At 44.8% G+C, this 72089-nt stretch overlaps 1 protein-coding gene across 8 annotated transcripts; it reads right to left on the bottom strand.

Annotated features, from left to right (window-relative positions):
- Window positions 1–27064: 27064 nt before the first annotated feature.
- Window positions 27065–69983, bottom strand: ZNF217 (zinc finger protein 217). 8 transcript variants are annotated; one of them, XM_050746511.1, is made up of 6 exons: window positions 69910–69982; window positions 68491–68581; window positions 41976–43687; window positions 38845–38961; window positions 35975–37528; window positions 27065–29259 (listed from the first exon to the last, which is right to left on the bottom strand). In XM_050746511.1, the coding sequence occupies exons 3-6, from the start codon at window positions 43342–43344 to the stop codon at window positions 29111–29113; spliced, it is 3189 nt and encodes a 1062-aa protein (XP_050602468.1). In that variant the 5' UTR covers window positions 43345–43687; window positions 68491–68581; window positions 69910–69982; the 3' UTR covers window positions 27065–29110. The 8 variants fall into 8 exon arrangements, with proteins under 8 accessions (XP_050602468.1, XP_050602470.1, XP_050602474.1 ...); XM_050746513.1 differs by lacking the exon at window positions 69910–69982 and adding an exon at window positions 68970–69062; XM_050746518.1 differs by lacking the exon at window positions 27065–29259 and adding an exon at window positions 31644–31776 and having other exon boundaries at window positions 69910–69983.
- Window positions 69984–72089: the final 2106 nt, after the last annotated feature.

Genomic DNA, 72089 nt, shown 5'->3' with positions numbered 1-72089 from the left:
TGCGTTATCTCGATTCATTGTTCACAGTCCATTACAGATAGAACTCCTGCTTCTACTCCTTCCCCCTTCTTACTACTGCACTCGACTAGCCTTAATGAATACATTAAAATATATATAATATTTTATATAATATGTTATAACATATAATATGTATATGAAACTATATGTTGGGCCAGGTGTGGTAGCTCACGCCTATAATCCCGGCACTTTCGTAGGCTGAGGCGGGGGGATCACGAGGTCAAGAGATCGAGACCATCCTGGCCAACATGGTGAAATCCCATCTCTACTAAAAATGCAAAAATTAGCTGGGCGTGGTGGCACGCACCTGTAGTCCCAGCTACTTGGGAGGCTGAGGCAGGAGAATCACTTGAACCCGGGAGGCAGAGGTTGCAGTGAGCCGAGATCACGCCACTGCACTCCGGCCTGGAGACAGAGCGAGACTCCGTCTCAAAAATAAATAAATAAAAATACGTATATATATATACACACACACACATATAATTATAACATATAATTTTTTATATTGTATATATAATTATATATTTTAAAAAGAACCACTGCTGTAGAGTCTGGAGGAATGTGTGCAGATTTTTTAGTGGAAACTGTGTCAGAAAGATCTTTTACCTGGATTTGAACAAACTTTGTCCTGGAACACTATCTTAAAAACAACTGGCATTCGTGGCTCATGGTGTAATCAACAAAACAAGTGTTGCTATCTCTGATAAATCATCATGTGTGCTCCTTGTAACACTTTCTGAGAGATATTCTAAAATATTCTAGCCTTTGACCCAATAATTCCACTTCTGAAAAAATCTAACCACGAGGAAATCAGAAATGAGAACAAAGGTAAATGCACAAAAATGTCAACATACTGTTTCTATTAATAACGAACACTCCACAGACACCAAGACTAAGCTTAGGGTATTGGTGTCAAAATATATGTTTCATTCATTAGTGAAAGGTGTTACATTGTTTAAAAATTATGACTACAAAGAATATTAATAACTGGGGTAAATGTTTTCTCTTATACCATTAGGTAAGCAAAAGAGGATCCAATTTTGATTATAAAGTTTCATCTTGGCCAGGCACAGTGGCTCACACCTGTAATCCCAGCACTTTGGGAGGCCGAGGCAGGCGGATCACCTGAGGCCAGTAGTTCAAGACCAACCTGGCCAACATGGCAAAACCTCATCTCTGCTAAAAATACAAAAGTTAGCCAGGCGTGGTGGCAGACGCCTGTAATCCCAGCTACTTGGGAGGCTGAGGCAGGAGAATCACTTGAGCCCGGGAGGCAGAGGTTGCAGTGAGCCCAGATCGCACCCCTGCACTTCAGCCTGGGCAACAGAGCAAAACCCTGTCTCAAAAAAAAAAAAAAAAAAAAAAATTCAATCTCAAAACAAAATTTTAATGTACAAAAAGAACAGTGCTCAAATGTTAATACTTCAAAACTGTGAGATTAGGCTGGGCGTGGTGGTTCGCGCCTATAATCCCCGCACTGCACTTTGGGAGGCTGAGGTGGGTGGATCACCTGAGGTCAGGAGTTTGAGACCAGCCTGACCAATATGGTGACACTTCATCTCTACTAAAATTACAAAAATTAGCCAGGCGTGTTGGCATGTGCCTGTAGTCCCAGATACTCGGCAGGCTGAGGCAGGAGAATCGCTTGAACCCAGCAGGCGGAGGTTGTAGTGAACCGAGATCACGCCATTGCACTCCAGCCTGGGTGACAGAGCGAAACTCTGTCTAAAAAAAAAAAAAAAAAAACTGGGAGATTATGAGTATTTTCTTTTTCTATGCCCAGCTAGGGGTAGTTCTTAATTTGCCAAGAAACCTATCTCTTTTCTAGAGCAACTGAAGAAACCAGAGAACAGTAAAGCTCATTTGTAGTTGCTACTGTTTGGATCCACTCCTTAGCACTATGTCCTCACTAGCTGTGTACAGGTGCAAGGTCTGGTGTCCTCATCTATAAAATGGGGATGATAAAAGGTTCTTATCTCAAACAGTAGTTATGAGATTTAAATGAGACAATGCATGAAAAATGCGTGGCCGATTGGACATACTCCGTAACAGTGAACTATTTCCCGGTCTCTGGAAATGTACAATGTGTTCGAGGAAATTCACATGAGTTATTCTTTCTTTGTTATCTTGATTTCCTTAAGAATTTTTCTGAAACCAAAAGAATTTTTAACACCTTTAAAACAATGCCTTCCAACACTGATCTTTATGCAAGTCTCAATGAAGTTTTCACTGATTTGTTTTTCATGAGAGTTTTTTTTTAATTTAAAGGACAGTCCTTTAGTCTTCAATTATGTTTTTCCAACTGTCTTGCTTTCTCTTTTGTGAAATGATCGTGAGAGTAAGTGCCAGCTGGATTTTTTGAATACCCTTTCTTACCTGGCAAAATCAAAACTCGGTATCCTTACAATGACACCAGTTTTTTTCAACGTTACTGGTTAATAAATTCCAAAACTCTGGGAGCTCTGGCTATCCACCCAAATTAAAGGTCTTCCTGGGACACTTACTTTCATCTGCTGCTGTTGTTGTTGTTGTTGTTGTTGTTGTTGTTGTTGTTGTTGAGACAGGTTCTCAGTTTGCTGCCCAGACTGGAGTGCAGTGGAACCATCACAGCTCACTGCAGCCTCAACCTCCCAGGCACCAGCAATCCTCCCACCTCAGCTTCCCAAGTAGCTGGGACCACAGACACATGCCACCACATCTGACTAATTTTTCATTTTTTGTAGAGATGGGGTCTTGCTGTGTCGCCCAGGCTACTCTCGAACTCCTTGCTTCAAGCAATCCTCCTGCCTTGGCCTGCCAAAGTGTTGGGATTATATGGGTGGGCCACCAAGGCTGGCTTCATCTGCTTTTCAAATAAGCATGTCATGCAATTGCCTGCCCTACCAAAAAAAAAAAAAAAAGTTCTTCGGCGGCTAAGCAGTGCCCTTTCCTTTGGGTCATCATCCGTGTGTGACAACGTAAGTACTGGGGGAATCAACTTGGGATCTTACGGGGCAGCTCCAGATGCAATTGTCCAGTAGAGAAGAGTGTATGCAGGGAGCCCTTACTCTCCAGCCTAACAGGTCAGAATCCTCACTGTGATGGTATGAGCCAATGGCTGGTCTGGTTTATATTTGTTTACCCAGAGTTCTACAGTTGCTGATTAATTTCCTAAGATCGGCCTAGAAATCCAGTAGCTGGTTTATTTTAGTTTCTCTTGCAGCCTTTGTTTCCAAGTTGCAACCAATTGCTACTCTTAGCTAATACTTCCCTCCTGTGGACAGAAGCTGCATTACCAGTGCCTGGGAGAAAAACCTTTTCCTCTGATCCATTTGAAGTGCTCTCTCTAATGGGCTGCCTTTAATAAAACTAAAGGCTGTCTCTACCTGCATCTGGGTTCTGAGTGCTGTACAGAGAGAAGGTAACCCAACCAAGCAGAGACTGCTCTAGGCTGTGAGTGTGAATCTAGGCTTCACTGCTGGGATGACGCTCCCTCGGGCCTCAGTTTCCTAATAAATAAAATACAACAGGCTGGGCGCGGTGGCTCATGCCTGTAATCCCAACACTTTGGGAGGCCAAAGTGGGCAGATCATGAGGTCAGGAGTTCAAGACCAGCTTGATCAACATGGTGAAACCCCATCTCTACTAAAAACACAAAAACTAGCCGGGCATGATGGTGGGCACCTGTAATCCCAGCTGCTCAGGAGGCTGAGGCAGGAGAATCGCTTGAACCCAGGAGGCAGAGGTTGCAGTGAGCCAAGATCGTGCCATTGCACTCCAGCCTGGGCAACAAGAGCAAGACTCTATCTCAAAAAAAATAATAATAATAAAATAAAATAGAATAGAACAGTAGCTTTCACACACTAGGTATAAGACAGAAAAGTTAAAAGGAAAATACAGCATAGTATCCCAGGCATAAATAAAAGTTCAATAAACATTCACTATAACTCAGTTCTTGTAGAAATTCAATTATATGCCCAGAATTTATGTCACATATATAACAAAGTTTCAAATGTATTCAAATGTTACAGTTAATAAGATATGAAGCCATTGACTAGACAAATAAATGTCTTGGTAGTCTTTGTTATTAAGGGTTGCCTCAACTAATATCATTCATTCATTTATTCAAAATATATTTATTCGGGCCAGACATGGTGGCTCACGCCTGGAATCCCAGCACTTTGGAAAGCCAAGGCCGGGGGATCACTTGAGCCCAGGAATTAAAACCAGCCTGAACAACATGGCAATACCCTGTCTATACCAAAAAATACAAAAATTAGCCAGGCATGGTGGTGCATGCCTGTAGTCTCAGCTACTCGGGAGGCTGAGGTGGGAGGATTGCTTGAGCCCAGGGGTTAGAGGCTGCAGTGAGCTGAGGCTGCAGTGAGCTGAGGCTGCACCATTGCACTCCACACTGGGCAACAGAGTGAGATCCTGTCTCAGAAACAAAACAAAAAACAAAACAAAACAAAAAACCCAAAATATATTTATTTAGGTGTATTCACTGAAGACTCAGCCAGGCATGATGGCTCACATCTGTTATCCAGAACCTTGGGAGGCCAAAGAGGGACGATTACTTGAGGCCAGGAGTTTGAGACCAGCCTGGGCAATATAATGAGACTTTGTTCCTACAAAAAAATTCAGAAATTAGCTGGGTATGGTGGCACGTGCCTATAATCCCAGATACTCAGAGGGCTGTGAGATAGGAGGATCCCTTGAGCCTGGAAGTTTGAGGTTCCAGTGAGCTATGATTGGCACACTACACTCCAGCCTGTGCGACAGAGCAAGACCATCTTTAAAAAAAAAAAAAGTAAGTACTATTATTTAGACTAAAAGTCTAGGAAAGAGTATCATACTAATATGGGGTCCTAATATTGCAAAGTAAAGAAAAAAGGAGCAGGGTGACCCATGTGAGCAAGCAGTTCCACTCCTAGTTATATACTCAAAGAACTTAAAAAAGACATTCAGACAAAAACTTGTCCAGCAACGTTCAGAGCACCATTCATTACTCACAATAGCCAAAAGATGGATACCACCCAATGTCCATACTGATGAATAGATAAACAAAATGTGGCCTGTATTAGACCATTCTTACATTACTATAAAGAAATATCTGGCCAGGCACAGTGGCTCATGCCTGTAATCCCAACATTCTGGGAGGCTGAGGCGGGCAGATCACAAGGTCAGGAGTCCGAGACCAGTCTCACCAACGTGGTGAAACCCCATCTCTACTAAAAATACAAGAATTAGCCAGGCATGGTGGTGTGTGCTTGTAATCCCAGCTACTCAGGAGGCTGAAGCAGGAGAATCGCGTGAACCTGGGAGGAGGAGGTTGCAGTGAGCCAAGGTCACTCCACTGCACTCCAGCATGGGGACAGAGTGAGACTCCATCAGGAAGGAAGGAAGGAAGGGAGGAGGGAGGGAGGGAGGGAGGGAGGGACAGAGAGAGAGAGAGACAGAGAGAGAGAGAGAGACAGAAAGAAATAAAGGAAGGAAGGAAGGAAGGAAGGAAGGAAGGAAGGAAGGAAGGAAGGAAGGAAGGAAGGAAGGAAGGAAGGAAGGAAGGAAGGAAGGAAAGAAAGAAAGAAAGAAAGAAAGAAAGAAAGAAAGAAAGAAAGAAAGAAAGAAAGAAAGAAAGAAAGAAAGAAAGAAAGAAAGAAAGAGAAAGAAAGAAAGGGGCCGGGCGCGGTGGCTCAAGCCTGTAATCCCAGCACTTTGGGAGGCCGAGACGGGTGGATCATGAGGTCAGGAGATCGAGACCATCCTGGTTAACACGGTGAAACCCCGTCTCTACTAAAAAATACAAAAAACTAGCTGGCCGAGGTGGCGGACGCCTGTAGTCCCAGCTACTCGGGAGGTGGAGGCAGGAGAATGGCGTGAACCCGGGAGGCGGAGCTTGCAGTGAGCTGAGATCCGGCCACTGCACTCCAGCCTGGGTGACGGCGCGAGACTCCGTCTCAAAAAAAAAAAAAAAAAAAAAAAAAAAAAAAAAGAAAGAAAGAAAGAAAGAAAGAAAGGAAAGAAGGAAGGAAGGTAGGAAGGAAGGAAGGAAGGAAGGAAGGAAGGAAGGAAGGAAGGAAGGAAAGGAAGGAAGGAAGGAAGGAAGGAAAGAAAGAAAAGAAAGAAAGAAAGAAAGAAAGAAAGAAAGAAAGAAAGAAAGAAAGAAAGAAAGAAAGAAAGAAAGAAAGAAAGAAAGAAAGAAAGAAAGAAAGAAAGAAAGAAAGAAAGAAAGAAAGAAAGAAGGAGACCTGAGACTGGGTAATTTATAAAGAAGAGAGGTTTATTGACCCATGGTTCTGCAGGCTGTACAGGAAGCATAGCAGCTTCTGCTTCTAGGGAGGCCTCAGGAAACTTACAATCATGGTAGAAGACAAAGGCGAAGAGAAGCGTCTCAAATGGCGGGAGCAGAAGCAAGAGTTGGGTGGGGGTGCTACATACTCTTAAACAACTATATCTCATGAGAACTCACTCACTATTATGAGAACAGCACAAGAACATGGTACTAAATCATTCATGAGGATCCACCCCCATGATCCTGTCACCTCCCACCAGGCCCCACCTCCAAGACTGAGGATGACAACTGAACATGATATTTGGGTGGGGACACAGATCCAAACCATATTATGGTCTCTCCACATCACGGAATATTATTCAGCTATAAAAAGGAATGAAACAATGATCCACGCTCCACCATGAGTAAGCCTCAAAAACATTATGCTGAGTATCGGCTGGGCTCAGTGGCTCACGTCTGTAATCCCAACACTTTGGGAGGTCTAGGTGGGAGGATCACTTGACCCCAGGAGTTCCCGACCAGCCTGGGCAACATAGGAGGACCTCCTTGTCTCCACAAAAAAAAATAAATAAATTACCCAAGTATTGTGTTGAACACCTGGGGCCCCAGCTACTCAGGAGGCTGAGGCAGGCAGGAGGATCAACTGAGCCCAGGAGGTCAGAGCAGCAGTGAGCTGTGATTGCACCACCCAACTCCAGCCTGGGAGACAGAGCAAGACCCTGTCTCGTAAAAAAAAAAAAGTTACACTAAGGGCAAGAAGCCAGACACAAAAGGTCACATAATTCCAGTTATGTGAAATGTCCGGAATAGGCAAATCCATACAGACAGAAGGTAGATTAGTGGTCACCAGGGGCTGGAGGAGGGAAGGATGGGGAGTGGTGGCCTAACAGGTACTGGGCTTCCTTTTGAGAAATGGAAATTTTTTTTTTTTTTTTTTTTTGAGACGGAGTCTTGCTCTGTTGCTCAGGCTGACGCCATCTCGGCTCACTGCAAACTCTGCCTCCTGGGTTCACGCCATTCTCCTGCCTCAGCCCCCCGAGTAGCTGGGACTACAGGCGCCCGCCACCATGCCCAGCTAATTTTTTGTATTTTCGGTAGAGATGGGGTTTCACTGTGTTAGCCAGGATGGTCTCGATCTCCTGACCTCATGATCCGCCCACCTCGGCCTCCCAAAGTGCTGGAATTACAGGCGTGAGCCATCGCGCACGGCCTATAATGGAAATATTTTGAAACTTGATAATAGAGGTGGTGGTTGTACAACGCTGTGAGTGTACTAACAGCTACTGAATTGTACACTTTAATACAGTTTTTCTTTTTTAATTTTTTTCTTCTTTTTACATATATTTTGTTTATTGGCCTCCAGCTTTGCATAATGTGGTATATTTTACGTTTTGTAAATTTTACCTCAATACAAATAAATATATACATTTTCAAAACATTTTTAAATGTGTGTGATATACTGATGAATAGAGCTCAGGCCCTTGAGCCCAGCAATCTGTTTCCAGTCCCAACTCAGCAATGCACCAGCTTTGTGTGTGTGTGTGTGACGGAGTTTCTCTCTTGTTGCCGGGGCTGGAGTGCAATGCAGCAATCTTGGCTCACTACAACCTCCGCCTCCCGGGTTCAAGCAATTCTCCTGCCTCAGCCTCCCGAGTAGCTGGGATTGCAGGCATGCGCCACCACACCCGGCTAATTTTGTATTTTTAGTACAGATGGGGTTTCTCCATGTTGGTCAGGCTGGTCTCGAACTCCCAACATCAGGTGATCTGTTTGCCTTGGCCTCCCAAAGCTCTGGGATTACAGGCGTGAGCCACAGTACCCAGCCCACGTGCCAGCTTTATAACCTTGAACGTGTTCCTTAACCACCCAAAGGCTCGGTTTCCTCACCTGAAAATGGAAGAATATGTAGTTCCTTTTCTTTTGGTATTGTTTAGTTTTGTTTGAGACAAGGATCTCATGCCGTTACCCAGGCTGGAGTTCAGTCGTGCAATCATAGCTCACTGCAACCTTGAACTCCTGGGCTCAAGCAATCTTCCCACCTCAGCCTCCAGAGTAGCTGAGACTACAAGCACACGCCCCCAGGCCTGGTTAATTTTTAAATTTTTGGTAGAGATGAGGTCTCACTATGATTTCCAGGCTGGTCTCAAACTCCTGGGCTCAAGCAATCCTCCCGCTTCTGCCTCCCAAAGCTCTGGGATTACATATGGTTCCTTTCCATGAGTTTGTTGTGAAAATTAAACAACACATTTATCCCAATTAATATAGCATCATGCTCAGAGTGAGGGCTGAATATATTGTAGCAAAGTTTTTGTCTTGTTTTGTTATTTGGAATCAATGGAGCAAAAGCAAACACACACACACACACACACACAGGCACACACACACACACACACAGGCACACACACACACACAGGCACACACACACACACACACACACAGGCACACACACACACACACACACACAGGCACGCACACACACACACACACACACAGGCGCGCACACACACACACACACACACACACACAGGCACACACACACACACACAGGCACACACACACACACACACACACAGGCACACACACAGCCTTTGAAGTGAGAGACATGTGCTTGAATTTTGCCTCTGCCACCTACAGCCTGAACCACACTGGGTAAAGCTGTTTGGACTCTCGAATCCTCAGTTTCCCAGCTCCTCAAGTACAGGATCACATCTGACCTTCCTCATTAACACTGAATCACTTCAATTTAAGCAACGCCTGCATATATGAGTGCTTACTAAAATATTATCTGTTGAGGCCGGCGTGGTGGCTCACTCCTGTAATCCCAACACTTTGGGAGGCCCAGGCAGGTGGATCACTTGAGGCCAGGAGTTCAAGACCAGCCTGGCCAACATGGTGAAACCCCGTCTCTACTAAAAATACAAAAATTAACCGGGCATGGTGGTGCACACCTGTAATCCCAGCTACTCAGGAGGCTGAGGCAGGAGAATTGCTTGAACCCAGGAGGCAGAGGTTGCAGTAAGCTGAGAGTGCGCCATTACACTCCATCCTGGGCAACAGAGCGAGACTCCATCTCAAAATTTAAAAAAAAAATTGTTGAAATGATAAAATAGAATCTTAACTTTTCCAGTTATTTTATAGGCTGTGATAATCACACATGTGACAACATTAAGCACCCTGGTAGAGGCACGATTTGCCAGGCGGCTGTCACATCCCCTGCCTCCCACAATACGACGAGATGGCAAGGCACTTTACCTCTGCATTATACTCCCCAAAACCTGTAATTCCAAACAATCATGAGAAAACATCAGACAAACCCAGATTGGCAGACATTCTACAAAACACCAACGAGTACTTCTCAACACCGTCCACGGCATGAAAAACAAGGAAAATCTAAGAAATGGTCACAGACCAGAGAAGACTACAGAGGCATGATGACTGAATGCAAGGTAGGATCCTGGGACAGAAAAACAATCCCACCATTAATGGGAAAACTAGGGAATTCTAAATAAAGTAATATACCAGTGTTAATTTCTTAGTGTTGACAGATGCATTGTGCTTACGTAACATGGTAGCACTAGGGCCAGCTGGGCGCAGGGTTGGAACTTAGGTTGGAATTCGGGAACTCTCTGCAATCTCTTTACAACTGTTCTGTGAATATAAAATTATTCCAGGCTGGGCGCGGTGGCTTATGCCTGTAATCCCAGCACTTTGGGAGGCCAAGGGCAGGAGGATCACTTGAGGTCAGCGATTCGAGACAAGCCCGGCCAACATGGTGAAACCCCGTCTCTACTAAAAGTGCAAAACTTAGCCAGATGTGGTGGTGCCTGTAGTCCCATCTACTTGGGAGGCTGAGGCATGAGAATCGCTTGAACCCAGGAGGCGGAGGTTGCAGTGAGCCAAGATCGAGCCACTGCACTCTAGCCTGGGTGACAGGGCAAGACTAAAATTAAAAAATAATAATAATAATTCAAAATAAAAAAGTTTTTTAAAAAAAGTGTGTATATAGGCTGTGCGCAGTGGCTCACGCCTATAATCCCAGCACTTTGGGAGGCCAAGGCAGGAGGATCACAAAGTCAGGAGTTCGAGACCAGCCTGGCCAACATGGTGAAACCCCGTCTCTACTAAAAATACAAAAATTAGCCAGGCATAGTGGCGGGCGCCTGTAATCCTAGCTACTTGGGAGGCTGAGGCAGGAGAATTGCTTGAACCCAAGAGGCAGAGGTTGCAGTGAGCCAAGATTGTGCCACTGCACTCCAGCCAGGGCGACAGACTCCATCTCGGGAGGATGGGGGTGGTGTTGGGGGAAAGTGTGTGTATAAAAATGTTTTGTGAGCTATAAAATGCAGCTGAGGTGACCTTCCTGTGGCCTCCTGGTCCTCTAATGACCTCTGGCCTGTTGCCACCTCTGCAGCCTGCCAATCCAATTTGCCTAAAGCTAATTCACTGAATAATCAAATATCAAATGATCATTTCACTGACTTTTCCAATTGTGTTTTTAACACCTTTCACAGCTTTTTTAAAAGCAAGAATATTTTAACAGCTTTAACAGAAAAGTACAATTTTGATTGCTGATTATGAAATGCAATTGTCTGAATAGTACCTAACCAAAGCTGATATGCTTTCTGAGAAGCTGCTGGAAGAATCCTGAACATGCCAGACAGTTGGCAAAATTGAAATCAATACAAACTAAAACATTCCCTTATGAAGTGTTACTTTTTCCAACCAAAATTCCAACTTTTTTTTATTTTATTTATTTTTTTTTTTTTTATTTTTTTTTTTTTTTGAGACGGAGTCTGGCTCTGTTGCCCAGGCTGGAGTGCAGTGGCTGGATCTCAGCTCACTGCAAGCCCCGCCTCCCGGATTTACGCCATTCTCCTGCCTCAGCCTCCCGAGTAGCTGGGAGTACAGGCGCCCGCCACCTCGCCCGGCTAATTTTTTTTGTATTTTAGTAGAGACCGGGTTTCACCATGTTAGCCAGGATGGTCTCGATCTCCTGACCTCGTGATCCACCCGTCTCGGCCTCCCAAAGTGCTGGGATTACAGGCTTGAGCCACCGCGCCCGGCCCTTTTTTTTATTTTTTTGAGACAGAGTTTCACTCTTGTTGCCCAGGCTGGAGTGCAATGGCCCAGTCTCAGCTCACTGCAACCTCCGCTCCCAGGTTGAAGTGATTCTCCTGCCTCAGCCTCCTGAGCAGCTGAGATTATAGGCATCCGCCACCATGCCCGGCTAATTTTTGTATTTTTAGTAAAGACAGGGTTTTACCATGTTGGTCAGCATGGTCTCGAACTCCTGACCTCGAGGCAATGCCTGCCTTGAACTCCCAAAGTGCTGGGATCATAGGCGTGAGCCACTGCACCCAGCCTCCAACATTCTTTATACAGTAGGGTAGGTTTGGCTATTCACGTTCTTTCAAATTTTTTTTTTTTTTTTTAAACGGAGTCTTGCTCTGTCGCCAGTGGTATGATCTCGGCTCATTGCAATCTCTGCCTCCCGGGTTCAAGCGATTCTCCTGCCTCCACCTCCCAAGTAGTTGGGACTACAGGCACCTACCACCACACCCAGCTAATTTTTGTATTTTTAGTAGAGACAGGGTTTCACCATGTTATCCAGGATGGTCTCCATCTCTTGACCTTGTGATCCGCCTGCCTCGGCCTCACAAAGTGCTGAGATTACAGGCGTGAGCCACCACACCCAGCCTTCAAATGCTATTGAATAATGTGTTATATTTCATTTATTAGGCAAATTTTAGTTCATTTTTGTCAATTTCACCAATGGCCTATCAGCCTTGTTTTTGTTTTTCTAAAAATGAACATTTCTAATTAAGTTTAATTTACATAATTTGATTTATTACGCTATTTCTCCAGCTCCTACGACGTACTGGGCAGAATGTCGGGTGCTTGGCAGAGAGTTATGAACCAAACCAAAGTCATCCTTGACCTCCAGGAATTTGTGGTTTACCAAGGGCTGAGGGCAAATAAACGGGTGCTCACAGCCCCGCAAGTAACAGGAAAGTGGGAGTGCTTCGGGATCAGGCAGGAGAGGAGGCCCTACATGTGCGGGCAGCCACAGCTAAAAAAGAACTGCCAGCGGAGATCTGAAAACTGAAGAGAAGTAACTTTTTTATTGTTATTTTTGACATGGAGTCTCATTTTGTCTGGTATCACTTGAGGTCAGGAGTCTGAAACCAGCCTGGCCAACATGGTGAAACCCCGTCTCTACTAAAAATACAAAAATTAGCCAGGCGTGGTGGCGCACGCCTGTAATCTCAGCTGCTCGGGAAGCTGAGACAGGAGAACCTCTTCAACCTGGGAGGCAGAGGTTGCAGTGAGCCAAGATCACGCCACTGCACTCCAGCCTGGGTGACACAGCGAGACTCAGTCTCAAAAAAAAGAAAAAAAGAAAACCCAAAGCCCATCATTGTTTGAACCCACAAGATTCAAGTCTACTTTCAACAAGGAGGGGACCAGCCACCCTAAAATAAGATTTTTAGAGCATTTCTAATATTGTGGGATTCACATTATTGCAAATTGGGTACATACTGTGGAACTCTAACAAGCCTCTAATTCACAACTTCAGATTTGCACAATTCAGATTTGCAGAAAATAAGACCTCACCGTGTCAGCTAAAGTCCAAACAGACTGAATGCTACTTCTCAAGGTCTTTCAGCTTCTCAACTCCAGGTGTCTTCTGTATTGTAGATGAAATGAGGTCATTGCGCTGGTTACAACTTATGACTATTTGCTTTATATTAAGAATCAACAAAAATCAGGGCCGGGCACGGTGGCTCAAGCCTATAATCCCAGCACTTTGGGAGGCCGAGACGGGCAGATCACGAGGTCAGGAGATCGAGACCATCTTGGCTAACACGGTGAAACCCCGTCTTTACTAAAAAAAATACAAAAAACTAGCCGGGCGTGATGGCGGGCGCCTGTAGTCCCAGCTACTCGGGAGGCTGAGGCAGGAGAATGGCGTAAACCCGGGAGGCGGAGCTTGCAGTAAGCTGAGATTCGGCCACTGCACTCCAGCCTGGGCAACAGAGCCAGACTCCGTCTCAAAAAAAAAAAAAAAAGAATCAACAAAAATCAGTAAGAGTCACTAGAGTGTTTCACTCTTTTTTTTTTTTGAGACGGAGTTTCACTCTTGTTGCCCAGGCTGGAATGCAATGGTGCGATCTCGGCTCACTGCAGCCTCTGCCTCCCAGGTTTATGTAATTCTCCTGCCTCCGTCTCCGGAATAGCTGGGATTACAGGCGCCCATCATCACCCCTGGCTAATTTTTGTATTTTTAGTAGAGATGGGGTTTCGCCATGTTGGTCAGGCTGGTCTCAAACTCCTGACCTCAAGTGATCTGCCCACCGTGGCCTCCCAAAGTGCTGGGATTCCAGGCGTGAGTCACCGCACCTGACCAAGGTTTCACTTTTCAATGCGCGCTGCACTCACCTGATCACCTTCTCTAACTGATAGTATCAAGGACAAACCAATAAAAGTTCAACCAAAAGTTTGTCTTGCATTTGATTTTAAATATTGCATGTCCACTTCCGGTCAATGAAATGGTAGATCTTGTCATTCTGCGACTTTGCACTCTTCATTGTCTTCTTTTTGTTTTTGTTTTTTTTTTCCAGACAGGGTCTCACTCTGTTGTCCAAGCTGGAGTGTGGTGGCACAATCATGACTCACTGCAGCCTTGGCCTCCTGGGCTCAAGCGATCCTCCTGCCTCAGCCTCCAGAGTATCTGGGACTACAGGCACATGCCACCACCCCTGGCTAACTTTGTTGGTATTTTTTGTAGAGACAGGGTCTCACTGTGTTGCTTAGGCTGGTCTCAAACTCATGGGCTCAAGCAATCCTCCCACTTCGGCCCCACAAAGTGCTGAGGTTACAGGCATGAGTCATCATGCCTGGCCTCTTCAGTGTCTTTTTATTGACCACAAGATAATGCCCAAACTTCCCTAACCAGCTCACCACCACCTCTTCAGCCTCTTCATACCCTTTCCTGGCAGAAAACTCCCTACTCAACGGCATCCCCCTCCTGATGATCCCCGGAACATGCCTTGTTGCCTTTAACCTCCTCCCAAAAGGGAAGTTGAGAGGAAACAGCAGGTGCAAACCCTCCCAGATCCTTGTGCAAGCCTGTGATTAGGCAGTTCTTCTTCCAGGAAGCCCTCCCAACCCTCCTCCTGGGGGTCAGGGGCACTGACAGATGAAGCGTTCCAGAAATGGCAATCAAGTTCAACGAGGTGGGAGGAGCAGCTCCGGTCAACCCCATTGGTTTCTCTGCTGTATAAATATTCAGCCTCATTTGGAGTTAACATCAATGATGAAATGACCCCCAGGTCAGACACCGTGATGGAAAACACAGCTGTGCTAAGTCCAGTCACTTAAATCCTCTGCTAAACCTCCCCACAACTCCCCATCACACTTAGAGCAAAAGCTAAAAATTGGGCCGGGTATGGTGGCTCACGCCTGTAATCTCAGCACTTTGGGGGGCCAAGGTGGGCAGATCACCTGAGGTCAGGGGTTCAAGACCACCTGGTCAACATGGTGAAACCTCATTTCTACTAAAAATTACAAAAATTAGCCCAGCATGGCGGCACATGCTTGTAGTCCCAGCTACTTGGGAGGCTGAGGTGGAAGAATCGCTTGAAACTAGGAGGCGAAGGTTGCAATGAGCTGAGATCGCACCATTGCACTCCAGCCTAGGTGACAAGAGAAAAATTCCGTCTCTAAAATAAAATAAAATAAAAACTGGGCTGGGTGTGGTGGCTCACGCCTGTAATCTAAGCACTTAGGGAGGCCGAGGTGGGCAAATCATCTGATGTCAGGAGTTCAAGACCACCTGGTCAACATGGCAAAACCCCATTTCTATTAAAAATTACGAAAATTAGCCGGGCCTGGTGATGCATGCCTATTTATATTAAGAATCAGCAAAAATCAGTAAGAGTCACTAGAGGGTTTCACCTCTAGTCCCGGCTTCTTGGGAGGCTGAGGCCAGAGAATCACTTGAACCTGGGCGGCAGGGGGAGCGGCAGAGGTTGCAATGAGCTGAGATCATGCCACTGTACTCCAGCCTGGGTGACAGAGTAATACTCTGTTTCAAAAAAAAAAAAAAAAAAAAAAAGGAGGCGTATTGTGAGTCGTAACCTCAATTTGTTCATACTTCATTCTGCTACTTTTTCCTTTTTTATTTTTTTTTTTTATTTTTTTTTTTTTTGAGACGGAGTCTCGCTCTGTCGCCCAGGCTGGAGTGCAGTGGCGCGATCTCGGCTCACTGCAAGCTCCGCCTCCCGGGTTCACGCCATTCTCCTGCCTCAGCCTCCCGAGTAGCTGGGACTACAGGCGCCCACAACCGCGCCCGGCTAATTTTTTTGTATTTTTAGTAGAGACGGGGTTTCACCGTGGTCTCGATCTCCTGACCTTGTGATCCGCCCGCCTCGGCCTCCCAAAGTGCTGGGATTACAGGCGTGAGCCACCGCGCCCGGCCTCCTTTTTTAAATTGAAATATAATACAGCCAGGTATGGCGGCTCATGCCTGTAATCCCAGTACTGTGGGAGGCTGAGGCAGGAGGATTGTTTGAGGCTAGAAGTTCAAGACTAGCCTGGTCAACAGATCATCTTTACTAAAAAAAAATTTTTTAAAGATTTTTAAAAATTAGGCATGGTGGTGCATGCCTGTAGTCTAAGCTACTGAGGAGGCTGAGGCAGGAGGATCACTTGAGCTCAGGAGTTGGAGGCTGCAGTGAGCTATGATCACACCACTGCACCCCAGCATCCCGGTGACAGAGTGAGGCCCTCTCTGTAAAACAAACAAAAAAATTGAAGTATATATATACATATATATGTGTATATATATATATACAAACACACACACACACACACACACACAGTGCCCAAATCATAAGTATAGACTTCAATTTATTTTCACATAGACCAGCACCCAGACCATGAAACAAAAGGTCTAGAATCCCAAGCGAGTCTGTACCCACTTTTGTTTGCCCACCACCACCCGCATAGCACACACCATCCTGACTTCCAGCAGCATAGGCTAGTGCTGCTCATTTTGGTCGTTTGCATGAGTGGAGTCAGAGCACACTCTTTTGTGTCTGGCGTCTTTTGCTCTGCATTATATTTGCAAAGTTTCTCCATGTTACTTTATGATTGTAGATCATCTGTTCTTGTCACTGTGTACTGACCACTGCAAGGAGATGCCACAATTTACTCATCCATTCCATTCTTGGCAGGCTTTTGCACCTTTGCTATTTTTTACTTTGTTTGTTTTGTAGACATGAGGTCTCGCTATGTTGCCCGAGCTGTTCTTGAATTCCTGGGCTCAAGTGATCCTCCAACGTTGGCTTCCCAAAGTGCTGGGTTTACAGGCAAGAACCACCGCACCCAACCTATGCTATTTTAAAGTACTGAACTATCAGTATTATTGTTCATGTACTACCATTATTTTTGTACTTAACAAAATCTGTAACCAGAATAATTGGCATCACATGGCACACCCAAGGAGGTATTTGTGGCATTAAAGTTGCATCTGGGCTGGGCACAGCTGCTCACACCTGTAATCCCAGCATTTGGGAGGTCAAGGCGGGAGGCTCACTTGAGGCCAGGAGTTTGAGACTGGCCTGGCCATCATGGCGAAACCCACCTCTACTAAAAATACAAAAATTAGCCAGGTGTGGTGGCACACACCTGTAGTCCTAGCTACTCGGTAGGCTGAGGCACGAGAATCAATTGAACTTGGGAGGCAGAGGTTGCAGTGAGCTGAGATTGTGCCACTGCACTCCAGCCTGGGAGACAAAGTGAGACTCTGTCTCGAAACAAAACAAAAAACAAAACAAATAAAGTTGCATCTGAATAGAAGTTCCAGAAGCCTTGTGATCTCTGTCATCCTGAGTTTCATTCCCATTTGAGGCAAATGGTGAGTTGGATCAATTTTCCTTGCTAGTCATCTTTAAGTCCCACAAGCCACACTAAGCCTGGTCCATTTCCAGAAGTGTGGTTTTTTTTTTGTTTTTTTGTTTTGTTTTGTTTTGTTTTTGAGACGAAGTTTCTCTCTTGTTGCCCAGCCTGGAATGCAATGGCACAATCTCAGCTCATCACAACCTCCGCCTCCCAGATGCAAGTGATTCTCCTGCCTCAGCCAAACGAGTAGCTGGGATTACAGGCATGCGCCACCACCCCCAGCTAATTTTGTATTTTTAGTAGAGACGGGGTTTCTCCATGTTGGTCAGGCTGATCTCGAACTCCCGACCTCAGGTGATCTGCCTGCCTCAGCCTCCCAAAGTGCTGGGATTACAGATGTGAGCCACTGCGTCTGGCCCAGAAGTTCTTGATGGATCCATTTGCAAATGAGGGATAGAGGAAAGAGAAGTGGGGAGACAAGAAAGCAGGAGGAAGGGGTGAGAGAACCAGGAGGAGAGGGGAACGGCTCCAGGCTCAACCCCACCCCGCCTGGAGCCTCAGCAACTCCTTCCCTTCCTTCAGGACTGGCTTTCTCCCTTTTCCCTCCAGGGCCAAATCCTGTCTCTGAGGACTTGACTCCTCCTTCCCAGGGTAATTTATTTTCCCCTGGGCTTTCTTGCCTTACAATACAAGCCCTGCCCCTGGGGCTCTCAGAGCCCAGCACCTGGGGCAAAGTGGAGAACACAACGGCAGTGACGGTTCCTTTTTTCTTCTTCTTTTAATTAAATTGGGCTTTTGGGGCCAGGTGTGGTGGCTTACACCTGTAATCTCAGCACTTTGGGAGGCTGAGGCGGGCGGATCACTTAAGGTCAGGAGTTGGAGACCAGCCCGGCCAAGATGATGAAACCCTGTCTCTACTAAAAATACAAAAAGTAGCCAGGCGTGGTGGTGCATGTCTATAATACCAGCTACTCAGGAGGCTGAGGCAGGAGAATCGAACCCCAGGAGGCAGAAGTTGCAGTGAGCGGAGATCACTCCACTGCACTCCAGCCTGGGTGACAGCAGAGCAAGACTCTGTCAAAAACAAAAAAGGAAGGAAGGAAGGAAGGAAGGAAGGAAGGAAGGAAGGAAGGAAGGAAGGAAGGAAGGAAGGAAGGAAGGAAGGAAGGAAGGAAGGAAGGAAGGAAGGAAGGAAGGAAGGAAGGAAGGAAGGAAGGAAGGAAGGAGGGAGGGACGGAGGGAGGGACGGAGGGACGGAGGGAGGGAAGGAAGGAAGGAAGGAAGGAAGGAAGGAAGGAGAAAAGAAAGGAAAGGAAAAGAAAAGAAAAGAAAAGAAAAGAAAAGAAAACCCTGGGCTTTTGGCATCACTGGAAATAAAAATCCAGATAATAGTGGCGTCATTTTGCTCTGCTGTTACAATCACTAAGCACAAGGACTACACTAGGTAATGAACATAGCTCGAGGAACTTTGAATTATAAAAAATGTAAAGTTTATTAAAAGCATAACTAATAGAGTATCATATTTTCTGCACCATTTGAAATAACACAGATGTTCCATCTTTGAAAAGTTGCTCCAACTATCAAAGTTGAATTTCAAAGCTGCTAGAACAAGGAACTGGCAAACTTGTTAACACCCATTCCACCTGGAGGTGACACTTTATAGCACTAAGTAAAATGCCCCATCATTGGTCAGTTAGTTCCATTGAGAAAAATAGCCTTGAATAATTCAGGTGTTCAATTATTGATGGTCTTCAAGAATGCACTTCTCCCCTACGATTTGGCGGAAGTGTGTTGTGCTCATTGCATTCTTCATAACTAGAGACTGGTTTGGTTTCCAATGCAACCAAATCCTCATTACCGCTTTAGCTAAATTCACACAAATAACCATTTTGCAAAACTCGGGTAATGTAGCAAGACCCCATCTCTACAAAAAAAAAAAAAAAAACACACACACAAAAATTAGGCCGGGTGCAGTGGCTCACAGCTGTAATTCCAGCACTTCGGGAGGCCGAGGCAGCAGATCATTTGAGGTCAGGAGTTCGAGACCAGCCTAGCCAACACGGCAAAAACCTGTCTCTACTAAAAATATATAAATTAGTTGGGTGTGGTGGCATGTACCTGTAATCCCAGCTACTCAGGAGGCTGAGGTGGGAGGATCACTTGAACTGAGGAGGCAAAGACTGCAATCAGCCGAGATCACACCACTGCGCTCCAGCCTGGGTGACAAAGTGAATTCTGTCTCAAAAAAAAAAAAAAACCATTAGCCAGGTATGGTGGCACATACCTGTAGTTCCAGCTACTGCAGGGGCAGAGGTGGGAGAATCCCTTAAACCCAGGTCAAGCCATGATCGTACCACTGTACTCCAGTCTGGGAGACAGAGTGAGACTCTGTCTCAAAACAAACAAACAAACAAAAAGTTATTATTATTTTTTCCATTGAGATGGTCTTGCTCTGCTGCCCAGACTGCATGGAGTGCAGTGGTACAATCATAGCTCACTGCAGCCTCCACCTCCTGGGCTCAAGTGATCCTCCCACCTCAGCCTCCTGAGTAGCTGGAACTACAGGTTTGCACCACCAGGCCCAGATAATTTTGTTATTTTATTTTATGTGCAGACAGAGGTCTCACTCTGTTGCCCAGGCTGGTCTTGAGCTCCTGGCCTCAAGCAATCCTCTCATCTCGGCCTTCCAAAGCGCTGGGACTACAGGCATGCACCACCATGGCCGGCTAATTTTTGTATTTGTTGTACAGATAAGGTCTCTCCATGTTCCCCAGGCTGGTCTAAAACTCCTGGGCTCAAGCGATTCACCCTCCTCGGCCTGCCAAAGTGCTGGGATTACTGGGATTACAGGTGAGTACCCCACACCTGGCTAATTTTTGGATTTTCAGTAGAGACGGGGTTTCGCCATGTTGGCCAGGCTGGTCTCCCGACCTCAGATGATCTGCCCACCTCGGCCTCCCAAAAAGCTGGAATTACAGGAGTGAGCCACCGAGCCCAGCCAGATTTTCTTTATATTAACATGTAGTGGGATTATTGCTGTTCTTGAATTTGTAAATTATTTAATTGTTTTCCTTATCTAATAAGGTAAATATCAATAGCTATAACCTATATAAATAAAAACTTTTGAGGATCCTGAAAGCTTTTTAAGAGTGTAAGGGATTCTGAAACCAAAAATTTGGAGAATGGTCATTTTATGTTAACTTTTCTTACAATGAATGTTAATGGATTGGCATGAACCAAAGAATGTCTTTTCTGTGACTGATGAATGTCTCAGTTTCTCAAATGCACATAATGCCCTTTCCCCAAGGATCTGTAATCTTTGATGATCTGATTATGATACTCTGCCCTCCAGCCTCCTGTACTTCCTCCACCATCACTCACTCCCATCAAAAACAAAAACAAAAACCATTCAAATACTTCATCTCTCTTGATCCCATCCACCTTTTATTCTTCTAAAATACTCGCCACACCCAACCATCATTCTTTCTCTAAAACTCCTTTGAGGGCCAGGTGCAGTGGCTCACGTCTGTAATCCCCGTACTTTGGGAGGCCGAGGTGGGTGGATCACCTGAGGACCAGAGTTCCAGACCGGCCTAGCCAATATGGAGAAACCCCGTCTCTACTAAAAATACAAAATTAGCCAGGCGTGGTGGCACACGCCTGTAATCCCAGCTACTAGGGAGGCTGAGGCAGGAGAATCACTTGAACCCTTTTTTTTTAAGAAGGAGTTTCTCTGTCGCCCAGGCTGGAGTGCAATGGCACGATCTCACTACAACCTCCGCCTCCTGGGTTCAAACAATTCTCCCGCCTCAGCCTCCTGAGTAGCTGGGATTACAGGCGTCCGCCACCACGCCCAGCTAATTTTTTGTATTTTTAGTAGAGACAGGGTTTCACCATGTTCGCCAGGCTAGTCTTGATCTCCTGACCTCAAGTGATCCGCCCACCTCAGCCTCCCAAAGTGCTGGAATTACAGGCGTGAGCCACCACACCCCACCAATTTTGAATTTAAGTTATAGGAGAAACTGTGTAGAAAAAAATGGCTTGAATGCACAAAAGCAATATCCATGATTTTTCTGGTTTCTGTTTATCTCCAGTAATTAAGTACTAAGGAATTAGGATATTTAGCTCCACTCTGGCCCTCCAGAATATTTCCCTACAGTATCCAGAGTAATCCTAAAACAGAAATCTGATCCCACCATCTGCCCAGATACATTCAAAGGCTGCCACTGTACTTAAACCAACCCCCCAGAAACAAAACAAAAAGCCCAAATCCCTACTGAGATTTAATGTGGCATTCTCCAAATTTCTCCAAACTTATCCAGGTCAGTCCTTCAGCAGGGACATTTTGCACACCCAAGGACATTGGGTTGCCTGATGACATTTTTAGTTGTCACCACTGGGGAGGGGCTGCTACTGGCATCTACTGGGTAGAGGCCAGAGATGCGGCTAAACATCCTGTGGTGTCCAGGACAGCTCCCTGCACCCAACACAAAGAATTATCTGGTCCCAAAATGTTAATAATACCAAGGTTAAGATCTCTGCTCTGTAGCCACGCTGGTCTCCATTCAGGTCTTCAAATCCATGCAGCTCTTTCTGACCTGAGTCAAGCCCTGTGCTTTCTTTTTTTTTTTTTTTTTTTTTTTTTTTTTTTTTTTTTTTTTTTTTTTTTTGAGGCGGAGTCTCGCTCTGTCGCCCAGGCTGGAGTACAGTGGCGCGATCTCGGCTCACTGCAAGCTCCGCCTCCCGGGTTCCCGCCATTCTCCTGCCTCAGCCTCCCGAGTAGCTGGGACTACAGGCGCCGCCACCACGCCCGGCTAATTTTTTTGTATTTTTAGTGGAGACGGGGTTTCATTGTGTTAGCCAGGATGGTCTCGAACTCCTGACCTCGTGATCCGCCCGTCTCGGATCGGAGTGCTGGGATTACAGGCTTGAGCCACCGCACCCGGCCGCCCTGTGCTTTCTTAAAGGGTGCCCTAGGCTGGGCGCAGTGGCTCGCACCTGTAATCTCAGCACTTTGGGAGGCCAAGGCAGAAGGATCACTTGAGCCCAGGAGGTCAAGGCTGCAGTGAGCCATGACCTCCCCAGCCTAGGTGACAGAATGAGACACTCTCAAAAATTAAAAAAAGGACAATTGCTTGAACCCGCGAAGTGGAGGCTGCAGTGAGCCGAGATAGCAACACTGTACTCCAGCCTGGGCAACAGAGTGAGACACCGTCTCAAAAACAAACAACAACAACAACAAAAACAAATAATGAATGGAAAAACAAACAAAAAGATTTTTTTTTTTTTTTTGAGACGGAGTCTCGCTCTGTCACCCAGGCTGGAGTGCAGTGGCGCGATCTTGGCTCACTGCAAGCTCCGCCTCCTGGGTTTACGCCATTCTCCTGCCTCAGCCTCCTGAGTAGCTGGGACTACAGGCGCCCGCCACCAAGCCCGGCTAATTTTTTGCATTTTTAGTAGAGACGGGGTTTCACCGTGGTCTCGATCTCCTGACCTTGTGATCCGCCCGCCTCGGCCTCCCAAAGTGCTGGGATTACAGGCGTGAGCCACCGCGCCCGGCCTTTTTTTTTTCTTTTTTGAGACGGAGTCTCACTCTGTCGCCCAGGCTGGAGTGCAGTGGCGCGATCTCGGCTCACTGCAAGCTCCGCCTCCCGGGTTCACGCCATTCTCCTGCCTCAGCCTCCCGCGTAGCTGGGACTAAAAATTTTTTTGTATTTTTAGTAGAGACGGGGTTTCACCGTAGTCTCGATCTCCTGACCTCGTGATCGTCCCGCCTCAGGGTCCCAAAGTGCTGGGATTACAGGCGTGAGTCACCGCGCCCGGCCAAGATCCTTTACTAAGGCATTAATTACATGGCCACCTCCTTTCATCCTCTAGGACCTGTTAGGACCTGTCCTGACCACCCAGCTCTCATGGGTTCTCCTAATTATTCTTAGTCTCCTGCTGATTTCCTCCCCAGCCACTACAGCAGGGCCCTAACTGGTCTGTTGAACTCCCCTCCCCTCCCCACCCCTCCCACTTTTCTTTTCTTTTGAGAGTCTTGCTGTGTCACCCAGGCTGGAGTGCAGTGGCACTCTGCAACCTCCTCCCACCAGGTTCAAGCAATTCTTGTGTCTCAGCCTCCCAAGTAGCTGGGATTACAGGTGCCCACCACAACACCCGACTAATTTTTGTAGTTTTAGTAGAGACAGGGTTTTGCCATGTTGGCCAGGCTGGTTTGGAACTCCTGACCTCAAGTGATCCACCCGCCTGGGTCTCCCAAAGTGCTGGGATTACAGGCATGAGCCACCGCACCCAGCCATGATGACCTGTTTTCAATATATCTTCCACCCCCAGCAACCCCACAAAGACAGCCCCAGAAGGGTAGGAAATGCTACCTGGTTCATGAGACACATGTCCCTGGCACCCAACCAGTACTAGCCTCGAGTGCCTGGTACTTAGTGAAAGCTCAATAAGGATGTACTGAGAAATAAAAGCAGGTGGAGAAAAGACCACCAACTTCAACCTCTCCAAAGTAGTTTCCTTCGAGTCATTTGATGTTCAGCAGAAAACCGTGTTCTTTTTTAAACCAGAATTTTTTCAGCATTTGACTTTTCCTGACTCTGTGTGTGTGTGTGTCTGTGTGTGTGTGTCTGTGTGTGTGTGTGTGTCTGTGTGTGTGTCTGTGTGTGTGTGTGTCTGTGTGTGTGTCTGTGTGTGTGTCTGTGTGTGTCTGTGTGTGTATGTGTCTGTGTGTGTGTGTGTGGTGTGTGTGTGTGTGTGGTGTGTGTGTGTGTGTGGTGTGTGTGTGTGTGTGTGTGTGTGCTGTTTCATTCTCCAGGAAAACAATGAAACAGTGCTAAAATCAGCCTGTGCTAGTGTGGACTGTAAACTGTTTTTTATATAAGAAAGGGAGATATAAATAGACCTGCAAATATGCCTGTATTTTCAAAAAGAAATAATGGAAAGATAAATCAAAAACTGATTTTTAGGCTAGGCGCAGTGGCTCACGCCTGTAATCCTAGCACTTTGGGAGGCTGAGGCAGGTGGATCACCTAAGCTCAGGAGTTCAAGACCAGCCTGACCGATATGGTGAAACCCTGTCTCTACTAAAAACACAAAACTTAGCCGGGCTTGGTGGCATGTGCCTACAATCCCAGCTACTCGGGAGGCTGAGGCGGGAGAATTGCTTGAGCCCGGGAAGGGGAAGTTGCAGTAAGCCGAGATCGTGCTACTGCACTTCAGCCTGGGCTACAGAGCAAGACTCGTTCTCAGAAAAAAAAAAAAAAAATGATAATTTTAAAAAATGATTACTTTAGGCTGGGTGCGGTAGCTCACGCCTGTAATCCCAGCACTTTGGGAGGCCGAGGGATCATGAGGTCAAGAGACGGAGACCATCCTATCGAACACAGTGAAACCCCGTCTCTACTAAAAATACAAAAAATTAGCTGGGCGTGGTGGCGGGCGCCTGTAGTCCCAGCTACTCGGAGGCTGAGGCAGGAGAATGGGGCGAACCCGGGAGGCGGAGCTTGCAGTGAGCCGAGATCGCGCCACTGCACTCCAGCCTGGGCGGCAGAGCGACACTCCGTCTCAAAAAAAAAGAAAAAAAAAAGGTTGCAAAAGAACAGGGTGAAAGGATGAAAAGCTAGATCTCTCTGAATATACCTGGTTTTCTAATTTTGACTTTGAAACTATGTAAATGTTTTGCATAACAAAACATGAAAAAGAGCACAGCAGTGTCTAAAGATGGAAAATGATGATTCTGCGTGTGAAGGGGTTGGCATAGCCACACACAGTTTCAACAGGCTCGGTGATGCCCACTCGGTATTCCTTGAGTGGAATCTGCCCAGTAGAGACCAGTGTCCACTGGAGGGCTTGACTGCTGGGCCCCACTTGCCGAGTTCCTGATGGAGCATGTCTAGGGCAAACCTAGTAATTTGCATTTCCAACAATTTCTCAATGATTTTGCCAGTCAGGGACAACTTGAAAACTATAGGCAAACAGAACCATAAAAAGAAATCTGAGGCCGGGTACGGTGGCTCACGCCTGTAATTTCAGCACTTTGGGAGGCCAAGGCAGGTGGATCACAAGTTCAAGAGATCGAGACGATCCTGGCTAACACAGTGAAACCCCATCTCTACTAAAAATACAAAAAATTATCCAGGTGTGGTGGCGGGCACCTGTAGTTCCAGTTACTCAGGAGGCTGAAGCAGGAGAATGGTGTGAACCCGGGAGGTGGAGCTTGTCACTGCACTCCAGCCTGGGAGACAGTGAGACTGTCTCAAAAAAAAATCTGAAAAGTTCACTGGGCAGTGATATGAGTAATAACATTGACATTGTTATATACAGGTTAAAGCCAGGTAACCCAGCTTTTCAGAAAATCAAAAAACAAAGAAAACTCTAAAAACAAAATGGCAGTATAATTCACGGAGGTTTCCTTTTTGATCATATTTCTTTTCCCTACATTAAAAAGGCCAGGAGCACAACCACCCAGGTAGCACTAAGCACCCCTTGCACCCAAATCACCCCGATTACCGCTTCCCATAAAAAGAATCCGGGATCCTCGGATAAACGACAGTTCCCAGGTGTGGGTCAGTACAGGTGGGATTTGGAACATCTTGGGTTTTGTTTTGGGGGTTTTTCTTGTCTGTTTTTAGAGACCGAGTCTCGCTCTGTCGCTCAGGCTGGAGTGCAGTGGTGCAGTCTCGGCTCACTGCAACCTCTGCCTCGTGGGTTCAAGCAACTGTCCTGTCTCAGCCTCCCTAGTAGCTGGGATTACAGGCGCCAGCCACCACACCCGGTTAATTTTTGTATTTTTGTAAAGATGGGGTTTCACCATGTTGGCCAGGCTGGTCTGAAACACATGACCTCAGGTGATCAGCCCACCTCAGCCTCCCAAAGAGCTGGGATTACAGATAACAAAAAGTTAAGCAGCCTTCAGGCTGTTGTCCTGCCAACATTGGGCCAAGTTAAAACTCCCACTGATCAAAAATGAGAGACTCGAGGCATCAAAATGATGACCACATGCTCTCAACGTATCAAGTGTATAAAGACTTGTGAGCTTGGGCAGGCGCGGTGGCTCACGCCTGTAATCCCAGCGCTTTGGGAGGCTGAAGTGGGCAGACCACTTGAGGTCAGGAGTTCAAGGCCAGCCTGACCAACATGGCAAAACCTGTCTCTACTAAAAATACAAAAATTAGCGGGTGTGGTGGCGCATGGCTGTAATCCCAGCTACTTTGGAAGCTGAGGCAGAATCTCTTTAATCCAGGAGGCAGAGGTGGCAGCAAGGTGAGATCGTGCCAGTGCACTCCAGCCTGGGCAACAAAGACCCTATCTCCAAAAAAAAAAAGTGTGTTTATTTTTGAGACGGAGTCTTGCTCTTGTCGCCCAGGCTGGAGTGCACTGGTGCAATTTCAGCTCACTGCAACCTTTGCCTCCCAGGTTCAAGCAATTTCTCATGCTTTAGCCTCTTAACTAGGACCACAGGTGTTTACCACCACACCCAGCTAATTTTTGTATTTTTAGTAGAGATGAGGTTTCACCATGTTGGCCAGGCTGGTCTCAAACTCTTGGTTTCAAGCGATCCACCTGCCTTGGCCTTCCGAAGTGCTGGGATTACAGGCTAAGTCACATGCTGCCTTAAGATTGTGTTTATAAGCCAGGCATGATGGCTTGATACTCGGGAGGCCGAGAGCTGCAGGATCAGTTGAGCCCAGGGGTTCAAGGCTACAGTGAGCCGTGATTGCACCACTGCACTCCAGCCTGGGTGAAAGAGTGAGAGCACATCTCAAAAAAAAAAAAAAAAAAAAAGAAAGAAAAAAGAAAGAAGACTAAAAAGTTAAATAAAACAAAATGAGAAACCAGAAACACAATAAACACTAAAACTCAAGGTTGCAAAACACCAAATCTATATTTACACTTCCACATATAATAACATAACTTTAAGCTGAAATATATCATAAATAAAACAAGTAATGTCTACTGTTTGACAACTTAAGTATCAACAATTAAAATAAATCAAACTGGAATGAAATAAATACATAAACAAAATCCAACGAATTGTACCTCTATTATATGTACTGTTGTCTCAAAGAAAAAAAAAAACATATAAAACCAGTAGTATACCAATAGTTAATACTGATGGACACAAAAACATATTCTGAAGTACAAAGGGCTGTAGGAAAATAATTGGTATTTTCATACATTCAGAAATGTGGTTAAAAAGAGAAATCTGAAAGCCCCAAAAATTCCAGCATAACACAAATTGACTTGTTTTCAAATAGATTTGGTGATTCTTTTTTTTAAATACAGGTTTAAATTCCAGCCCTCTATTATCACATACCCCCTTTTAAGATTTATGGTTCTAGTTCAAGCTCTCTGTAACACTCATTGGATTAGGCAAAGATTGAGTCAATCATCTTGCAAATGTGTTAATCTTCAAAAATAGGCTATAAAAGTGCAAAACTATGAAAACAAAAATCTAGATTATGTACATATGGCTCAGCTTGTGAACAGGAAAAAAGGTCAATAGTGTACACTTTCCTGATACAAAGCACTTCATTGCAATGCCAGCACACTGATCTCAAATTACTTCTCCCTTGTAACACAGGAGCTAAGACTTCTATCAAGGAGGACATCTTACGTTGCATAATTTAAAAAGAAAAAAAAATCTTCTAGGACTTTACCCTTGCTCTATGGAGAACAGCGAGGCCAGAAAAATGAACAGTGCAAATTTATTTTTGAAAAAGTTTCTTAATAAAATATTTTGTGGTCACTACGCCCATGTACTAATAAACTCAGCCATGGACAGCACATTAAAGAACAAAAGTTTAAAATATCTAGGAAGCCAGCTGGTGGCCATCTTCTCTAAAACCCAAATTGCATGTGCACTGAGAAAAATGCTACTGCTTCACAACAACCAAAAATGGGAAGATAACTGAGGTCTAGAAACAGATTTCCTCTTTCTAGACTCCCAGGAGGCTCGGCCAGCAGTTCCTTATTCAGAATCAATGTGTCTATAATCAACTCTAGTATGTCCACAGTTCACCCAAATGCCAGATACATTAAGACTACCAAATACAAACCTAAAATGTTTCCCCAAAAATTTCCCTTAAAACTGTTCCCCAATATCTGCAATTCACAGGTATAATTTACCATTTTTGTTTTTATATACTAATTTAGGCCCCCCCCCCAATGAATCTTCCAACAAAAGTGATTAATTTGATAGAAACAAATATAAATAACTGCACATACAGTTTCTTATGTTTACACAATGTGTGGCTGTTCTACAGGAAACGCTTCTCTGTAGACACACACTCTTAAAAACCCTACGAGCCATCCCAAGCCCCTCAGTCAAGGATTCTGGAGGTTCCAGGACAATCGGAGAGGCGAGGAAGGAGGTGTCTTCCCCAGCTGAGATGCTGAAAGTTGCAATAAAATGCTGCCAACTTCCAAATGGCTGACTCAATATCTGCAGCACGTATCACATAGAGGGTCAATACTTCCATTAACAATTTTAAGACAACAATAGATTTCGGAGGATTCAACATAATACAAAATCATTGGCAGTTTAAAAAAAAAAAAACATACATTTTAAATGAAAGAGCACAATAGCAGAAACTGCTCCAAGTGATGAGCTGTATTAGAGAAAAGGAATACACACAGTATTTGAACAAGCAGGTTTACAACTTAAGATATTTACAGATTTTTACCTGAGGTGCAAGCATTATATACTTTTCCCCCATCCCACCCCACCCCACCCAAATGATTTCTTTTCAGCAGCGCTCAAGTATGCAAAAATTCCACTTCTTATTTGGTCGATTCTAAAAAAAATATTATTGAGGGACAAAATAGAGATTTCCAGTCCCCATGTATGTAGGTTCCAACTGTTCCAACTAGTTTTTATTGCTATTTGGTACAAAAGTTAACAGAACAACTTTACAAAACTGTAGTGTTCCTTGCAGATTCCTTATATGTTTTATGTACAGTACAATCACAGCTTATTTCAGTAGCTTTCACCATTCGCTTCTCAAAGGATGAAGTAAAATTTAATTTCATGGAGAGTAAGCACTGACATCCACCAAGACCTAAGGAAAAAAAAAATTTTTTAATGATTAAGATGAAAAATGAACACAGTTTAGAAAATTATTTCTTTAAAAAAGTATAATAAATCGAAACAAATTGGCATAGAAATGCAATGGGTTCTGTTTGTTTTTGAGATGGAGTCTCGCTCTGTCGCCCAGGCTGGAGTGCAGCGGCACAATCTTGGCTCACTGCAACCTCCACCTCCCAGGTTCAAGCAATTCTCCTGCCTCAGCCTCCAAAGCAGCTGGGACTACAGGCATGCGCCACCACACCCAGCTAATTTTTTTGTATTTTTAGTAGAGACGGGTTTCACCATGTTGGCCAGGCTGGTCTTGAACTCCTGACTTCAAGTGATCCGCCCACCTCGGCCTCCCAAAGTGCTGGGATTACAGGCATGAACCACTGCGCCCGACCCTGGGTTCTATTTAAGTTCAACTTTTGCCATGAAAGTATCAGGAGAATAACTAATTAAATAATGCTGCAAACTTTGGAGCTACTTTTAGTAATTTAACTGAGATGACTTAACCAAGAATCAGAATTGAGTAAAAGGCAATTGCCATGCACAAGAAAATCCCAGCTACTCAGGAGGCTGCGGTGGGAGGACTGCTTGAGCCCAGGAGTTTGAGGCTGCAGTGAGCCAAGATCGCACCACCGCACTCCAGACCCTGTCTCAAACAAACAAAACCAGTATGTGAGCTGGTCCTTAGGATCAGAAAGAAGAGGTTGAAAAGCAAAGACAGTGCAGGCAGGCAGTTCTCCAGATGAAGGAAACACAAGCAGAGAATCTCAGAGTCCTAGAGAGACACCAGCTCCAGATAAAGGAGCATGGCCGTTTGCTACTACTTATCAGTTGTAATGGATGTTGCAAGTAACCTGCTACTAAAATCTGCTCCTTATAATTCATAAGTTATTTTTATGTTTTAATATACAGTGGACTGAATCTTAATCCTGTGATGACAAAGCTTTACTCCCTCGTGTTCTTCAGCTATTATCCTAAGTAGGAGAAAAGGCTGCAGAACTGTATAAGGCTCATGTTGCCCAGAGAGAACATCATCTCGGTTCCCATGTGAGTCCCAGTGAAAATATGACAGAAATTCCATCCTGGACCACGAGCATCCTTTCATCTTTGTATCCTAGCAGCCAGCAGGCACTCAGTCAAGAGGCTGCTCAATGAATATACAGTGATGGTTTTATGGGACAAGAGTTATCTGAGAAACAACTAAATCTGCCCGTGAGCCCCAAGCTGTCCATTTAATCTTATTGTTGAATGAGTCATAGTATAACCTGTACACAGACATCACACCTTCTGCCCAAGCTAATTAACTAAATATAAACTAACAAAACAACACATGTAATTCTGATACTACTACTTGAGCCTTATGGGACGGGAGTGCACTACCATCAGACCGTTCACATGTGAACCGCATGCTCACATATACTTGCTCCTGTCCCAGTTCTCCTCCAACAGATAAGGACTTGCCAAGTCTTTGAACAAGCTCTTAACCTAGAACATTGGGCAGGCTCCTGCCTCTCACAGGCAAGAGGGAGGCTTTGAGCAAACTGCATAATCCACGCCTTGGTCTCATCTGAAAAGCATGCACGATACCTCCTAATGCTAGGTCACCAACTTTTTCTGTAAAGGGCCAGATGGTAAATAGTTTCAGCTTTGCAGGCCACATGGTCTGTCACAGCTGCCCGACTGCTGCTGCAGCAAGGAGGTAGCTACAGACCGTATGTTAACAGATGGGCATGGTCATGTTCCAATAAAACTTTATGGATGACGATGGGTGAAAAGCTAGTTTGCTCATCCCTTACCTAAGCCCTCTGCTGCAACAGAATTAAATGAAATCTTGATTATAAAACACTTCATTCAATGCCTAGCACAAAGTAAATGCTCAGTAAATTCCAGTCACCATGACTGTTTTTCCCATTATTTTCACTAATATCCAAAGATCCTGAGGACTCTAATTTTAAACACCTAAAAAAAATCAAAATCAAACTTAAAAACAATTTTTTTACATTATATTAGACAAGTTCACTTTATTTCCAATCAAGTAAACTCAATCCCCACCCCCCTCTTTTTTTTAAGACGGAGTCTTGCTCTGTCACCCAGGATAGACCGCAGTGGCACAATCTGCTATCTGCAACCTCCACCTCCTGGGTTGTTCGAGTGATTCTCCTGCCCTCAGCTTTCTGAGTAGCTGGGACCACAGGCACCCGCCACCACAGCCGGCTGAATTTGTGTGTTTTTAGTGCAGACAGGGGTTTCAGCATGTTGGCCAAGCTGGTCTCAAATGCTTGACCTCAGGTGATCTGCCTGCCCTGACCTCCCAAATGGCCACCGCGCTCAGCCAATTCAGTGTTTTTAATTGAAACGTATGCTCACCTTTTTTCCCCCAAATTAGTGAATCAAGTTTTTTTGTCATTTGGTCGATAATGTGCATTCCCAATAAAATTCTCATAGTTTCTCTTTTGTACCATGCTGTTAGATAAGTGTTGATATGACACAGGCCTTTTTCCTGATTGGGAAAAAAAAAAAACTATTTAGAGTTAAGGTCAAACAATTAGGTAAGATGTGTATAGGTTGTTAGAAGTCAATTTTCAAAATTCCTGACGCTGATAATGTAATCACAACACATAAGTCACATAGTGGCATGCGCGTTTTCAGTTACAGCTGAATTGTGTTTATGACACTTGTTAGCACAAATGTGGTTGATGTCACTAAAACTAAAATTGTCTGTCACTAGAAAGAATTAAAAAGCCAGAAAAAAATTATATCACAAAATACTTGAAACCTATATGCATCATGCACCAAACTATGTAAGTGTTGCTTTTTTTTTTTTTTTTTAAATCATTTAAAAGGGGATTTGTCAGCCTGGGCAACACGGTGAGACCTCTTTTCTACTAAAAATAAAAAAGTAGCTCGGTATGGTGGCATGCACCTTTAGTCCCAGCTACTCAGGAGGCTGAGACGGAAGGATTGCTTGAGCCCCGGAGGTCAAGGCTGCAGGGAGCTATGATTGCACCACTGCACTCCAACCTGGGCAACAGAGTGTGACCCTGTCTCAAAGAGGGGGCTGGGGGAGAAAAAAAAGGAGGATCTGACTTGCAACACACAGAGCCTTTTCCCCCTTTAGGACAAAGTTTTGATTCCCGTACATTTTAAGCACCATGGGGGGGGAAAATGAACCTTTTTAACCAAAAGGCAGTAAAAATTACTATTTCATCACAATTTTTATAAAATCTACTGAAGTGTGTGAAAGCAATTGTTTTTTAATTTGCTATCTCTACCGAACCAATCAGCATCAAGCAAATCTTGATAGAGTGTTGTCACCACACAGAAGCCTCAGTTTGAAACTAACACGAACTGAAATGTGTAAAACCAACTGTCTCCTTGGGGAGCACAAACCAGTAGAGCCTCTATCTGATAAAGGAAGGCACTGTGGTTTGATCAAGTTTGCCAAGGGGAAGATGTCCCTGGGACACTGAGCTCCTTTTTTACACATACAGGTATGTGCCAGACACCTGTACGAAGTGACACCACCACGACACGTTTCCATGGGGAAAACCCCAGTCATCTACGAGGTCAACAATTTACCTACAGGGGAAATAAGGCTGGTTTTAAATTTATACAGTTGTCTCTAAGTATCCGAAGGGCACCGGCTCCAGGACCACCCCCCCCACCGCCCCTGCCCCACCGCCAACAGATACCAAAATCTATGGATGCTCACTCAGGTCCCGAATATAAAAGTGTCATATTTGCAGTATTCATAGTATTTATAGTACAATTTTTTTTTTTTTTGAGATGCAGCCTCGCTCTGTCCCCCAGGCTGGAGTGCAATGGCACAATCTCAGCTCACCGCAACCTCCGCCTCCTGGGTTTCAAGTGATTCTCCTGCCTCAGCCTCCCGAGTAGCTGGGATTCCAGGTATGTGCCACCACACCCATCTAATTTTGTATTTTTAGCAGAGATGAGGTCTCTCCATGTTGGTCAGGCTGGTTCCCAAAGTCCTGGGATTACAGGCGTGAGCCACCACGCCCGGCCTTGTAGTACTATTAATTTGTAGTATTCGTAGTGTAACCTATGCACATCCTCGCACGTACCTTTTTTTTTTTTTTTTTTTTTTTTTTTTTTTTTTTGAGACAGAGTCTCGCTCTTTAGCCCACGCTGGAGTGCAGTGGCACAATCTACACTTACTCACTGCAACCTCTGCATCCCTGGTTCCAAGCAACTCTCATGCCTAAGCCTCCCAAACAGCTCAGATTACAGGTGCCCACCACCACACCCAGCCAATTTTTGTATTTTTAGTAGAGACGGGTTTTCGCCAATGTTGGCCAGGCTGGTCTCAGATTCCTGGCCTCAACAGAGCTGCCCACCTCAGCCTCCCAAAGTGCTGGGATTACAGATGTGAGCCACCACATCCAGCCCCTCCCATATACTTTAAATCATCTCTACATTGCCGGGCATGGTGGCTCATACCTGTAATCCCAGCACTTTGTGAAGGTGAGACGGGTGGATCACCTAAGGTCGGAAGTTCGAGACCAGCCTAACCAACATGGCGAAATGCCGTCTCTACTAAAAATACAAAACTTAGTCTGGCGTGGTGGCGGGTGCCTGTATCCAAACTACTTGGGAGGCCGAGGCCGGAGAACTGCTTGGACCCGGGAGGTGGAGGCTGCAGTGAACTGAGATCACGCCACTGCACTCCAGCCTGGGCAACAGAGCGAGACTCCATCTCAAAAAAAAAAAAAAAAAATCATCTCCTTCATTATTTACAACACCTAATACGAAGTAAATGCTATGTAAATAGTTGTTACACTGTATTATCTAGGTAACGTGGACAAAAGAAGGAAATCCGCAGATGTTCAGTACAGATGCAACCATCCCATTTTCCCCTCCAATATTTCAGTCCCGCAGTTGGTTGAATCCACTGAGGCACAACCCAAGGATATGGAGGGCTGACGACATTTAACAGCATAACAGTTCACAAGACCATTTAACTGGAACTTCTTATGCTTTCTGCTCTTGCCAGGTCAAAGGTCCTCATGCGGTCCTTACTGGGCGCCCCCCCGCCCCCCAATTCTGCCCTGTGTGGGAAGCATGTGACTTGACGTGTACGTATAAAACGTGGTTTCTGCTCTTAAGAAGTTTACAGGCCAGCAGGGAGTGGTAAAATACCCGAAGAAGAACCCCCAGGCTGGGCGTGGTGGCTCACACCTGTAATCCCAGTACTTTGGGAGGCCGAGGCTGGCGCATCGCCTGAGGTCAGGAGTTCAAGACCAGCCTGGCCCACACGCTGAAACTCTGTCTCTACTAAAAATGTAAGAATTAGCTGGGCATGGTGGCACGTACCTATAATCCCAGCTATTCAGGAGACTGAGGCTGGAGAATCGCTTGAACCCTGGAGGAGGAGGTTGTAGCGAACCGAGATCGCACCACTGCACTCCAGCCTGGGCAACAAGAGCGAAACTCGTCTCAAGAAAACAAAACAGGGGGCCGGGCGCGGTGGCTCAAGCCTGTAATCCCAGCACTTTGGGAGGCCGAGATGGGCGGATCATGAGGTCAGGAGATCGAGACCATCCTGGCTGACACGGTGAAACCCCGTCTCTACTAAAAAATACAAAAAACTAGCCGGGCGAGGTGGCGGGCGCCTGTAGTCCCAGCTACTCGGGAGGCTGAGGCAGGAGAATGGCGTGAACCCGGGAGGTGGAGCTTGCAGTGAGCCGAGATCTGGCCACTGCACTCCAGCCTGGGCGGCAGAGCGAGACTCCGTCTCAAAAAAAAAAAAAAAAAAAAAAAAAAAAAAAAAAAAAACAAAACAAAAAAAACCCGCAACTCCAGGTGGACTGGCAGTGACTACTGAGCACGCCATAAATGTGCAAAGGAAGAAAAAGGGCTGCGATGAAGTGAGGCAAGATGGGGCCTAAATTGGCTGCATCTGGAATTTCAACAGCAAGACAAGAATGGACTAGATAGACCAGTGTTCTCACCCGCTGTTTCCATGATCACTCCCACAACAGAAAAATAAAACGAACAAGAAAAATTACTCAAGAATAAGGCTGGGTATGGTGGCTCATGCCTGTAATCCTGGCATTCTGGGAGGCTGAGGCAGGAGGATCACTTGAGGCCAGTGGTTTCAGACCAGCCTGGGCAACAAAGCAAATCCCTGTCTCACAAAAAAGTAAATTTAAGTTAGCCAAGCGTGGTGGAGTACATCTATAGTCTCAGATACTTGGAAGGCCAACACAGGAGGATCACCTGAGGCCAGGAGTTCAAGACCAGCCTGGGCAACTCCATCTCTACAAGAAAAATTTAACAATCAGCTGTGCATGGTAGCAGCACAGTCTCAGCTACTTGGGAAGCTGAGGCAGGAGGATCTCTTGAATCCAGGAATTCCGGACTACAGTAAGCTATGATTACACCACTGCACTCCAACCTGGATGACGGAGCAAGACCCTTTCTCTAAAAATAAAATAAGACTAAACAAATAAAAAGAATAAAATATTCAGGGTGAGAGTTACACCCACAAAGTAAGCTTTGGAGGACCACAAACCACTGCCGTATCTAAGAATGCTTCTCTCCGTGACCCCCAAGAACTCTGTGCTGCCCACCCCCGACCCTTGGGAGTGGTACCATCTCCATTGAGAATGCATGGATTAGCTGTTAGTCACCGTAGGCATCAGTGCCATTGAAACACGACACCCCTCACGCAATACCTTCTAACGTCGAGCTGGATGCTGGACTACTAGCAGGCACACAAGTGTAAAGCGGCCCGGAGCCACCGTAGGGCTTCTGAACCGTCAGCACATTTGGAGAATCGACCTCGCTGGAGCTCAGGAACCTCGGTTTGGGAGGCAGCGCTGGCGACGGATACACGCAGTCCTGCGGTAACAGTGAGGTGATACCTCTGACCATATGGTACTTGGGAAGGTCATAGCCTCTTCTGTAATTGGCCCCAGGCTGGTCAACGTCAAGGGCAACCACGGTGGACTTCAGTCTTTTTGGAAGGGGTTCACCAAATTCTGCTGCAGTGTTGCTGGCACTCCGATTACAGAAATAGTCTCTTCCCGGAGGGGCCCACGGGCTGTCGTTCTTGGGAGGGTAGTCGATGGAACCATTGATGTTACTGCTGCCGAGGGTGGGCTGAGAGGGAGCTACTGGGAGAGGTTTCAATTTTGTCTCAGGTCTTTTTGTCTTATCCGGTGCAGGGGAAACACTGGTTTTAGGAAACATCTCAGATTGCTGTTGTCTGGTGGCGGCCCCTTGGACCCCCACATTCTGCTGTGGTCTGTGGGACTTCAGGTTACTTGGGGCTAAAGTGCTAGAGTCTATCCCTGAAGTCAGAGGGGCCTTGCCTGGCCCAGGAGGGCTCTGCTTCCCCTTCGCAGGCGGCAGGGATTTGGACTGCGCTGGGAAAGCAGACTTCGGCTTGGGTTTACAGAAACTAGAGAGGGGAGGCACATCTTTTCCCAGCAACGCTGGCGGGCACCCGGTACGTCGACTTCTAAGTGAGGACTTGTTTCGACAGTTTTTATGAACGTCAGGATTGTATTTATGCTCCAGTCTCTGGTGCATCATTAAAACTTCTGGATAAAATGTCTTGAAGGTACAAAATGGACAGGTGATACTTGGAATTAAACTTTTGCCCAAAGAAATTGCCGGGCAATTGTGAAGAGCCCCCAGGGATAAATTTAAAGGTTTTTCGTGACATTCCACACTGGGCCTGTATCTGCGGTCAGCTGCAGCCTCCGTTTGCTTCTCTTTGGGGTTAACTTCAAGGTTATGGGTGGTACCGCCGTCCGGAGGAGGAGTAACATCCGCCTTGGTTCTACAGATGAGGTTATTTGCCTGAGTTTCAACTGCTGATCTCTTTTTTAACAGGTCCAGGTAAGCAGGGGTAGGGATTTTATTCACTTTATCAGCACTGTCATCAGCTGCATTTTTATGGAAATCCTGAGTATCTTTGTGTGCTGGTGAGAGGACAGCGCTGCCCAGAACATTCTGAAAGACAGACGGCATCTCCTTCAGCTGCTTTGCAGGTGGACTGCCTGTAACATCTTTGGCACCATCAAAAAATCTTTTCAAATTTTTGGTTTGCGCACTGTCCGCGGTGAATAGTGCATCTTCAGTGTCCTGATTTTTACCATCGCTCTTGGCTTCGGCAGCAGCGTCGGCTTGTTTCTCCTTGTGGTGTCTCTCCAAGTGATACCTCAGGGACGTCTTCTGGGCTGCAGCATAGTCACAAAATTCACATTTGTATGGTTTTTCACCTAAGGCAAGAAACGGCACTTTATTAGAGAAGTGTATGAAAAGCACTGAAATAGAGCAAAGGGCTATTTACTGAGAAAACAGGCTTCTTTCCTCCATTTGCTTTCTCTATCTGCTATCACCTAGTATTTTTTTTTTTTTTTTTTGAGACGGAGTCTCGCTCTGTCGCCCAGGCTGGAGTGCAGTGGCCGGATCTCAGCTCACTGCAAGCTCCGCCTCCCGGGTTTACGCCATTCTCCTGCCTCAGCCTCCCGAGTAGCTGGGACTACAGGCGCCCGCCACCTCGCCCGGCTAGGTTTTTGTATTTTTTAGTAGAGACGGGGTTTCACCGTGTTAGCCAGGATGGTCTCGATCTCCTGACCTCGTGATCCGCCCGTCTCGGCCTCCCAAAGTGCTGGGATTACAGGCTTGAGCCACCGCGCCCGGCCTCACCTAGTATTTCTCATCAGTTCTTTATCACCCTTACTGTAATGAATATGTGAAATTGTGAATACCTATCTTCAGTAGAAAAATTAACAGCAACACTTCTAACTCATTTAATCTTCCTAACAGCCCTAGGGAAACAGGTATTATTCCACTTTTACAGTGAAGAAAACTAAAAGCACAAAAAGGTTAAATAACTTGCCCAAGGGTGCACAGATAGTAAGTGGAAGAGATGAAATTTCAAATCTACGCAGCCTCCTACACCATGATGTCACAGCTCCTTTCACAATCTCAAGACTACTAAATAGATTCTCATTTCATTCTCAATCATAAAGACATAAGATGCAGCATTTTAAAATATTGTAGTTTTAATAAGATGAGAGTCAGGATATAGCAGTCATAAACTAAACAAATGAACTTTGTCCAGGCACGGTGGCTCACGCCTGTAATCCCAGTGGGTGGATCACTTGAGGTCAGGAGTTCGAAACCAGCCTGGCCAGCATGGTGAAACCCCATCTCTACTAAAAATACAGAAATTAGCCGGGTGTGGTGCCAGGCGCCTGTAATCCCAGCTACTGGGGAGACTGAGGCAGAAGTATTGCTTGAACCAGGGAGGCGGAGGCTGCAGTGAGCCGAGATTGCACCACTGCACTCCAGCCTAGGTGACAGAGCAAGACTCCATCTCAAAAGACAAAAAACTTGACTGATTGCATCAGGCTCAAATTACAATGGCACTAAAAAAATAGTAATAACCGCTGTAATCAACACGCTACATATTTATCCTTAAGCTAGTCCAAGGATCTGGCAGAGTATCTGAACACCGCCACCAAAAAATCAGAGAGATAACTACATAATTTTTAACTAAAGCATGGTTAAAAATATAAAAGTTCTTTACCTGTATGCGTTCTGAGATGAATATTGAGGTAATAATTTGAACGGAAAAACTTTCCACAATAACTACACTCTCTTGAAGATGTAAGATGCTTTATTTTTCCTCCATCATCATTTTTATCTTAAAGGAAAAACAGAAACATTTATATAAAAAGGTAGCTGAAGTACGGGAATAAGGCATGCTGACTTCAATGTTCTTGACAAACATTTTTGGAAAGCATGAAAAAATTCTTTAATATAATATCGGGTTAGAAAAGGCTAGACACACACCAAATGCTGTTTTGAGGTTGTCTGAAGTTTCAGAGTGTTGTAACGTGGTTTTGTTTTTTTTTTTCTGGGTACAGCAGAGTACACTATTAAAGATTCAGTTCTTTGTTTGCCTTAATCACAAAAAAGATCATTTAATAGACCGAACTGCCCGGACAGCTTCCGGTTCTCAGTATCTCTGTGAGCAGGCAGGATCTGGCAAACTGAAGGTGGACACACATACTGGCGGGAAAAATGATCTTCTTCAAAATCATTTAGAAAAATGAGCCAATTACAAACCACCAACCACCATGGGAAAAATAAGCCGTTTAAGGGTAAGATTAAACAAGTGACCGCTAGAGGGCAGCAAGCACAACTTAATCTTCAACAGAAAAGAAAGTTTGGCATCGGGCAAGCACCTAGGAAAGTTTGTCAAAATTTAGCAAAGTTTTGGAAAGCAGGCTGTATTGTCCACAAACACTCATGTGGGCGAAACAGATCTGACGAATGAAAACCTGTCCCTAAATGACACAGTGTTTGGCTTCAGTCTCTGCAGGACAATAGGACAATGTGTCTCACGTGCATCAGTGAAGTCCACTCGAAGGAGGACAGAACTTCACACACACACCGGCCCTCCAAAAGACTGAGAGGTGCCGCCGTTAAAATACCATCCCCAACACACATGAATGTTTAACTTTTAAATAAATGTCCCCTTACTGTAGATCATATGACTATCCACCTGTAAGACAGACACACCCTTGATCTATAGTCTAAAGAAAGACTTTAAAAAATTTACCTGATCTTCTTAAATCTTAAAAAAAGCCAGGTTGATAGTACAATATGATAAATCTAGACTACTAAGATAATATAAGTTTAGGAAAATCAATTCCCCAAAAACAGAATGGCCAGCTTTTTTTTCTTACAAGCATACCCAAACTAGCTGGGTTTATAACTGGGTGTTCTTGCAATTTCCGACTCCCAACTATGTGTCAGGATTTATGGTATGTTGCGTCATATGCAAAAAGCTATGAAATGCCTTTTCTTTAGAACAAAGGACGTGACATTTCCACATCTACCTGATTCCTGCTCTTTCAAGCATCACCTCTGACTTTACAGTTATATTTTTTAAAGGACTGTGATCTTTTTACAAATAGGCTGTTCAAATTGTCCTTGGGAGGTGGAAGACAAGAGTCAATGAACCATTTTGCAAACAGGGAAACAGTGGCAAAGAAAGGTTAAGCAACTCATAATTGGTCACAAAACAATGCAGTGGTAGAACGAGAACTCAGTGCCAAGCTGTGGTGCTTCCACCCACAGCCAGGCATTCGGTCCTGCCTGATGATCTAGCCCATGTTTTCCACACCACCCACCAGTAACCGGTCTTTTCATTTCTTTCAGGGCACTGGGGCATCTCACAAGGCCCCTTCAACAGTACCGGCACTAGCAGAAACCACTTCGCTAACTGGAGTCTGTGTTTAAAGCCTCTTTTTATGATGCCAGTAAGACATCATATTTGTAGTATGCTAAGTGCTAGGTTTCCTGTGTCCCAGGAAACTCAAAAACATTCTAAAGATGTGATATACAGACTACAGTTCTCATGTCAATCACATGATCAGAAAAGGAACTGGCACTGCCTGAAGAGCAGGTGAAGGACGAGTCTGATCAACTGTGTGGGCAAATTCACCGTGGGTCTCATATACACAGTTCTCCAAAGAATTCACACACACAGCCAAGTTACACTGAGAGGAGGAGGAACTTGTTTGAACCGAGGACCACTTTAATAAAGGCTTCCCCAAGACCAATTCATGTTCTCATCATTCACTTGTCAATTATGGCCTGCCCATCAGGGGTCTTTTCCAACTGTTTTAAGCAGCAGGATCCTCTATTCAAACAAAATATTAAACTCTGATAGGAGAAGCTCTGGCTACAATGAGGATGGGCACAACTCCAAACACAGGTGGAATCCTCTGCCCTAGATAACACCCACCAAGGTTCAGGAATATTATGTGAGCATGCCTTCGCCTTCTGTTTCTATAAATGCTGTTAGTACACTGAAAATTTTGCTGAGCAAATGAGCTTTCTTAAAAATGTCTTGGTGTGCCCACATTCCTTGTATTTTATGACAAATCATTTGGGTTCTTGAAGTACCTATTAATGGATACCAGCTTGCCAGACAGAATGGATAGGGTTTCGGACAGCACCAAATGGCTGCCCAAGTAATATTCCTGGCTCTAGTTGATCATCACTCCCAGTACCTCTTATGACCACTGGAAATTCACTACAGATAAGATCAGGAACACCAGAAAACCTTAGGTGAAGGCTAGGGTCTCTCAGTGATGAAACTATTGATACTTGGGACCAGATAATTCTTTGATGATGGGGCTGTCCTGTGCATTGTACCATACTGAGCAGTGTCCCTGGCCTCTGCCCACTGGATGCCAGTAGGCACACAAGCACACGTGCATGCACACACCCCCACACACAGTGTAACAACCAAAATGCCTCCAGACACTGCCAGATACTGACTGGGAGCAAAATCATCCCAGTTAAGAAGCAGTGCATTTGGACTGGATGCACAAGTTATTTAAAAAAAAAAAAAAAAAAACCATGTTTTGTGAGCAAAACGTTCAACGTTTAAAAAAAAAACACACAAGATTTTCAGAACAAGGAGACCTTTTAACTCAACCCTGTTATTACAGAAATGAGAAAATTAAGGCCCCGAGAAGTTAAATGGCTTACACAGAGTGATACCAAAAAGAGCCTGGATTTGACTCTGGCTCTCCAAATTCCATTCCTGGCCAGCGTTGTCTAGAGATGGGAAGAGAGGGGGAGACAGACAGACAGACAGACACAGGCGGAACAGCACGGGAGGGAGACAGGGCAGCTTACCCAGATGGATTCCTTCGGGAAGCCCATCCTCAGATCCGTCTTCAGAACCACCTTCCCCTCGATCCACGGCTCCATTTTCATCCAGAGGGGTGGCGAGGTCAGGAGAGCATGTCCCCGGCTGCCTCCCGTCCACAGACATGGTGGGCGACTCCGCGCCAGCCCTCCGGTCCTTCTTGTGGACCCTCGAGTGCAAGACCAGCTGGTGGTAGGTTCTGAAAGCTTTGCCGCACTCGGAGCAGTGCGTGGGCTTCTCCTTGCTGCTGGTGGGTAACTTGGGATCCGCGTCCACGGAGGGCGCGTCACCGTTGGAGTGTCTGCACTTCTCTTTCTCTTGCGAGAGGCCTGTACAACTGCCCTTATTTTCTCCAAGCTCCTTCTCGGAACTCGAATCATCGTTGTCGGTGCTCCCTTCTTGTCCCGATTCCTTCACTTCTTCTTGGCAAATGGCAACTTTTCCTTTGGTGGCCAGCTGCCAAGCCTGGAAGGTGGTGAACGGATCGAGCTGAGGTATGCATTTGACAAGCTTCTTCCCCGTGTCAGTGTGAGATTTTGGTCTCAAGTTGAACCACCGCAGGAAGTCTTCCCTGGAGGACGGCATTCCTTCTTGTGGAGAGTCTGTCTGCGTGCTGCTGGTACCGGGAGCAGTTTTTTTGGTGTGCACCTTGCTGTGCTCTATTAGATTTTCTTTATTTGTAAATAGGAAGCCACAAACCATGCAGATTTTGTAAGGAGAGGGGATGCTCTCAGCCGCGTGCACCTGGACGACCTCGTTGATCGTCGCGGGACAATCCAAGCCTTGCTGCACTTTGCTCCTGGCCCCTGATTTGCCATTATGTGTCCGCATGTGATTTTTAAGAAACCAAGGCTCCTTGAATCTTCTTCCGCACATGTTACACCCGTAAGTGAAAGAATCTTTGTGTGTCCTCATGTGGATCTCAACATCAAAAGCCACTCTAAATGTCTGCCCGCATACCTCACAGCTAAATTCTTCATTTTCCTTGCAATTCTTTTCCTTGGGAGGTTCTGTTCGTACTTGACTTTTATCAAGCGGACTAAGATACTCTGCTTCAACCCGCAGAACGGCTGGTTCACAAAGGGTAGGCCGGTGTTGCATTAAGACGTGTTTATTAAGGTCTTCCGAATGTGTGAAGGTCTGGCTGCAGAACATGCAATCCAAGGGCATATACCCCTCTATTTGGATGACATTTTTCTCTTGCGTAGCTCGGAATGGAACAACAGCGGTCCCTTTCATTGACATGGCATCCTCCATCTCCATCTGACTGCCAAGAGAGCTGCCAATCACTTCTGGCCCATCCATGTACATCAAGAGGGATTGAGTTGGCATGTTTCCTGTCACTTTCGATTGCATATAATCTCAAAGTTCCCTTGGGGAATTTCTGGAGTTGGAATAAGGCCACTTGTAAGACTTGTCACTCACCCCTCTAACAGCCCTGGGCTTCAAAAACCAGAACAAATATTTATTATAAAAGTTCAAAAGAAAGTGTCTAGTCCTCTAACTTCTTCGGAACTTTTAGGAAGCTCAGTGGTGGTGTCACTGGTTCTTTCCACAAACAAGGCATACACACTCCCCAATGCTTTGATTCAAATATGAATCAGCACAAAGCATGAGTTCTCTTTGTCTCCATTGAATGAGTGTTTCAATTGAGCAAGAAGTCAATCCCAGCAACCTGGAGACAAGGGATTTCCAAACCCTAGAGGAAAAAAAACAGAAACGGTTAGCTACACTCAGAGCAGAGAGAAGGCTGGTGTGGGTGAGTCAGACGGTCTTTTCCACGCAGCAGAGAAGATACCTAATTCAATTGCCTCACTTTTAACTAATATATACAGCATCCTGTTAAACATGCTTGTTAATTAAATCACTGGCATTTTATCCAGTCAGTACACTTATTAAATCAGAATTCCATCCAGTTAAAATCCAGTTTAAATCAGTGCTTTACTGACTTAAATCTAAAATGTCAAGTTTTAGGTCAGAAATGGTTAAATTCAGCTGAACACATTTTAAATGTCACTAAGATGCACATGTGGATGCCATCAACAGCCTTCCTAAATCTAAAGACTGTAAGAACTGTGAAAATTAAGATGAAAAAATTTAGTAAACTAAAAAATTTTAAATCCAGTGTATATAAAACAATTTAAAATGTTTTGTATACAAGCAAATCTGCATCCAAGAAATCTAAGTGCCCAAACACACCCTCAGAGATTGCACATACAGAGATCAACAAAATGAGCACAGAAATACAGAAACTTTTCCTAAAATCCCCATTCAAGAAATATGAAACATCTCAGAACAGTCACTCATCTTGGGCAGGGGAACCCTGATATATTTTGGTTCACTGTATATTCCAAACCTCAATCCACTGTTCAAATCCCGGCTTGCTTTCAACAACTTTCTGCCTTCAACAAGCACTGGGTGGGGCTTCCTAGTCCAAACAACAAATAGGGAAAGACATACACAAAGCTCCTTTGTGAATGTATAGATTTAAAATAAAATCCTCAAACAGGGCTGTTTCAACAGGGCTTAGTCTTTCATCAGAAAATGGGTCCTCTCGTTTTTTAATCTACCTTTCACATCATGCACTGGCCAGGTGGAAAATTACTTTATTTAGCTCCGCTGCTTCTGGTTTAGAAGCTAATTTTTCACTCCTAGAGAAGAATTAACTTCTAAAGCCAATACCCTCGGCCTTTATGGCAAACATTGGATAGGCATTGTTTTTAAATAGTCCCAACTACTTAAAACTTAAGTCAGTTAATTCCACCCAAGAAAATCAAAAGGGATGCAAACTACTCCCAGCAAAGTAACCATAAAAAACAAAAACATACTTTATTTTCCTCCCTCTCTCTACTTCCTTAAAGAGTAACGAGGGCCTGTAGGCTCAGAGAAGGCAAGGAAACATCTCCTTTACACTCCGAAATAAATTCTCATACTCCTTGTTATCTTTAGTTTTGAATAAACTAGATCTTTAACATTAAGCTTTTCTAAATAAGACTGCAGATCAAGGATTAGGGTAAAAGAATGTCCTGAAGTCTTTTCTTTGTTGCAATCACAATGGAGGATCAACACATGGGCTGGTGACCAGCTTGGTGTGATATAATAGAACACACCAGAGACCCGAGTTCTAGTCACAACCTTCAAGCTGTCACTGCCACATACCACCTCCTTCTATTATGTATTTAATGCAGTTGGTTAAACTATAGGATGGCCTTTACAGTTCCAATATTCTGTGATTCTGGGGATAGATCTACACACTGAAAAGAATATTCAATTACTCTGCTAATCAGAATGTGAAGTGCTATTTGGACATGAGTCTGACAACTTAGGTTTCTATACATAGAAGTTTAAGTTTCATTTGCTTATTCAACAAGTATTTAGTGAATGCCAGCATCCCAGGCAATATTTTAACTGAATAACAGCACATACCCTAGAAAAACAGTTATCAAACTCTGACAACGTTTTCCCTGGCCAAGAACAAAGACTCATTTATTTGAGGTCATTCCTACTTTTAGATGCTAAAATACGCTTATTTTTCAAAAAATCAAATAGTGGCAATAAGCAATACTGGAGTTTTTTTTTTTGTTTTTTTTTTAAATGTCCTTATTTAGCAAAATCAAAGTTAGGTGAGAATTTGGGGGAAAAAAAAATCTAAGTTAGTCCCTATGTCAGCTCTCAACATTATTACTGTATTTTAGAAACTTGACTAATATGTGAAACTGTAATTTTGGGGAACTCCACTTCTCTACTGACATCTTTTCCAAAAACAGACACCAGCTCTATACTCAGTCTCGGGATTAGAAATAAGATGTGAGGCCGGGCACAATGGCTCACGCCTGTAATCCCAATGCTTTGGGAGGCTGAGGTGGGTGGATCACTTCAGGCCAGGAGTTGGAGACCAGCCTGGCCAACATGGTGAAACCCCTTATCTGCTAAAAATACAAAAATTAGCTGGGCATGGTGATACACACCTGTAATCCCAGCTACTTGGGAATCACTTGAACCCAGGAGGTGGAGGTTACAGTGAGCCAAGATCGCACCACTGCATTCCAGCCTGGACAACAGAGCAACACTTTTGTCTCCCCCCAAAAAAAAAAAAAAAAAAAGAAAAGAAACACGATGGAGGGTAACTTTATTATTTCCCACTCAGGGAAACAGCATAACTTACTGAAAACATTTACTAATAGAAGAATGTTTTGGTTCCAATTCTCAATTATCTGAAGTTACCATCACTCTCCACCCAAGACCTTGTAGGATTATTTCACTGCAGTGAAGGACAATGAAGGAGGTTCAGTGGGAAACGATCTAAGAAGAGAGGAAGCTTCCACTTTGCCTGGGAGGGTGAACAGCCTGGGAGACCTGGAGATGAGGGCAGGCATTCTAGGCCAAGGGGTCTTCCTGTGTGGTCAGATGGGGAAGGAAACCCTCCTGGCAAAACAGCAGCAATTCTTTCTCCAGGGAAGCTTCTGAGACAGACTCTGATAATCAATTGTGCCTAACTGTCCTAAGCTCCCAGGGTCACAGGAATCCTTAGGCACCCCAAAGGTGCCATCCCTGACTGCCCAGCACACCCTACCCCCAAAGCATTGTGACAGCTCGGGGATGACTTCCTCTGAACTTCTGTCCAGATCTAAAACCATCATGTTTGCTTGTAACTGTCTTTTTCGAAAAGTAACACCTCAGGACCAAGACTCTGTTGCCTTGTCCACTGCTGCCCCCAATGCCTGAAACAAGGTGCTGGACACAGGGTCAGCCACTCAACACACAGCTGGTGAATAAACGTCATGGAATTAGCATACGTGTAGAATCAGTACACACATGTTTGGCCACAGTCACTAACCGTAACTGATCAGAAATTAAAATTAACTTGCATATTCATCAAAACTTCTACATGGCTATCAGTGGCTGCCATCTAATTGCCATTCTGCAACTTCAAGAGTGCAATTTCAAGAGTGTAATAAAAAAAATTGCATTAAACACACCATAAAGTTGATCAGCACAAGCAAAAAAAAAAACTGCACCATTTGAATTTATACTCACTCCACTTATGACCCTCCAAAACAAAAATGCCGGGCATCCTAGGGCTATCTCTGACAGCAAATGCCTTCAGCTCTTGGACTTAGAAACTGTAACATACTGGACAGAACACTTCCTTAAACTCTAAAACAATGAATAATTTTAAACCAGGTTTACATCGATTAAAACCAATTTGCTAATCAGTAATCAAAGTGGTTGTAACAATAAAGACGTTAATAACGGAATACAGCAAAATAGAAATTCTAATCTACTAACAGCAAATCACCATTCCAATTGAATGGGGTGTGTGCACAAACATAAGCCTTCCCAGAAGCCTCCAGCTCTCCACACTCCTGCACACATAAGGCAGCAGTAAACTGATGGCACTGCTGATAGAGTCAATTGTCTTTCTTGACAAAGAACTGAAGGGGAAAAGGAGGATATTATAATCCAACACTATAATCTAAATGCTTCTAGTTTGCAAGGAAGTGAGCATTATGAACACACTAAGCTTACTGAAAAGTACTTCACAAAAATGTTTTCCAATGTTTAAAAACATTTTAAAATCTTTACTCCAGTAAACGACAGAACTTAACCTTAACTCAAATACCCCCTAACACCTAAGGCAAGTGGCTATGCAGTATAGCCATATTTTGAGAAAATACTAGGGTTTAATTTATATTGGGATTATTTAAGTAGACACTTTTACAATTTGCCAGAGCATAATCTTTGAAATCCAGTAGGAACCATATTGCTAGAAAAGGCTGGACTAGAAATGTGATGTTCTTCAGATCACTAATTACACACTGATTTGTGACTAAAGCTACCACTACCTGTAGATCTTGAAATTAGCAAATACGACACATTATACACTGCTTAATAAAAACCACAGTAATCTGTGCTTAAGTACAACTAATTAGGTACAACAGCCACTTTGCTGACAATTACTGTAACTTGGGAATATTTTTCTTTACATCCAGATGTACTCAAACTGTTAATTTTTAGAAACAGCACAGCTTCTTTGTTTCGGCTTAACAGGTTATCTTACCTTGTTGATATGAAATATGTATCTACCATAATATGAAGCAATAAGGTATTCAAAGTCCTCAAAAACACAGAAAAATTATATTTATACACAATCTGTCATACTGCTAATAAAGCTACTTTTTCCCGAGTTACTGAAGTGTCCAAATCAGGAGTTATTAAAAAATTCAACTTAAATATCTATTCTCTGGCCAATGCATTTGTACCCTGAAAACTACAAAATTGAATCTTTAAGACCGGGCTAGAAGTTTACACTTTTTCTCAAAGTTTTCCCTCTGGATTTTACACACAGTATTTTTTCTTAATCTGACAAGTGAAGAAAACTCTGTAGAGCCGTCTACTAACAATCAAAAAGCTACAGGTTTTTTTTATTTTTTATTTTTAATGCTCTAAATTCTTCAACACTGTTTCAAGGAAATTACTAGGGGTCACACCCATGAGGCTAAATGGTCAACCCAACGTTCCTAATATAGCTGTGGAAAGATGCTTCCAAGTTAAGCAAAAAAAAAAAGATTGGAATATTCAAAGTTTTTATTTAAGGTTACAACCTCAACTCTTCAAACTTGGGAAGCTCGTAAAGGAAATAACTTCATTTTGCTGAAATTGTTCATAAATTACCAATTATAACTAGGATTAGAGATCAAACTACTATAAAAATATAATCATATAGCATATTTGAGTGTCATTAACTAGAAACTGCCTGATTCATCATAAAATCAGTTAAGGTCAGTTAAGGGATCTTAATAAGAACTTAAAGTATAACATAGTAGCTTTAGTTTCAATATTAACAGGTACTGTCATCTCCAAAGTAGTTTTTAAAAACATCCTGATCTGAAAAAAAGTTATAAGGAAAGTGAATTTTTAAAAACTTTAATTAAGCAAGATTAAGCATTGCTATCCATTTCTCCTATTACTACTACTTAACCAGTACAATCTTGTATCTGTAAAAATTTGACAGGCCTAACTGCACCAAAAAGATTTCAGCAAATTAATAAACTGTTTAAATAAACTGTTCTATCTTTACCTGCACTAACTCTCTGCAATGAAAACACTGAATGTGTGTGTATTACACACATATATACACACACACACACACACACACACAAATAACTAAGCCCATGACTAGACCACTACACCATACCGCTTTTTCCAGTGAGCGCTCTGAATTAAACACAATTCAAGTAACCTAGTTCAATACAAGCTTAGGCAATGCCTTTTAAGGCATAACATCTTTCTTCTGCAAGATTTAAATATTCCCATCCTATCTTTTGTTGACTACATACTAAAGTTGTGTATCTGGCTCTTTCCAGTCACCTGTTTGCTTTCAAAATCAAGGGGAAAAGTCTCCTTTCAATTAATAATACAATCACTGTTCAGTAGACTTATAAACTGAAAAAAATATATATATTGATTACAAAAGAAAGAAACACACTTCTTCAGTATAACTGAGATGATTTATGTTATCCTTATTTGATACAGGTAGAAGTATTATTCCTAAGTTTGATTCAAGAAATGTCTAGAGTCTACATTTCCGGTCCATTTAACTATATTTTAAATTTCAAAGGTTTCCAGACACACCCGAAAATAATGGAACACCAATACAGAAACACTACACGAATCCGTTAAAAACCTAGCTTCTGAGTCTAGGGGAGCTTTTCCATAGGAAGTACAGGCATGTGGAGGTCAGAAACAAGTTTTGTAAAGCTTAATAAGAACAAAGGCTAAGTAAGGAATCCAACTAACTCTCTCATACAACTTCTTCAGCTGTCTTTTCAGGTTTAGTAATTTTATTTCTCAACTTTATCATAAAATTACCAAACTGTCCCCAAATTTCCAGTAACTCAGTTATGCTGATACCCTGGGCAGGAAGTAATGGAGATGTTCAGAACAGTCAGTCAACAAATGTTCAAATGGAAAGCATTCCAACGTTAAATATAAAAGGGTAATATGTGGCGGCAGCTGGCTAGCAGGGGCTTCCCCCCTATTTATCTGGAAGATAGATGTGTACAAGAATTGAGCATGTCATCGTGAGCTGCAGATTTTAGGAAAGAATGGTCCCTGTTCTTCTACTTCCTTCAAGTCAGATTTCTATCTGCCCTCGTGGTCTAAATTCAAAAACCTTTGCCCCAGATACCACTGCAAATTTGTCTGTTATTACTGGTTGGGGAAAAATAACCCAGTTCACCTTACTCCAAAAACATGAGCATTTCAGGAAAGTTTTTATACTGCCTCTAAAATGAGGCCCTTAAGTGATACTCAATAATCAGGCTTCCTTCACCCGAATTTAAGAAATTTCCTGCCGTCTTTGTGTAATATATTTTTTCTTCCACGTGCATTTAAACTAGTTAACACCCCTCCCCGCCAAAATCTGGAGATGAGGTGTGCGGATCAAGACCCCTCCCCACCCCGCCATTGTCTCAAGTTTAATTTACATGCTGTAACCAAACCCTTCACTCTTTAGAATATTTAACAAGATTGAGATTCCTTTAATTCCATTTTGGTAGCTGTTCTGTAAATACCTTTCAGGTTTTTATTTTTTAATATCCCAGTAATCTAAAAACTAATTCTGTATATTTCAATTGTAGTAACTGGATTTAAAATCTTATTACATTTATTAGTGCAATACTCAAGTTTATGCAACTCTCTCATGTTTTTCATTCCTACTTTCTAATTCTAAGGCTTGAAAACAGCCATTGCTCAGTCCTTCAGCTTCACCTTCCCAATTCATTCATTAAACATTCTGCTCAGGGATTAAACTGAAATGGGAAATTAGGAATGAACCATTTAAAACAAATCATACCCAGCAACCTCAAAATCTATAATATACAGGCCATACGGGCATACAGGAGATGGGACAATTTGGATTTTTTTTTTTAAGCAAATGGAAACAAAGCTTCATATAAAACATAAAAAGGGTCCAATCATTTACTTTCAAATAGCGTCAGATAAAAGTAGCTCCTTTTTTAAAGTGCCATCTTTGAGGCAGTCAAGAGTCATTAAAACTACTCCAAAGTTCTTACCAACCAATATCATGTTTGTGACAACTGTGAGAAAAGAATGTAATTTTATAAAGTGGGAAAACAGCACATCTTCTGGGACCCCCGAGGCTCTAATCAGGCATCTCAGAATTAGGAGTGCTCCAGGGTTGGGAAATGGCTACCCTGCTGTGGCGAAAACATGCCATTTCATAATAAATGTTGTTAAGAGAGAAAAAAGTGATTAGCATGTATCTGCAATGAGGAGATAGAAGAACTTAGTCATTGCCAGGCCATTATATTCCTTAATTATTTCATCAGTTTATAAGTGACTTGATGATTAAGTCTTATTTTCAGATTTCCTCCAAAACAAGTCCACTGGAAGGGGATTAGGAGCTCCTACTCCTCCCTTAAGTTTTCCTGCCAAAAATGGAGGCTTACAAAGAAAATGCAAATTTACCCCCACCTTAAAAGTAAAGGCAGTCAAAGTCAAAACCTTCACTGCTCCTCCTTCCTCCCCTACTACCTGGAAAAAAATTTTGACCTATTACCAAAATAGATTCCTCAGGGTAAAGGGGAGAAAAGTTTTCTACACATTTTTTCTAAGTGGTGTATTAGTTCCTTTTTCTGAGTAAGAAGTGAAAGGGAATAGGAACCCAACAGAACTGCTAAACTTCGATCTCACAAGTTATTAAAAAACAGCAAAGGTCAAACTGCAAAGCGTTAGGAAAGTGTTGTGAAGACAAAAAGATTAAAAGAAGTGGGACACTAAAGAAAAAAGTGTGTGTCCTTCACCAATAAAAGTCATATCTTGTCCTCTACTTCCTCCTTCTGTAGGCAAATAAAGACACAATTCTATCTAAAGGACTAGCTTTCCTCATCACGCCAAATAATTAAAATTCCAAACAAGCAGATTATTAATCCTATTCTAACAATTAAAATAAATTATAAATCTGCCTTGTAACTACTGACAACTGAATTTTAAGTAAGTCACTGCCTCTTGAATTTAATCCTTATATAACCGATTAAAAATGGCAGCAACATCAGGGTTAGGAAACAAAACAAATCGAAACACTATTAGTCTCTGGAACACTGAACAAAACAGTATCTAAAATAAATATGACTTCTCAGAAGGAAAAAAGTTATCTACCATTAAGGACACACCTTAAAAGTTCTTAGCACACATTAACTAAGCAAGCACAAACTAGTGGCTTGCCTGTTATATTTTCAGAGAGAAAGAAATGAGGTTATTCCTCTACACTTGTCACTGCAGACACATAAAGGCTTTTAGAAACTACATCTATTACTCAATGTCTAAGTATCATAAAACTTAGCATTTTAATTCTTGATATCAGTCAAGAAAGAACTTCCATTTCAGGGGAAAAAAGTACAGTAAAATAAGAATATTGTAAATGTCCTTCTTGACATATACAAAAGAGAAGGTAAAAGGCCTCCTAAGACCCCTACCTAGTGGCCAGGCCTGGACGGCAGCTGTTGCTACCTCGCCTTTTCTTTTGTTGAGCTTAATCTCATGTCAAGTCATTCAACCAACTCAAAAGCGATGAAGACATAATTGAATCAACCTGAACTAAATCAGACCTAGGCTTCTTAAAACATACAGCTTAATGCTTCCAAACGATCTAGAAAACTAAGAAACCTAGCTACGCTGTAGGACATACGGTGGCCAATAATACAGGACCCCCAAACTGGCCAATGGACAACTGCAACCGCCATTTACTTCCTCTGTGTTTAGGAATGTTCAACGCTTCAAGCCCCATAGGCTGATTCAAGAAGATAAACTGAGGCTCAAGGAATTTCGAAGTGGAACAATACACCAAAGCCTTAAACCTGAAATGACTATCCTTTTCTGGGGCGGGGGGGGGGGCGGGGAGAATAGAAAAAGAGAAAAGACTTTCTGGGGCTCCCAGGGTGGCCCGGATGCCAGGGTCCCAGAAGGGGCCTTTTCTATAGAGCTCCTGTAACTAAACCTGGCGGAAAACTCCCCGCCTGCTCACCCCACCCCCACCCCACCCGCCCAAGAATGCGCCTTCCCGTCTTCGGTGGCCCTACCCAGAATCCCAAAATGTGGGTTCCAACCGGGGCCCTGAACGTCTTCCCAAATCCCCGGGATCCAGGTTCCGGCTGCGCGCCCCGCGTGCCGGCTCTAGCCCCTCGGGCGGGACCGCCCAGGCGGCCCCAAATCCAGCCTCCTGAGCCCCCAGCAGCGCCCTCCGCCCCTCCACCATCCCGTCCCGCTCGCAGTCGGGGCCAAATCGAGAGACAAGAGGGCTGTGCATCTGAAACTGAGCGGTTTCACCACTCGGCACCTCCTGGCAGAAACTTCCCTTTAAAAGAAAAAAAAAAAGCAGCAGCACTTTTGGGCATTTCAATCCTTCCTGCCCTTTAGAGCTCCCAGTTCTGCTTCCAGCTGGCTTTGGGTGTTCCACTACAATTGAGTCGTAAAGACATTAAGTGTTTTATACAACATTAAGACTTAAATAAAAATCTTTAAAATTAGAGGGAAAAAAAGCCACCTTATCGCACACATCCAGGAAACGCAGCCCGTGCATCCCTGCTCAGGGATGAGCAGGCGCCCCGAGACTCCCGGGGACAGATTTTTGGGCACCCGAGGGAATCACCGGGGCGCGCGTCGGGGTCCGCGGCGAGGCCCAGCCCCTCCCGCGGTCCCTTAGACGCGCCCTCCGCCCGGCCCGTGTGGACCGTCCCGGCCATTGTTTGCGGGGGATGCCCGTCCGGACGCATTGTTTTGGCCGTTTCCAACTTGCCCCAGCCCCTCCCGGGCATCGCGGGGGACCCCACGCCGACGTACCCTCTCCGCCCGCGCCCCAAGGGCCGAGTGGGCAAATTGGGAGACCCGCCCCGAGGAGCGACGCAACTTTTCGGAACAACCCCCTACCGCACACCCCCGCAGCCCCCGGACCCCTGCTCCCGGAGGAGATTCTGGGGACACCGCACCCCAAGCCCTTCTGAATCGTGCGGCGTGAGTGTGACGGCCAAGAGCGGATGCAGTCCGGAATCGCCCGCACCTTCCCGCGGGCGGAAACGCCGGAGCCGGCTGGGGAGGGGGCGCCCTAGAGGAGCGGATAGAAAGCTGAGGCGGGGAACTGGGGTCATCCTGGGGGGCACAAGACAACGAGCCGGGCGCCTCGGGGGCGGCGCGGGAGCCTCCGCAGGACCGGGCGGGCGCCCCGGGTGGCGCGGGCGGGGGGCGCGCCCCCTTTACCTGCGGCTCCGGCTCCTCGGCCATTTCCTCGCGCGGCGGCGGCCGGGACTGAGCTGACACCACTCGGGCCGGCCGGGTTTGAATGAGGAGGAGCGGGCGCGGAGGGGAGGGGGCGGGGAGGGCGGAGGGAGGGAGGGAGGCGTCGCGGAGTTTCTCTCGGCCTTTTGTGCGGACACCTCCCGGATTCCCCGCCCGCACCCGGCCCCCCAAAAGACACGGGGAGCCCCGGGCGAGGGATGCAGCCATCCGCCGGGGCGCCTCGTAGCTTCGCGCTTCCAAGACCCCCCCCGACAAAAAAAAGCGTCCCCCACCCCCACCCCCGCCCCCGCCCGGAAGATTTGGGGGCCGGGCTCACCTCGGGCGCGGGGCTAAGGTGAGCGGGGCGGGGGTGCGCACGGGGGGCAAAGGCGCGGGCGCCCCCTACTCGTCCGCGCGGGGACAGTGCAGGCACGGGGGGTCCCTAGAGCCGCCGGGGCGCGGCGCGTCCGGCGCCGGGGGACTGTTGGGTCAGAAAGTGTTCAGGGAGCAGCTGTTGCGCCCTCCCTCGGCCCCGCCGCTCGGAGACGCCCCGCCCCCTGCCTTCACCGGCCGCCCGGCCCCGCCCCGCTCCGCGCCCGGCCCCGCCCCAGCGACCACGTGAGCAGCATAGGCGCGCCCCCGCTCCGCCCCCCGCCGCGACTCCGCCTCCGGGAAGCGAGCGAGGGCGAGCGCGCGCCGTGCCACCCTCCCCGCGTCCTCCGCCCCGCACCCCTCCTCCCGCCATCCGGCTTAACGTGGCGGGCGCGCGCCGCGGCCGTAGCCGCGACAGGTACTAGGGGAGGGGGACCGCGAGGGTGTGCGCAGGCGCAGACCCGTCCCCCGTCCCCCGTCCCCGTCGCCCCCTCCTCTGCAAGGTGTGCCCGGGCGAGGGGAGGGGTCCGGGGCCCGAACCCCTGGGTCACCCCGAATTACAAACAAAAACCTTAACGCAGTTGCGCGCGGGTTAGAAGGCAGCTGTGCGCGAAAAACACCTCAGATTTTCTTCAAGCGTGAAGAAGGTCGAGAAGATAAAGTTTTTAAATGAGTATCTTCAGAAAGCTATTTAATTGTTCTGATTTTTTTTTTTTCCTGAAAGGGCCGGGCTTGCGCTATTCTAACTTGAGATTTCTAAACTTAGTCTAGGTTCCAAGAATCTACTTGGTTTTGATAGAAATCCATTTGGAGGAAACCGGGGACAAAAAAAGTGGGGACAAAAAAAAACAAAAAACGCTACCCTTTCCCCCTCCTCCCTACGCCCAACTCATTTAAAGCGTTTCCCAACTGTTTTTTTTTTTCCTTCCTAAAAAAAAGGACAAAAATAGGTTCTGATTCCCAAAGCCTGTGATATTTCCCCATTTTAAGTAAGCCTCGAGGAACCATAGACACAACAAGCACACCCCCAACTTTTCTGCCCCAAAATGGATACTAATGCAAATGTGAAATGGATCTATGCAAGTCGCTACCAACAAAATAGCCAAATATTTATTTTTTTACTGGCCTTCGGCATATCCAAAATGAAACTTTAAAACACATCAAGAAAAGCATGTAAAATATGTATTTCCTAAATCAAAAGAAAGAACGCACTACAGAAATGATCCGGAGTTGGTGAGCAATGCAATCTTAATAAATAGGAAAAGGAATCTGAGAAGACAGCTAGCTCAGCAAAGGGGAAGAATTTGCCAAGTGTCATGTTTTGCTGTCATTTTATATATAACTACTAACCCCACATATGGTCTGGTTAGTCTTTTTTAAAAAGGAAGTGAATCAATTACTTACTCACACTTAATTAATTAGCAGTGCCAGTAGATTCTTAGGCCAGCACTAAAAACCTAAATTGGGTGATTTTTTTCACTCAAGTCCACTGATACTGATCACTTTTAGTATTAGGATTCCTTTTCTCACAAAAGATGAATACCTTTCTTTAAAATATATTTTTTAATCTTATTGTCACATTCTAAAACACAGTCCAAAAACACTCTTCATAAACAAGAAACTTCATTTAACTTTATGAAAACAAATGACTATGAGCCTTGCTACACAACAAAGAAACTGAACAAGTGGAACCAGGTTGAGCCTTAAGTGTAGCCTCATTCTACATGTTAATGGATAACCTTTGAACTCTGAGATCTTGAATGCTGTAAACACAATAGCACTGATAGTTAAAAATTCCAGTGTCAAAATCGAGCATAAAGAAAAGTCCAAACTTTTCAGGGGGAATAGGGAAACAATCAAATATTTTGACAAATAATCGTTTCAGTAAGAACAAGGAGATTCCTGGCTCTCAGACCTTGTTGCTACTGAAGTATTTTCTGAGCAAAAACGGTTGTGCTTGTTTTCCCCTGTGCCCTCCAAAGCTACCACTTTGTTCACATTATAGCATCATGATTTGTTACTGTTTCGCCGCCTCCCTCAAAAAAAGAAAAAAAGTGCCTTATTATGTTGTAGCTTTTAAAATTGAAAGATGATTATATTCACTGATCTATCTTCTAAGAGTTTTATTTATATGTGATACTCCTTATGTTTGAGCAAAGAATTACAAAGAACCTTCTCCTGGAGTCTTGCCAACAAAACTGGGAAATCGTTGCAAAATTCTGCCAGTGACTGACTGCTGGGTTGCAAATACATACTGTGTTTCCCGAAGGACATAGAGGGATCTGAATTCGCCCGGGAGGGCTTCCCTGAGACACATTCTTCCCTTAGAATGTGAGACTCATACTTCACATTTATTTGGAAAGCATGTATAGTTCAAACAATTAAAATATGGAAACTCCAAAAGTAACAGGAGAACACTGGAAACATTTGGTTTTGTAATAAAATCCAGGAACTCATATTGCACGAAGTGAAAATTGAAAATCGAACGTTGGTCTTCCTACGCTTAGCTCCACCCACAAGAAATCCAGCTTCGCCATCACTCCCTGCCTAGGCCATCTCTAAAGGAGTCAGGTGCTACTAGATGCCAGCAACAAAAACAAAGAATGGAACCCAAAGAAAAGCTCTGCATATGTTACTTGGAGAAAGGGCAGAAAAGCTCCACTTCACCTTGTTTTAATGCAGCAAACATGAGCTACACTTCATTTTTCACAATTATCCAAACAGACAGGCCCTCCTTAAGATGTATTTCCTAGTATGCGCTTATAAAATCACACCATTATCTCTGATTTAATTCTGGTGATATAAGGCCTCTTCGTTTAGTCAACATCTGATTTTCTATCCAGATCCTGCCAGTCCCAGCATGCTCATGCTCAGAGCTAGTAACATAACAAAAAAAAAAAAAGAAGAAGAAAAAAACCAAAACTTCTGATTTGCTGTATTTAACACTTACTGGAATCATCTGTTGAGACTCAGCCTTAATTAGAAGAACAGAATGAGGTATGATCTAATTTCACAAGTCTTTATTTTACTGTGGAATTATTATAGAAAAACTATTTGGAAACTGTGTGTAAATCCCTGGAGCTGAAACAGAGCCAACATAGATACGGGACGTAAAAGAATTCAGTGTTCAGAGCAGGAAAACCTGAAAAACTGCAGCGAGGAGTTAGCAGGAAAAGAACATGAAAAAGTTAGGCAAACCTGCCAGCATCTGCAAACTACAAAGGACATTTGAGAAGGAAACAAGGACAGCCCTTTGAACAAGACTGAATGCACTGAAGTAAGTAGGAATAACAAACAGCTCGAAGGAGCAACACATTGCTCTCTTTTCTATTAAGTTTCTTGATCCCATGCAACTCACTCCTCTGTAAAGTATCACAATAATATACAATTAAAAAACATATATATATATGTGTATATATATATAGCAGAACTTACCTTTCAGAAGAGAAGGCAGGGTCTGGAACCTGATAACTCTCTAGGACAGGACTTCACTCTACCTGGCTCTAAACAATACTGGAAGAGATGTGATTGCTGGTTTTTATAAGCACACCAAAAAGGGAGGGGTCAAGAATAAGGCTCAATTTAAATAAAGGTTTTAGTACCCTCCCAACTTGATTGGATTAGTCAATCTTGATAAGGTTGACAGCATTTTTTAACTGGATTTGTCCCATTGGTGCGTTTGATGAGTGCCCTCCCCCACTGCAAACACAACTCATGACTCCTAATATTCTGGATCGTTTTCTGAAATTACCTTCACTCAAAATGTTAATGTAAACTCCCTTAAAAATGGCACACAAAACACAACACTGGGAACACCTCTTTAAAGTTTTCTGCCTTCATCAGATATTCCAAACGGGTAGCTTTGGAATGAGGGATGGAGGGGAAGAAGAAGGTAACTAACATTAATTGAAATTCAATCATCATTATAATCTCCAGCCAAAATCTTAAAATCTAATCAGGATATTTAATCTCCACCCTACTCCACCGTACACAGACCTTGCATCTGTCAGCAAACCCTCATATGTCTCAATTGTGTCCATTTACCTTTATCTGTAACAAAAGCCTACACCAAGGTGCCACTGGCAGGTGCCATGCACGTGAACATGGAGTCTGCTGTTGGAAATGCGTTGGGAAGGGCAAGTTCCCGGTGAGAATCATGCACATTTAGGAGCTTTCCAAATACTGATGGCATGTTGAGTCATCAGACTGGATAAAATTGCCCAAAAGAGGTGCTAGTATTGGGCCCTAGGGTGGTTCGGCGCCCGGAAGTCAAGGAGAAGAGAAAGAGAGCAAAGGGGACTGAGAAGGAGCAGGCAGTAAGGTCTGAGGGACCTCAGGAGAGCATGGGGGCCCAAATGCAAGGGGAAAAAGGGTGTCAGTGCCACCACATGTTCTCCTCCAGACACAGACAGTACTGTATGTACAGGTTTCTCCAAATTTCTTCCTTTCTAGGTTTCCCTTAATGCTTTCTCTACCTATAATCCAAGATTTTTACCCAGAAAGACCCAAGTCTTTTACCATGCATATCAAATAAGTTCACTACCCCTTAATGGCTTCCTATTGCCTTGAGGGAAGAAAAACTCCATAGCTTGCCCCACCAGCCCTGCAGATCTGGCCCCTGCCTAACTCCAGCCTCAAGTCCTGGCAAGCCCTTCACTTAGGCATCTGAACTCCAGCCTTCTCTCTGACCTAGAGCCTTCAGCCCTGGGGTTCCCCTAGCCTAGCACCCCTTTTCTCATTCTCTTCAAGAACTTGGCTTCTGTTCTTTCTGAGAGTGGTTTAAACTCCCTGGTTCTCTGGGAGGGGGAGGAGAGGGGGAGGCTCTGACATAGTGTCCTGGTTATGAACATTTTCTCTCCAATAACTTGGGCTCAGATACTCAAATTCTACCTCTGGAGAGCTGCATAGGCCTAGAATATTATTTAATCTCTCTTGGGTTTCAGTTTCCTTATCTATAAAAGGGAAATGATGAAGATGATGAAGAAGACAATTAAAATAATTGTTTGTGTTACTTATATAAGTAGTAGTCACATTTCTTCAAGACTCTGGAGAATGAAATGAGACGCACTACAGAGCTTGTGAGCCCAGAGTTTTGGGGGCCCCGGCACTGTTCTAGGCATGGGAGATAGAGCAGTAAGCAAAACAAATGAATTCCTTGTCCTGTTGGGGCTTATCTTCTGGAGGGAAACAGACAACACACCGGTAGTTATATTTGCAACCTACTGGGACTGGGTCATAGGAGAGGGGAAAAGCCTGCTGTTTTAAATTGAGGCTCCCTGAGGAGCAGAGACCCTCCAGGAAAGTCAGGTGGCAAATCATACCAGGATGGAGAGGGTTCCATTCATTCAGAGGGAACAGAAGGGGAGAAGGACCAGAGAGGAAGAGAGCCAAGCTTGGAGAAAGAACTGGCGGGCAGCCAGTGTGTCTGGGGGCCATGGAATGAAGACAGGGTAGGGACAGAGGAGCAAGAAATCAAGGCAGGCCCATGTGAAGACCGGAGATTTGACTCTCGTTGCAGCAGGATATCAGTGACCAGTTCACTGTTCCCTGGTATTTGCCACATCTGCAACACTTGATAGAGCTCTTTCCTGCCTTGCAGTTGGATCCCCATGCTCTCCTGATCTCCATTAGTCCTCTCTGGCTGCTCCCTCCCAGACCCCGTGGCTCCTTTTTTAGACTCTTCTCCTTGACTTCCAGGTGCTGACATGCCCAATGCTAGCAACACTTTCTTATTCATGTGATTTTATCCAGTCCGAAGGTTCAACATGCCATCAATATTTGGAAAGCTCCTAAATGTACATATTTCCCACCTGGAACTCTCCCCTCAACTCCCAAAACACATTTCCAGCTGCTGATTTGTCTCTGCATGCAAGGTCCCTGTGTTTACAGGGCAGAAATGTAGGCAGTCCCATTCTAAGTGGCCACAACTGACCTTTTCAAAAGCCGTCGTCTGGTTATGTCATGCCCTCATGCGTCTTAGAATAAAAACAAAATTCCCGATAACACAGCCCTCATGCGTCTTAGAATAAAAACAAAGTCCCCGGCTGGGCGAGATGGCTTGTGAGATGGCTCACGTCTGTAATTCGTAATTCCAGCACTTTGGAAGTGTGAGGTGGGAATAGTGCTTGAGTCCAGGTGTTTGAGACCAGCCTGGGCAACATAGCGAGACCCCCATATCTACAAAAAAATAAAAAATTAGCCGTTGTGTGCCTATACTCCCAGCTACTCAGGAGAATGAGGCAGGAGGATCACTTGAGCTAGCGAGACAGAGGCTGCAATAAGCCAAGATTGTGCCACTGTACTTTAGCCTGGGCAACAGAGTAAGATCCTGTCTCAAAAAACAACAACAAAACAAAAGTCCTGAGAACATGGCTGGCAAGATCTGGTGGACCATGCTAAGACTCTGGGTTTTATTCCAAGAGCACTGGGAAGTCACTAAATGAAACGGAAATAAAACCAAAGGAACCATCGAACGTCAACTAAGTCTTTCTTTCCCAAGAGATACTAGTATCTCCTAAAGACCCCATCCTGGTTTAACAAAGAGGACATGACAAACTCTAAGAAGTTGGAGTCCTGCTGGGTGCTGTGGCTCACGCCTGTAATCCCAGCACTTTGGGAGGCTAAGGCAGGTGGATCATGAGGTCAGCAGTTCAGACCAGCCTGACCAACGTGGTGAAACCCTGTCTCTACTAAAAAAATACAAAGGGAGGTGGAGGTGCAGTGAGCTGATATCACGCCACTGCACTCCAGCCTGGGCGAGAGAGTGACACCCTATCTCAAAAAAAAAAAAAAAAAAAGAGAGAGAAAAGTGAAAACTAAGGCTCAGGATCATTAAGTAACCTGCCTGAGGTCACACAGCTAATAATTTGCTTCCCCACTTTCCCGACTACAGTAAAGCCAATGCACCAACTGAACCCAAAGTCAGACTCCCCCTTTAACACCAACCTAAATTTCCTCAATTCTAAAAATTGACACTGATGCATATTTCTCGACCCCCTATTTCCAGGATGTTTACCAGTCAGTCATGTGTGGCTCTGGGGCAAGGTTGAAATGTCCTCACCCACTGTCCTCCCCTCCCCACATTCTGGAACAGCAATACAGTGTTTAACTTGGTTGCCTGAGGGCTAGTTTCCTCCCACCTGTGTCACTCCCTTGAGTTCTTGGTATACCTGTGTACAGGACCCTCTTCCTCACCAGACTCTAACAGACTATAAATCTTTTTTTTTTTTTTTTTTTTTTGAGACGGAGTTTCGCTCTGACTGCCTAGGCTGGAGTGCAATGGCGCAATCTTGGCTCACTGCAGCCTCCATCTCCTGGGTTCAAGCAATTCTCCTGCCTCAGCCTCCTGAGTAGCTGGGATTACGGCGCCCGCCAACATGTCCGGCTAATCTGTTTGTATTTTCAGTAGAAACAGGGTTTCGCTAGGTTGGCCAGGCTGGTCTGGAACTCCTAACCTCAGGTGATCCGCCTGCCTCGGCCTCCCAAAGCACAGGGATTACATGCGTGAGCCACCATGCCCAGCTGAAATCTCTTTTGAAAAGGAAGCCGGGCACCGTGACTCATGCCTATAATCCCAGCACTTTGGGAGGCCAAGGCGTTCACCTGAACCCGAGAGTTCAAGATCAGCCTGGGCAATGTGGCGAAACCCTGTCTCTATGAAAAATTAGCTGGGCATGGTGGCTGGCACCCGTGGTCCCAGCTACTCAGGAGGCTGAGGTGGAAGGATCTCTTGATCCCGGGGAGGTCACGACTACAGTGAGCCGAGATGGCATCACTGTACTCCAGCGTGGGCCACAGACCCTGTCTCAAAAAAAAAAAAAAAGAAAAGAAAGCGGGGAAGAAAAGGTAATACAAATTAATATACCAACAGCAATTAGTGAGTGCCTTTTCCATGGAGCTGGGAGAGAATAAATGTTTGTAAAATTAAAATGTTCTATGCTAGATATCAACTTTCCTTCTATGCCTTCTTTATTTCACACCTCATAGCTAGTTAGTAAATCTCACAAATCCTATCCTTCTAATCTCTCTGAAATGTACCGTTTCCTTTCTATTCTCACCACCCATGTTTCTTTGTTTCCTTCTGGCCTGTGTAATAATCTCATAATCGCTTCTCCTGTACCTGCCTTCTTTCTAGTCCAGAATACTTTTTCCTAAATTCCACTAATAACCATCCTGCTACTGCTTGGTGTGAAATTCTCCAAAAAAAAATTTTACTTTTCCAAAATAAGTCAAGCTCCCTCTCTTGGGATACAAGAACCACACCACGGTCCCAGCCAATCTTTCAGCCTGATTCACTCAATATATATTTATTGACCACTCCTTTCTCCCAAGCACTTAGCTAGATAGTAATTCAAGAGTGTGGCACAAAACAAATTGGATTCCTTCCCTCATGGAGCTTATATTTTAACAGAAAACATAGACATTAAATAAATTAAAGCACAAAAAAATAGACAAGCATATAATTACAGTATCCTAGAGAATTATCACTCATGCAGAAAGCATACACAAGGATGCAGCACCGTTTACAATAGTGAAAGGCTAGAAACAACCTACATGTTCATCAAAAGAAAATGGCCACATAAAACATACCATATCCAAATTTTAGAATATAGACAACAGGCCGGGTGCGGTGGCTCACACCGGTAATCCCAGCACTTTGGGAAGCCAAGGTGGGCGGATCATGAGGTCAGGAGTTCAAGACCAGCCATGGCCAACATGGTGAATCCCGTCTCCTCTAAAAATACAAAAAAAAATTAGCTGGGTGCGGTGGCAGGCACCTGTAATCCCAGCTACTGAGGGGACTGAGGCAGCAGAATCGCTTGAACCCGGGAGGCAGAGGTTGCGGTGAGCCAAGATCGTGCCACTGCACTCCAGCCTGGGTGACAGAGCAAGACTCCGTCTCAGAAAAATATGTATATATAATATAGACAACAGGCCGGGTGCAGTGACTCACGCCTGTAATCTCAGCACTTTGGGAGGCGGCGGTGGTCTGATCACCTGAGGTCAGATGTTTGAGACCAGCCTGGCCAACATGGTGAAACCCCGTCTCTAATAAAAATACAAAAATTAGCTGGGCGTAGTGGCGTACGCCTGTAATCCCAGCTACTTGGGAGGCTGAGGCATGATAATCACTTGAACCCGGCAGGTGGAGGTTGCAGTGAGCTGAGATCACGCCACTGGGCAACAGAGAGAGACTCCCTGTCAAAAAAAAAAAAAAAAAAACCCCACTGTGTTAATTACTGTGCAGCACAAAAACTTAGGAATAAAATGTTTACTAGTTCCATATCCTGCTTTTGGATAAACATTTGATAAACCATTCTATACTTACTCCTCTCTTTGCTCTATTCCAACAGCCTACACCCCTCCCCTGCCACCCAATCCCCCAACATATATGCCATATATATAAACATCAACCTGTAACCACCCTAATCAGCCTCAAGGTCACTCCAAATGCCACCTCCTTCAGTTACTCTCTCCTTTGTTCAATGCCTCCTTTATGACACTGTCTGCATGATGCCTAGCCCTGGGTATATTGTTTCTCTTACCACCTGTATAGGGTGGAGGCTTTTCCAAGGGAAGACCGGTTTCCTCCATGTTGTGGAATGGTCAACACACAGTAAGTGCTCCAATCAATATTTAGCTGTCCCAATACTTAGCTGTTCTGTGCTCCTTGGATTTTCTTTTTTTTTTTTTTTTGAGACAAAGTCTCACTCTGTCGCCCAGGCTGGAGTGCAGTGGCGCGATCTCAGCTCACTGAAACCTTTGGGGTTCAAGCGATTCTCCTGCCTGAGCCTCCTGAGTAGCTGGGATTACAAGCATGCACCACACCTGGCTGATTTTTAAATGTTTAGTAGAGACGGGGTTTCACCATGTTGGTCTCCAACTCCTGACCTCAAGTGATCTGCCCGCCTTGGCCTCCCAAAGTGCTGGGATTGATTACAGGTGTGAGCCACTGCTCCTGGCCTCCCTGGATTTTTTTTTTTTTTTTTTTTTTTTTTTTGAGATGGTGTTTCGCTCTTGTTGCCCAGGCTGGAGTGCAATGGTGTGATCTCAGCTCACTGCAACGTCTGCCTCCCGGGTTCAAGTGATTCTCCTGCCTCAGCCTCCCTAGTAGCTAGGATTACAGGCGCCTGCCACCACACCCAGCTGATTTTTTGTATTTTTAGTAGAGACAGGGTTTCACTATGTTGGCCAAGCTGACCTCAGCCTATCCACCCGCCTCAGCCTCCCAAAGTGCTAGGATTACAAGCATGACACACCTTGCCCGGCTCCTGGATTCTTTAATACACTCGTTTTTTTAATTCTCTCATGTGACACGTACATAGTAAACACCCACCACGTACCAGGCATTGTTCTAGGTGCTGGAGATGCCACAGGAAACCAAACAGATCAAAATGCCTATCCTCATGGAGTTAACATTTGATATTATAGTCTGTTAGATATTATAATAAGTACTATGGAGAGAAATACAAGGGGCAAAGGGGCTACAGAGTGGAGGGATGGTGAGGGAAATGTTAAATAGATTGGCCCTGAAAGGCTTCATCATAGACATATCTAAATAAAGATCTGAAGGGGGTGACAGTGGGAGCCACAGAGGTTCTAGGGGAAGAGCATTCCAGGCTCAGGGACAGGCAAGCGAAGTCCTTGAAGCAAAGTGCGCCCAGTGTTTCAAAGAACAGCAAGGAGGCCAGCATGGCATTGTGGTTGGTGTAGAGACAAGCCAGGAAATTAGGATGGGGATGGTGCATTTTGATTGCACGGATCTTTCTGGCCATGATAAAGATTTTGGATTTCATTCTGAATGGGCCTGAGAGCTCTGAATAATTTGAGCAAAATGACCTGGCTCAGTTAGTAAGTGGCGTATTAAACGGGTTGACACAGTCAAGAGCACTCCTAAAATAGTAACGAAGGGTCTCTCTCCTTTGCCGAAATCACTCAGATATTTAAATGTATCTATTTCAGGTACTTTTACAACCATAACAGTAATAATAATAATAATAGTAAGAAGAGGGCTGAGCGCAGTGGCTGGTTCATGCTTGTAATCCCAGCACTTTGGGAGGCCGAGGCCGGCGGATTGCTTGAGTCCAGGAGTTCAAGACCAGCCTGGACAACATGGTGAAACCCTGTCTCTACAAAATACAAAAATTATTACAATATTAGCCAGGAGTGGTGGCAGGCGCCTGTAATCCCAGCTACTCAGGAGTCTGAGGCAGGAGAATCACTTGAACCCGAAAGGCAGAGGTTGCAGTGAGCCGAGATCACGCCACTGCACTCCAGCCTGGGCAAAACGAGTGAAACTCTGTCTTAAATAAAATAAAAATAAAAATAAAAATTAGCCGGGCTTGGTGGCACGTGCCTATAATCCCAGCTACTCGGGAGGCTGAGACAGGAAGATAATTTGAGCCCAAGAGGTCGAGGCTGCAGTGAGCAGTGTTTGGGCCACTGCACTCCAGCCTGGCCGATACTCTCAAAAAATAAAATAAATAAATAGGAAGAATGGGGAGGAGAAGAGGAGGGATAAGAAGGGGAAAAACAGACCAGGCTCGGTGGGAGGCCAGCACTTTGGGAGGCCAAGGCAGGAGGATCACATGAGGTCAGGAATTCCAGACTAGCCTGGCCAACATGGTGAAACCCTGTCTCTACTAAAAAATACAAAAATTAGCCGGGCATGGTGGTACATGTCTGTAATCCCAGTTACTTGGGAGACTGAGGCAGGAGAATCGCTTGAAACCCAGAGGCGGAAGTTGCAGTAAGCAGAGATTGAGCCACTTCACTCCAGCCTGGGCAACAGAGACTCTGCCTCAAAACAGTAATAATAATAAAAGGGAAAAAACAAAACGATTTACTGCAGCCCCGCTATGTGCCACTCTCAGCTCCAAAGCTGATTTATATTATGGTGTTACTTAGTTCTCCTGATAACTTTCATGCTTAAATCCATTTGCAGATGAGGAAACTGGGGCCTGAGGTTAACTTTCTGACTTAATTCTCTTACTTGAAGATCTACAACTAGAAGAAAGTGGGGTTCCAGCCCAGATCCAGCGCCAAAAGCCATGCTGACTCATACCATTCTTTTCTGTCCTAAGTGGTTGACCTTGGCCTTAGGAAAACAATAATAATAACGATCACTGATTGGGCATTAACTCTGGGGCAAGCACACCATACCCCATTTCGAGATCCCCCCGCAGAGTCGGAATTCAAGTCTCCCAGAGTAGAAAGTAGCACCTAGGAGCGGTGACCCCGCAGCAGGTCAGGGCTGAGCTCTTGAAAATGGCTCTCTGGGTTCAAACCAAAACTCGATTCCCCAGATGTGCCGCTTTGGGGCTTCCTCTGAACTCTCTTTGACTCCATTTTCCCCACTTTACAGATGGGGATAATAGCACACCCTAATGGCCGGGCGCAGTGGGTCCCGTTTGTAATTCCAGCACTTTGGGAGGCTGAGGTGGGCAGGTAACTTGAGCTCAGGAGTTCAAGACCAACCTGGGCAGCATAGCGAGACCCCCCCCCCTTCGCCATCTCTACAAAAAATACAAAATTTAGCCAGGCATGGTGGCTGAAGCCTGTAATCCTAGCACTTTGGGAGCCCGAGGCGGGAGGATTGCTTGAGTCCAGGAGTTCAAGATCAGCCCTGGCAACATAGTGAGACCCCATCTCAATTTATTTAAAAAATAAAAATAAAAACTAATAGGCCGGGTGCGGTGGCTCACACCTGTAATCCCAGCACTTTGGGAGGCCGACGTGGGCGGATCACGACGTCAAATCGAGACCATCCTGGATAACAAGGTGAAACCTTGTCTCTACTAAAAATACAAAAAATTAGCCGGGTGTGGTGGCACGCACCTATAGTCCCAGCTACTCAGGAGGCTGAGGCAGGACAATCGCTTGCTTGAACCCGGGAGGCAAAGGTTGCAGTGAACTTAGATCGCACCACTGAACTCCAGCCTGGGCAACAGAGCGATTCTCTGTCTCAAAAAATAGATAGATACATAGATAGGCCAGGCGCGGTGGCTCACGCCTGTAATCCCAGCACTTTGGGAGGCCAAGGTGGGTGGATCACTTGAGGTCAGGAGTTTGAGACCAGCCTAGCCAACATGGTGAAACCTTGTCTCTAATAAAAATACAAAAATTATTTTTTTGTATTTGAGACTCCATCTTAAAAAAATAAAATAAAATAAATAGCCGGGTGCAATGGCTCACGCCTGTAATCCCAGCACTTTGGAAGGCCAAGGCTGACGGGGTGGATCACCTGAGGTCAGGAGAAACCCCGTCTCTACTAAAAATACAGCCTGGCCCGTGGCCTGCGCCTGTAATCCCAGCTACTCAGGAGGCCGAGGTAGGAGAATGGCGTGAACCCGGGAAGTGGAGGTTGCAGTGAGCTGAGATGGCGCCACTGCACTCCAGCCTGGGCGACAGAGCAAGACTCCGTCTCAATAAATGCATTAAATAATTAATTAAAATATAAAAATAAAATTTAAAAAATAGTACTCGCTGACAAGTGAATTTGGGAGGAATAAGCAAGCCCTCACTCGTGGTAACGGGCGCAGGGTGGGGAAAGTGGGGGGTGGCACACAGCGCTCAATTAAGTCACGCTATTATGATCACGACCATCGCCCGCGGCCGCAGAACATGCCCGCTCTGAACACCAGGGCGGACACCCACAGACGCGTCCTTCACCCGCGCAGGGACCTGCCAGGGCTCTTATACCAGAGGGTGTTCAGAGTAGGGAAGGGAGAGATCAAGTCTGAACCCGGATCCGTCTCCTCCAGAACTTGAGTCGCTCAATCATCAGCTAGATCGCCCAGTGTAGACAAAGCAAGTGGAATTCTTTGAAGGGTATACCTTGAGTTGGGCAATCCTCATAGAAGGTGGGAGACGACCTGCCCTTCAGTGTTCCTGGGGCACCTTCTCCAAAGCGGAGGTCGAGCCAGGCCTAGGAGGAAACAGAGGGAAGGTGTGGACGACCCCACCGCAGAGACGGAGGTGAAACCGACGAGCTCCAGGTAGGTGTGTCCTCCTCAACGACACCCTCCCACAGGGCCCTGAGACTGGGGAAGACCGGAGATGAGATTAGGATCAGAGCCACACCCCTGACCGGCTTACTGGACAACCTGAAGCCACGCGTCTACACTGGCGCTCGGAACTGAGTTGGCCCAAAGCGTCTTCACCGCTTCTAGCGGAGGGCTTAATGCGGTCCCCCAGCACTCACACAGCGGGTTTTCTCAGAACCCAGTCTCCAGAGACCGCCGGGACTCAAATCCTGCGCCGCCCTCAGCCGCTGGGAGACCAGGGCCTTGGCCTCACCTGCTTCCCAGCCTCACCTGCAGAATGGGTGGTCCCGAGGGTTAAATGCCCTCATCACCATGAAGCCTTAAAACGGTGCCTGGCACATGGCGATCACGCAATAAACGTCCGCCAAAATGACGTTAGCCAGGATTCGCCCCGGAAGGCTGCCTGTTCTCAAACAGCCCTTCAATGAGGGCTAATCCCTTTGACTCCTTGAACAACTTTTTTTTTAATGTGGTTAGCACATTTTGTTGATTTTTTTTTTTTTTTTTAACAAAGACCAAGTCAGCATGTTCTCTTAAAAATATTTTAAGAGATTATGTTTTGTTCCCACTTGCTTTGAGGAAAGACTTCGTCCTGGTTGAGTGGGGTGAAAACAGTGAAATGCGAACAAGGGTAATAAGACCATCTTTCCTGTACTGTTTCTTAAAAAAGGAGGGGAGGGAGGAATTAAAAATTCAGATGCTGGATTTTAAAGACCGTCATGCTAAGTATTATCAACTTCCTTCTCTTTTTTTTTTTTTTTTTTTTTTTGCCCTCATATAAACATAACAGTAGTGAGTTTTTCCTTTTTTCTTGACTCAAAAAAAAAACACAAAACTGACACATAAACTTCTCCAAAGCAATACAGCTGAATTTTCTACAAAGATTTGTAACTGATAGGATATATTCCTTAAAGAAAATAAGAATGCTCTGAACAGAAATAAAGTTTCTGCAGCAGTTTTATTTGAAGCCCACAAATAAAAACAGCATGTCCCCAAGGAAACAAAATAGAATTTGGAGTTGCAGCTAAAATGGCTCTGCTCTAATCCTCTCTTACCCAGTAGTATGGGGTTTGTTTACAGGAAACCCCTGCCACGAGAACTTTTCTGCTAGTTTTCAACCGTATTTTGGCATCATCAACTCAGGCATATGGAAACAAATGAAATATTCAGCTTTAAAAAAAATTACAAAGTAAACGAAGAGAACGCTGACCTGTTCCTTTCTACCTTCTTCAGGATGGGTAGAGGCATGAAGAAATGCAGGCTCCCCTCCCCCTCCGGGCCGCGCTTCCCGGCTGGGTGGAAACTATCTCATTACCACACTTTCAACAAGTAGACCAGTTTCCTCCTTTAATCAAAGTTACTTTGTGGTTGTTTAGCAGTCTGCGCATGCCATGTTTTTATAGCTATAGAAAATGCATATTTATTTATTTTGAGATGACTATGACCATATGACAAACCTAAGTCAGCTTCTTGTAGCCAATGATTTATAAGAGCTCTGAAAAACCCGGCCTTTAAACATTTTAATAGAGGCTCTCTCATCCTTTGTAAGTGGAAGTGTAAATTGGTACAGTCCTTTTGTAAACAACTCAATGAGACAAGTCAAGGGCCTTACAAATGTTCATACATTTGGATGCAGCAGTAACACTCCTGGAATCAATCCTAAGGAAACAGCCCTAATGTAGGAAAAGGTGTTAGGAACAAAGATCTTCGTGGTAACAAGATTTACTACGAGGGGGACAGCAATACATGTTCACTCTCCATACATGTGTGGAGGCACACAAATAAAGGAGTGGTTAGTCACCCAAGTTATGTATCCCCACACGATTACACACAGTCATTTTAAAATTAGAACGTTTTGAAAAATAGGCCATTGGGAAATATTTATAATAGCAAATGAAAAAACCGAGATGCAAAGTTGTATTTTTAATGAACTCTAATTTTTTCTATTAGTAAAGAAAAAAGGATATAATATACATAAAAATACTAAAATAAATTTTATCAGAAAAATGTTAGTACAGACTGAATATTATATGAAAACAAAAAAACTTAATTTCGTTAGCTGCGATAATGGCATGGATTATCACAGAATATGTATACATATATATAAAGATATATACTGAAGCATATAGAAGAATGACATGATATATGAGAATTTATAATACTTTAGTAAATAAAAAAAGAAGAGAATTGAACCAAATGCGGTTAACATCTTGAAACTAGAACTGGGCATCAGGTATGGGGGGGTTACTCATTACGCTATTTTTATTATTCTCTCTACTTTTGCATACATTTCAAAATTTTTATTAAAATTGTTTCCTTTTTTCTTTTTTTTACCCTTAATCTTATGACGGGTTACATTTAAACATTTTTTTTTTTTTTTTTTTTTTTTTTTTTTTGACGCGGAGTCTTGCTCTGTGCCCCAGGCTGGAGTGCAGTGGCGCGATCTCGGCTCACTGCAAGCTCCGCTCCCTCGGGTTCACGCCATTCTCCTGCCTCAGCCTCCCGAGTAGCTGGGACTACAGGCGCCCGCCACCTCGCCCGGCTAATTTTCTTGTATTTTTAGTAGGGACGGGGTTTCACCGTGTTAGCCAGGATGGTCTCGATCTCCTGACCTCATGATCCGCCCGTCTCGGCCTCCCAAAGTGCTGGGATTACAGGCTTGAGCCATTTAAACATTTTTTGATGGTTGTTTTTCAATAATGGAATATGTATGACCCTTTTTCCACTTTCTATTTTTCTCTATTTTTCATAATATACTTGTATTACCTTTGAAATAAATTAGCATTTATTTTACCAAAAATAAATTAAAAATAAGAATAGTAAACAGTCCCACAGAAAAGTTTTTCTTGCCGTGTAATTCTAGTGAATCCTCAGAATGCTATGATAAGCCTGTGTACCTTAAAATGTGAGCTCCTAAATGGTCCAAATCTTTTGGGACGGCACCATGCCATCTGAGACTGCTGTAAATATGATCAACTGATAAAAAGGCCAGCTGCAACTAACCATTTTAAAGATTAGGAACCATTTAAAAACACACACACACACCACCTCTTGCCTCTTGAGTGTTAAGTGGCAAGATACTCTGGTTTATTTCTAAAGTTTCATGCAATAATCATGTAAGCACTGAGTGGGACAGAATTCTACATACTGCCGAGCTGACTCAGAAAGAAGGGTTCCACATTCCTTAATTAGCAGCATCAGAGAAGCACCACTTCCTGCAGTGGAGTTCCCATTTCATCCAGCCACTCCACTGGCTCAGTACATCCTCAAGTTCACGTAAAAGATTTTCATAAAGTCTGGAGACATAGTGTTATTTAATTTATTTCATTTTACTCTGTTTTGTTTTATCCTACTTTATTCTATTATACTCTATTCTATTGTATGTATTCT

The sequence above is a fragment of the Macaca thibetana genome, chromosome 10 (assembly GCF_024542745.1).
Source record: "Macaca thibetana thibetana isolate TM-01 chromosome 10, ASM2454274v1, whole genome shotgun sequence".
Lineage (NCBI taxonomy): Eukaryota > Metazoa > Chordata > Mammalia > Primates > Cercopithecidae > Macaca > Macaca thibetana.
This window is presented reverse-complemented; position numbering and strand designations above follow the sequence as displayed.

Excerpts from the sequence above, each read along its gene's own strand:
- ZNF217 (XM_050746511.1), bottom strand. The coding sequence starts at position 43,344 with ATGCAATCGAAAGTGACAGGAAACATGCCAACTCAATCCCTCTTGATG. Across the intron at positions 38,962-41,975 it reads TCCCGAAGGAATCCATCTGG|ATAAAAATGATGATGGAGGA; the intron begins GTAAGCTGCCCT and ends TTTTCCTTTAAG. Across the intron at positions 37,529-38,844 it reads TCATCTCAGAACGCATACAG|GTGAAAAACCATACAAATGT; the intron begins GTAAAGAACTTT and ends TTCTTGCCTTAG.